The sequence below is a fragment of the Wolffia australiana genome, chromosome 17 (genome assembly GCF_029677425.1).
Source record: "Wolffia australiana isolate 7733 chromosome 17, ASM2967742v1".
Classification (NCBI taxonomy): domain Eukaryota; kingdom Viridiplantae; phylum Streptophyta; class Magnoliopsida; order Alismatales; family Araceae; genus Wolffia; species Wolffia australiana.
This window is the reverse complement of record NC_135851.1, coordinates 11,589,923-11,662,011: the sequence shown is the minus strand read 5'-3', so window position 1 is coordinate 11,662,011 and position 72,089 is coordinate 11,589,923. Positions and strand designations below refer to the sequence as shown.

Below are 72,089 nucleotides of genomic sequence, written 5' to 3'. Positions count from 1 at the left end.
GCCAAAATTTTCTCGTTCAAGAAGAATGTCCCCGTTGACAAAGCAAAATGAAGACTTACTGTCCAACTGGAAAATAAAAAAATGTCCAAGAAGTTTGCAACATTTGAATGTCTACAGCTTGGCCATTAAAAAATTCAAGAGCCAGTAAATGATATTTCATCCACAAAGATTCCTGGGGACTTTTGCAGCATTGAGGCAGCTTGGTCCAGGCCTGGGATTTTGAGCCCATGATTCCTCTACCCCAATTCTTTGTCAGCTTGTCGAACTTGTCGTTGAAGTTTGCCTGATACAGCATGATAGTTTATCCGTTCAAAACATAGCGAGAGATAGAGTGAAGGAGATCTAGAGAGAATGGAGGAATTAAGATTGTTTGAGACCGAAATAAAGAGAGAGAGAGAGAGGTAAAGATTAAGAGAAGGGAGGAGGAGATATTACGAGACAGAGAATAAAAGATACAGGAGATAAAATAGATATGGAGAGAGCGAAAGAGAGAAGAGGTCAAATAGATTTGGAGATTGAAAGGAGGGAGACAAATTAAGAGGAAGAACAAGGAAACTAAGTTTGAGAGAGAGGGGGAGAAACTAGATATAAATTAGGAGAGAGAGAAAAACGAGGGCAGCAAAATCAAGAGAGAATGGAAGATCGCATTTAGTCAAATTCCAAAAAAATTCATTCAAATTGAAAAATTGATTATTCATTCATAAATTTTTCTTCGATGGAAAGGCGAAAATGCTTGACATTAGAATCCATATAGAATATCAACAGCATGAATACCAGAATCAATAGGACACAAGAAGTAGACTCATAGAAAATGAAAAAATCCCCATGACAATTCAGACAAAAAATAATACCAGAAAAAATAATACGAGGAAAGAATAATATATATTCAAGTTAAGCACCATGACATTTCAGTCAAAATTTTTATTATGTGAGGAACGGGGAAAAAGAAAAGCTTCCAAAAAATCAATGTCTTTGTCAACAACCAAAATTTATCTACATCAGCGAAGGTCAATGATGTTGACATTGCCAATTATAATAAAAGCTTCTGAAAAATTATCAAGGGAAATTCAACTGAGAGAGGGGTAAAGAGATAGGTAGAGGAAGAGGAGAGAGGAAGCGAATATAGATAGATTGAGGATGAGGGAGAGAGATAGGAAAGATGGATAGATCGAGGAAGAGGGAGAGAGAAAGGGAAGATATACAAATAGGTAGATAGATAGATTTATGCATGGAGAGGGAGACGAAAAGAGAGTGATATAAATGTAGACTGAGAGAGAGAGAAACAGAGATAGAGTGATAGAAAGATATACTGAGAGAGTGAGAGAGTGAGAGAGAGAGTGAGGAAAGATGGATAGATAGAGGAATATAGATAGATAGATAGGTAGATAGATATAGGGAGAGAGAGATAGAGAGTGATAGAAAGATAGACTGAAATAGGGAGAGAAAGTGATAGAAAGATAGACTGAAAGAGGGAGAGAGAGTGATAGAAAGACTGAAAGAGGGAGAGAGAGTGATAGAAAGATAGACAGAAAGAGGGAGAGAGAATGATAGAAAGATAGACTGAAAGAGGGAGAGAGAGTGATAGAAAGATAGACTGAGAGAGGGAGAGAGAGAGAGAGTGATAGAAAGATAGACTGAAAGAGGGAGAGAGAGTGATAGAAAGATAGACTGAGAGAGGGAGAGAGAGAGAGTGATAGAAAGATAGACTGAGAGGGAGAGAGAGTGATCAAAAGATAAACTGCGAGAGAGAGTGAGCTTTACAGTTGGCGAGAGGACTGTAAAGTCTAGGGATACGAGAGCGGATAGGGCTGCGGGGTGGTCCCTGGAGGATCAAGCAAAAATTTTTATCCAGAAGGGAGACTCTCGTCGAATGGAGATAAAGCGGGAGACCCAACATCCGATCTGAATCACAGATCGACGACGCTGGTTAAAGATGAATGATCCAATGGAGGTCACACTCCACCACCATCTCTCAGTTGTGTGTTCTGCCTCTTAATAACCCAATGGAGGTCACCATGGGGCTCTTCTAGACCTTCAATGTGATCCACCCATAGCTCTTTTGACTCAACATATTTAAATTATTGTTCTGCATTCTCATATATTTGATCCCATCTAATTTCAACCAGGCTACCTGAATCAAATTGGGAAAGGTTCTTCGATTAAAAGATTGGGACACATCATTTAATTCTGCCAACACTTGGTGATCAAGGATAGGATTTTCATCCATCAAGTGCTCAATCTGACAGAACATTTCATTAAAATGATTGAATCCCCAGTATCTATAGTCAAAAAGAGCCGCCCAATTCTCCTCTTCCATATTTGTGGTGGTGAGATGCTCCAAGAAACTCTCAAAAACAACTCCCATGCTAGCTGATGCCTGATCGCATCTACCAATCCTTCTTCCATGGAACCTCTTCTCCCTCATTGGCATCCTCCGGGCCATGTGCCTCTAGGTAGAAGTCCATTCTCATTAGTCAAATATGATAATTTATCTCAGCGAGAATGGGAAGTGCAGATGGAATCTTGAGTTAGTCCACCTTGATCCTTTCTCTAGATGTAACATTCAACTCCTCATATTGATCCGGTAAGACTACATCTTTTCTCTCTTCATTCATCATAATCACTTTGATACTACTTGTGAGAAAAATGGTGAGACTGTTGACCACTACAGATCATTAATGGAAAGAACGGACAACAAAATATTTCCTCCCAAAGGAATCGTAAATAGTTTTTAAAAGTTTGGGTGAGAGATATTTGGGGATAAATAGTTGAATTGAAGATTTCCGTCCTGCTCTAAAACAGATAAAACAAGAAATGGCAACGTAGGAATTAGGAAATATATTCAACATGTAGCTCCAAAGAGAGATATATCATTAAGAATTTAGCTCCATAACTCTTTCCAGAGAGCTCTGTACGCCAAAGAAATATTGTCACAATGTATACTAGGCGTGCTGCCACCCAAAAATGCTGCCGCAGCAATCTTTTCGCTGTGTTCGTCAGTGCCAGTGACGAAGATAACAGTCTTCCCAATAACCTCTGAGTAACACATTCAAAGAAAAAGTGGTGATGCGCAAAGCATAAAGCGACATCAATACGACAAACTACAAGCATTCCTAGTTTGAATTCGTTCATCTCATTCGCGAGCAATGTTAAAAAATTTGAAATTAACAATTAAATTCTGATTCAGAAACCGAACCAGTGAATTTTGGTGCAATTAACTTCATACAAAATAATGATGTTCGTCAAAGGGTGTTTCTCATTGCCATTCATCAGAATTACATGAAATCGAGCAAAAGAAGTACAATCGCTTGAAGAATCATCTTGAAGAATAATCAACGATGGTCAGACCATCTTGAAGAATTGCTTCAGAACACAAAAATATAACTAACTGATTGACTACTTTGTGAGAGATCAGAAGAACAGATAACCGGGGGCAAATCATCTTGGATGGCTTCGGAACACTAAATAGACGTAATAACCGATGGACTACTTTGTGAGAGATCAGAAGAACAGTAAACTGGTGGGCAAATCATCTTCGACAACGGCTTTCGGAACCCTAAAATCATCGTGATTACAGATCTGTGAGCCGGAGATCATTAAAATTTTGACCGAGATGCAGGAATCATTCTTTGTCAGAAACAATTGACCAAGACCGCCAAACGATCACAAGAACTACGACTATGAAGATTCATGCAATGAGGATCCAGCTTGCCGCAAAATAACTAATCACCTCAAGAGTCAGCCACTAGCGCAAACAAGCAGAGGAGGATAATGTAGGAAAAAATGATAAACAAGAAGAGGGAAATAGCTACCTCCAAAATCCGATGCCACAACCTGAGACAAATCTGGCAAGAATCAGCACAAATAAAGCATAAGAAATTCGAGCTTGCTAAGAATCTTGCCAAGAATCAGTAGAAAACCCTTAAATTTGAGCTCCGACTTCTGACTTGGCGAATGGCGTGTGGCGACTTCTACTTGGGCTTGACCCAAGGGGACTTCGACCGTTTGATGCAAAGAAGTAGAATTATTTTACTATGTTTAGTATTACTAAACATAGTAAAATAAATAACATTATTTCCATCACTTGTGACGGTGACGTGACAGAACAAGGATCACGTGACATGTGACGGGAACGTGACAAAAATTAGAAAAATCCTCAAAAGCATGATGAGACAGTGACGTGACAAACATTTCATCACGTCATCGTTCGTCACTTGTCGTCATCCATCCCGTCACGTCCGAGGCGTCATGTCCCAGACGTGCCATTCCCTACCCTCTCTATCCACTTCTCCCTCTTTATCCTCATCTCTCCCACTTTCCCTCTCTCCCTCTCTCTGTATTTAGGAAACATTAATTAATCTTAATATAAGACCATACATTTACCAATATTATATGTCATGGAAATTCGACAAAACAATCCCAATGGGTCAATATTTCTTATTGTTAGCCGATGGAGAGTGAAATAAACCAAATAAGCTGAAAGAGACAACTGAAAAAAACAATTGCATTCGCTCGAGATAGCATCCACCATTTTCTAGCTTCCACATCCATGTCCTGCACGTGAAAATCATAGGCAGTGAAAAATACACTGTACGTTGCATTAGAACATTTTGTGTGTATTTGGATAATGTGATATAAAATGATGTGAATGGAGTAAAAAATATGACTCAATATTCATTCATGCATAGGATGAGATTAATCCCAATGTGTTTAGTGCCATAATCAAAAGGTGGATCCAAAATAGTGTGGATTTCAATCTGGATATCAAAGTACATACTAAAAAGTCCAGAGTGATCAATTACCAAATCATCTATAAATTGATGCAATCAGTAGATTTCGTCTACTTTTTTTAATAAAACGTGAAATTCATCTATGGATGAAGAGCAAGATGTTATTCCTTGCTACCTTGACTTTCAACATATCAAAACAATTTTAAAAATTGCATACCCAGGGATTAATCATCTACTATTAGGATGTAATAAAATTAACGTCAGAATCTGTTCGATGCTTGAAAAGAATGCATATCTATAAGATGTGAATTGCTTGAATATGATAATCGCATGGTTTGTCCATGTTTTGACTAAGTTTGCGCATATGAAATTAATTGTCTGGTCTTGATAATGTGAGACGCATCAATCGTCAAAGTAAACTGATATATTTTTAAATGAGCCTCCAAGGTACAACTTCATACCCTATGGTCCCTTCAATCCATTGTGAAATTATTTGGCTTTTCCCCGAAATATTCCACATTACTGACAAGTTATAGCCCAAAATTTCTTTGTGACCAAATTATGCATTCATGTGTTCAATGAATTTCAAGCACAATGAGTTTAAACTGATGCAGAAAGGTTTTTGAGTTTAAACTGGTAACTTAAGAAAGACTTGGGTGCATTAATGCTTTTTGGAACTGATGCAGAAACAAGGATATCATCCACATATACAAAGATGAGATTACTTCATTTATGAAAAAAGAGTGAATAATATGGTTTCACAATATGAAGAACAAAGAAATAATAAATCAAGAGAAACCAAAGAATATCATTGCAGGGAAGCAAGATGCAGTGGATACGGAGATTTGCAAAACTTTCATAAAAGCATGGTCTTAAATTTTAGGATTCTTGAATCCCCTAGTCTTGTGTAATTTTCACATAAACATATTCTTATAAATGACCATAAATTAAGGTGTTATTGATGTTAATTTAGATTGCAGTCAATCTCTTTAGATATGCAAGCACTAATACAATTTTGATTCTATTTACCTCAGTTGTGGGGGAGAATGTCCCAATGAAGTTAAATACATGCTGATGGGTGTAGTATTCTATGAGTAATTATGATTGATCGTATTAAATACTTTCATCCAAATTTTATGTTATCTATAGACAAATAATAAATGAATTTTGAGCATTAATAATGAAACCTGACAAATCTAAGCGTGCATAGTGTTTACACCTCAATAAATATATTTAACTCTTTCGATTATATTTGTTATTTTTTGCATAATAATCCACAGACTTTAATTTGACATATAAATTATGGTATTTTGAAGGTGGAATTCATTAATGAAGTTCTACATAATTCAGAATAATTTCTAAAATTTGAGAATTTTTAGAATTTTGAAATTTAAAAAAATTATGAACTATTTAAACTTATTTAATTAATTTCACCTGGAAGTAATTATAAAAAAAATTCCCTTAAAAACTATATATAATTATTTATGAAAATATATGCAGGAAATAGCATTAATTTCATGCATTCAAGGAAGGTTTAATATTTTCATGAATAATCAAATATAATGTGATTTACTTATATATTACATACTAATGCATGCTCATATGTACAATTTAACTTCAGAAAATAATCATAATAAAATTAGATACCCAGGAGAGCCAATAGTTTTCCACATAAATTCTAAGATATGCCCATCAATGCTCATAAAAATGATCTGTGAAAATTTTCAAACACCTCATGGTTTAGATATGATCTCCTCATGTAGGTGTTGAGTAATCTCTCAATGAGAACCCTAGGATGCATTACTCATTGATGATGTCACATTCCCTAAGAACACCCTTCTCTACCCAAATATAATATATAGTGAGTGAATACAGTACTTGCATAAAATTCTCCTGTCCTTAGGTGTTCACACGGTCAAAGCCAAAGCTAAGAACAATGCTCGAATTGAACACATGCCAGCCTCAATGCTTGGGCAGGAACATTGAGAAGCCTTTAATTAGGCAGCAGAATTCTCTTTGTGAGTGCATGAGAATACTTGGGGGTTAAAAGGAGGTTGGACTAGGTTTATAGTAGAGCACCGAGGTGTTTCATTAGTACACGAGTACAGATGCATTAGTGGTCGTGGCCATTACATAAAGCACAAGACCCATATAGGAATTTGGAGACAGGGCGCAGCCCATGAGTAGTGGCGCTTCTGCACCTTTGGACCCGCAAACATGCACGTAAGCATGCAGGCACTGTCACTCCAAGCGTGCCCCCCTGTAAGGCGTGCCACGTGCCCTTGGGCCAAAGCCCTTGGTGCACTTGCTGGTCAGTCATACCATAAGACCCGACGTCCACCCACAGTACCACCATGCTCAAAGCCCAACCTTCATGCTCCATGCACCTTCAGCACCCAAACTGACACCTCTTCAACTTTGTTCCTTGTTGGCATTGTTGTGCTCAATGCCCCAAGCCTTGGCACCTTCGCATCACAGGGACATTACATGGCCCACATCCATCTCGATTCTCCATGAACCATGGCCATATCTGTTGCGACGTCTGTGCTCCTTTGCCCTTGGCATGATATGATCGTGACTTAGTGCAAGTAGTATCTGCGGACCATGACACGTGTTGAAAGCCTGTGATGCATGCGTCAGCAGCCCATGCGCACAGCCTACTCCTGATCCACAGTGTGTGCATGCCGATGAGCATGAGCACCATGTGGTCATTGGCTTTAAAGATCAAGGACACATGTCACCACCCATGATACATGTTGTGGTAACACAACTGACTCAACTTCCTACCCTCTGTCTAACTATATGGGTTTCCCTGGGGGCAACTCTGCCCGTGCTAGGAAATGGCACGTCCGGGACGTGACGCCAATGACATGATGGGATGGATGATGACACATGACGAACGGTGACGTGACAAACTATTCGTCACGTAACCGTCTCATCACGCGTTCGAGGATTTTTAAAATTTTTGTCATGTTCCCGTCACGTGTCACGTGTTCCTTATTTCATCATGTCACCGTCACCGTGACGCCATCCCCGTCACCAGTGACGGAAATAATTATATGTATTTTTTATGATTAATAATACTAAACACAGTAAAAATATTCATAATCTCTACATCAAACGATCGACGTCCCCTTAGGTCAAGCCGAAGTAGGAGTTGCCAGTCGCCACTCGCCATTCTCCAAGTCAGAAGTTGGAGCTCAAATTGAAACGAAGAAATTGACAAGCTCGAATTGAGCAGGAGTGCTGAACCTCAAGCTGAGGGGGTTGCATAAGATTCAATTGCTGCCAAGAGAACATGCTTAGACAAGAGGAGGAAAGCTGGTTCGGTAGTTAGAAATTCCCAGCCAGAAATCTGACTAGAAATTTGAAGGTTTCAGTGAGAATAGGAGCTTCGTTTCTTCAAAATTTGTCATTTTCTTCAAAAATTTTATGTAGTATCCAGCGGGAAGAGCTTGCAACCTCCCAGAATGACTGATGGGAGAAAAAGGGGAATGTTCTTCCCCCTAGTTTTCTTGTTTCATTTATTCCTAATTTTCTCATTATCTTCGAGAAATTTCAATGTTCGAGAAATCATCTTCAGATTTTCAATAAAATATTTTGAAATGTTTTCTCTAGGGGAGGAGCTTGCGGCCTTCCAGAGTTGTGTGCTTCTCGGAAAATTTCAATCGTATCACGAAATTTTTCGAACATTATGGTTCTTTGTTCCAATTTTTTTGACCTTGAGGTGTTCCTTTGAATAGAAATTATGGATTTTGGGTATCCCCAGAATCTGTCACCAGAAATATTGAAACTGTACACCACTCAAAAAGGGATCAGGTCTCCAATTTCTTCAAAGGTACAATCTCTGTTCAAAATCGATACACTGTAGACTTTTTGAATTTTCATTCAATTAATCTCATTCATTCTTCCAATTATGCCTTTGATTGCATAGCCTGTGGAGAAACCGGTGCCAAATGCTACTCTTCAAATAACAGGAGCAGTTGGTTGGAGCCTGGAGGAGAGAGGACCTTGTTTACAAGAAAAATGAGGTGATTAAACAGTTTCAAAATCCTTTTATCATTATTTTTCTTGAGCAAACTTCAAAACAGACATTTTTTATAATCAGTTTCTAAATTTTGGCATTTTCTCTATCATTATATTAATTTATTATATCTTTTCTCTATCACTGGTGAGTCACTAAATCCTTCAATAAATTATTAAATTACCATATTAATATCACTTTTTGAATACTGCATCAAAAGGTTAATTATAACATTCATAATTTCACATTCTTTAAAAAAAATCCAATCTTTTCAAAATATTTTAGCCAAATATTTAAATTCCCAACCAAGAACTTAAATCTTAAATTACTTATATTCCCAATTTTACGTCAACAATTTTGTTATCATAACATATTAAACCATAAGACAGTAAATACTACATTTTTCCAACAGGATATTAATTTATTAAATTCTTATCCTCGGAATTTTCATTATTTAAATGTAACCAAAATTTTTAAATCTGTAAAAAAAGTATTCAATTCTACTGTACTTTGCGTCAATAAATCCTTAATTTCTCGGTCAATAAATTAATTAGTGCAACAAATTTCTTACATCCCTTGGCAAGTGGCAACAAATTAATTATTTAGCTGTATATAAAAAATATATAAATGTCTTCACTTTTCTGTCAAAAAATTAATTATTATTTTCTTCAATTTTTTAATCAAGAACTTAATTAATAAATTATCTACATTCCAAATTTTAGGTCAATAATTTGATTATCATACATCAAAAAATCATTCATTTTTTACACATATATCGGGAAAAAATTAATTATTAACATCTATTTAATAAAAAAATAAAATTGTATTAAAATTCTGTCAAGGTCGTCATCCGTGACGGACCTTTCGTCACGTCACGCGCCCGGACTATCCTGTTACCGTCACGTCACCGTCACGGACAACCCGTCACGCGTCACCGTCACGCCTCATCCTATTCGTCACTGTCACTGTCACACCATCTGTCACGTGTCCGTCACGATGACGTGTGACGTGACGGATGACGTTTGACGATACCTAGCCCGAGTAACCTGCGTGGTTTGCGTGAAGACCTCCATGCAACAATACATCATACTTTGGGGACTTGCATTAAGGTATATCCAAAATACTCCTCCACATCCATGTAATATGGAAGAAAATAGAAGTGTGAGAGTTGAGAGAATATCTAGGGATTTCAATGAGTAACTATAAATATATTTGCGATATTATATTTTAATCATTTTGTCACATTTTTATGGTATATTTTAGAATTGTTTTTTCATCTTTTTCTTTGATCACATTACTGGGGTATATATAGGGAATTAAAGTGAATGAAGAATGGGGCAATATATGCATTAAAATCCTTTCCTAGGAGTATGTGAATTCTGATATCTTCCACATTAATTGATATAATGAAAAGTTGGGGATCTACACCCATTCAAAGGCTAATGGCTTTTGAATATTTTAGTGTCTTAGTAGACATTGACAAAATCAATTGGTCAAGATGACAATGACTCGTTACTTTAAAGATTCCCTTAGGCCAGATATTTCCTAAGATACCATGTTCCCAATACTAGATGAATAAAAAATTAAAAATATGCTAGACTTGTCGTAGAGTTATGGCTCATACCATCCAAGGGAATAATTATGACCTATTAAGAGCAGTCAAAATGTATGTGGTTTTATCATCACATGATTTCATTATATAATTGGGTTGATAATATTTACATGAATAAAGTATTCTCATAAATTTGGCAAAACATTATGCATTAAATTTCTAGCGACCATATAGGCGCAAGAAACAAAATATACTATAAGATAAAATTATCCACCTAATCATTAATATTTTCATTCATCCAATTCCACTGTAACCTTTTCTGTTTTCTTGCATCAATAAATAAAAAAATTATAATAGTGTACATAAATAAATATATTGGTTAAAAGAATTAAATCGATGAAATATTTTTTGAATATAAAATTTGGTATAAGTAAAAAAATGCAAACAGAATCAAACTAATATAAATCAACAAATATTATGGGCAGCCGGCCACTCATCTATAAGTGTAGTCTTCAGCCAGATTTATCAAATGTGCTTAAAATAGTGTGAAAGATGATAAATATCCTTTGCAACAAATATGTTTGACAGTTGCTTTAGACACTGTCTTGATTTTACACAAATAATACATGGTGATATAGGACCAAACTATGATAAGTTCCTGTTATATATTTGAATCTGAGGCCCACATTTTGCCATAGATAGTTGAAATAACTTTAAAATTGGTTTATATGTTAATTAAAAAACTAAAAAATGAAATAAATACATTTTTAAATCTTCTCCATTTTCATGTATATCCAAGAAAATATGACACTATTCATCTATGTGAGTTTTTGGGGTGTGTAGGGCATGATCCTAGTTCAAGTAAAATAATTTTTGTAAAAATAAAACTCATATATATTTTGATTATTTTTTACCATCTGACTCAAATCATGAATCTTCCCCCTATATACCAACTCTTAATTCCCGAAACTAGTATATGCATGATCCTCAATGGATTCCTTCAATTATACTTATGTGCGTGGAATACAACAACCAAAGATGAATGCAATCAAAGAAAATCTATGAAAATAATTAAATATGATCATATGATGATTTGTTATTAGAAATATGCTTGAAGAATATCTTATAAATTTAAATTAATTATTCCATTATAATAATACTTAACATACTAATAGTATTTTTATTAAAAATATATAAATAGAAGGCATTAAAAATTTATGTAGGGACAAACCATACTTCCAAAGGATCCACATTTTCCATGGTGAAATTTTGAAGAGGTAATAAATTGCTGATGAGTATGGTTCATAATTATGAGAGGCAAGGTTTTTATTTTTAATTTGCTTCTGTGTATGAGTCTTCATATCTATGCTTAAGGCTCTTAAGCTATGTATCCCTTTAAGAGTTCACAACTATTTTTTACCTTATGGTTTTATTGTTGGGTCTTTCGTACACAGAAATATGATTATGATATTTCCATGAATTCATATTCATCAAACAATCTAGAATCTTTTTGATGTCTAATGTTTTATTTAAATTTCACTGCAGGAACAGATGAAGTCGATTCAATGGTTTATGGACCCTGATATTCCTCTCCATTCTAAATCAAAAACATCAGTGATAATTTGAGTATCAGTATGGATATGAATATATATTTCCTCATTTTCATGGTCTGGAACTTTCGTAGATTAATAAAAATAATGAAGCATAGTATGACAGAGAAGCCCAAAGTTATCTTTTTTCCCAAATACTTTGTGATCTGAGGAATGAACATTTAATTAATATGTTATTCTGAATCAGTTTCATCATCACACTCTGCATTAAAAAAAATTATTTTCTAAGTTCACATGTACTGATGGATAATACATAACAGTCACTTTGGAGGATACGTACAAAATATTATTTGAAATTTCTGATCCCAAGAGAAGAAAATTCAATACTGTATTTCAGATATGGTCAAATAGAACTAGTAATATATCTGAGTTTTCTTAGCTTGGACATAAGTTCAAAAAGACGTAACTTTTTTTCATAGTTATAAAATTTTAATATAATAATTTCCATAACAAATAGTAACAAGATTCTAATTTTGTAACAATTACAAAATTAATTATTGAACCATTCTAGGGAAACTGTGACTCCATCTAACAGATTTCTAGAAATAATTATCCTTGTATAACTTTATTGAGAGCTGAAAATAGCTTTTCAAGTTTCTCTTCCAAGGCTAAGAATTAGGACCTAAATGATGTTTTTTAGTTTAGGTGGCTAAGGAATAACCTAATATTGGAAGGTGAATTAGGTTATCTAGCTATATTTTTAAAAATATTTAATTAACCTAAGATTTTTCTATATAGGAAATGAGGTAGAGGAAATGGGAGACACAATTAGTTTTTTTAGATGGCTAAGGCTAATCCTTAATGTTGTTCGGGGTATCCGTCTCGAGGTGATGATATGCCATAACCGTATTTGTGTGAATGCCCCCAAGAAAATCACTTGGAAATAGATCTGAACAAGGGTACCAAAAAGGAAAAAGTCGACAAAACTCTATAGTCCTCAACCCCCAAAGTCTTCCACGGAACTACGTTACTTGACCTACTTCAACTGGCCCCCAAAACCTACTTTTTAGGCCCCCTAATCCTTTGCCTGACTGACCACAAAGATCTTGTAAGAACAATATATTTTTGAACAATATCTTCTCCTCAACAGCACTTAGTATAACAACTCCTTAAGTACTATTCAAGATAAGGCCTAATTTCATGTAATTTGACAACACTATTTTTAGATAAAAAATTTATTACTTCCAAGATAAAAAATTGCAAATGTAATTATGATTTCTCTGTAGAAATATCTCACTGTTTGTGGTCACTAAGTGTCATGGACTGAATAAAAGACTTATCATTCATGGATGATTATTAACCTATTCATGTTTATTATACTCTCAAAAACATATTTATAAAATGTATAAATTATATATCTTGAATAATCATTGAGATCTGGTTTCATTGACTAATGCTGGATTTAGTCTTTTGTGATTGAAGAATGTCTAAATTGAGGAAGGGGGGTCATTAGATAGGTTTCTAATTGAAGAGCATACCTAGAATTATTTATAAGACAATGCCTTTGTACATATATAAATCAGGATAGCTTAAGTCCATTTAGTCCATGCAATACTAAATAAAAAAATCATTTCAATTATTATCCTCGATCAAGGGGGTGACACATGTGAATAATCTTACTTAACTCATATCCTTTAAATAATGTATTCATATATGTGCACAAACACTGGATGGGTTAAAAGTGTCAACAAATGAAGTGGCCAATGTAGATGAGATCCTCTCCTAGGAGGTTCAGAATTGTCATTTTTTACCCTCTTTTAAATATATTGGGTGAATTCTCTTTATTGATCCTTGATTCTATGTTTTGAGATTGCATAGGCAACCTATGCCATATCATTGTTTCATTGGTCAAAGTAACAGATAATCATTCAATCTCAAGGCACATGTATCATGTCTTAATGTATTTTCAAATGTGATGTAGTTGGCATATCCTTATATGGTCCAATCGCAGGAACTGATTGTCCCATTTAGTGGCATCAACTGGTTCCATATCTTCTGTCTCTTTCACCATGTTCCTATTGACATATAAAGATATTTAACACCCCAGTATTTCACCATTTAAACTCTATATAAAAACTAGAACTAAATTTCCTTGGATTTAGTAAATTGAATACAAAGTTAGTAAACAATCATCACAACTTTAAAGGTGTATATATTATATTGTGTTGGGTTATAGAGCCATGATTGAGTTGAGAGTAATACATTTTTTAGCAGAAAACAACAAAAGAAATGGTCACATATATTTTTTTTGGATGACCTATGACTTAAGATCCATGATTTATCAGTTCCTAAAGTGAGACATGTTGACCTGCTCAAGTGTATAGGCCCTAAACATATCCACTCTATCCTTGCCACATCTAATGTATTCATCTCAATGATTCCCCTTATCAATTCACCGTCGTGTTATATCGTCTCAATCCGATCGGGAGTGGAGGGGAACCAAGGGAATAAAGGATAAGAAGGATGGGCACCTAAAATATTGTGGTATGGGTAAATTTCATTCAGGGACCTATCCTATTTATGCTAAATGGGATCTTTAATTATATCTTTTAATGTCCAAAAGACCATTTGTGTGTGACCCTCTAGGCCTAGTTTTAGTCTAGTCTGCAATTTTAATGGCCCAATAAACTTAGTTGTCCGACCTATTTAATTAACTACACCACATATAGATTAATTAAACACATATCTATTTAGAATAATTGATAGGTTCAGTTTTCAGCCAGTGGGATGATAATCTACGCATTGGATGCTAAAAGACACCTATTAAATGAATCTAACATGGAACCTTATTGTCATTCATTGCTGGATATATTGTCCCTCGTATGCTTGGCACTCCTCAGATGACTTAGTGTATGGTCAACTGATGGCGCATGCCATCTTGACCCGTCAAAGGCGTCATCCGAGCCGCCGCCATTGTCGTCGACTGCCAAGTGAATTATGCTCATTTTATCGTGTTTTGATTTCTCACCTTCTTTCTTAGGTGTGTTTTGTGTTTTTCGGATCATCGAGTCGCCTTGGTTGCATCACGACGCGTCCATAGTTTTGTCAGTGTGTCTTTGTCGTCATGTTCGGAGGGTGTCCTTAGTCATTTGGACTCCCCTCCCTTTTCCCCCTTTTTTATGTTTATCTTTCCCTTATTTTTGTAATGGGGGGGTCCATTATATAAGGGCCCCCTTAATGGACCAATTCCCCCCCCCCTATGGATCCTCCTAGGTCCCATTAACCTCCCCTTATAAAGGAAGAGGGTCACCCTAGGAGAAGGCTCAGTGATGGAGCGTGCCCAAACGACATCGACGGAACGTCATCGCAGCCATCCTCGCCATCAACAACATCACCTCCGGTCCATGTCCAGCTCGACCAGCACGCCAAAGCATTCGTGAAGACACCCAGGTTTAAATACCTCGAGTAATGCACGTCCGCGCACCTGCTCGTGTTTTAATTCTCCCCTTTTTGTCCGTCTGATTTCATGTTTCATGTTTGTCACGGCAAGTACATCATATCATTATGTTTTTCTGTGTTCGTATCCATTCGCACCATTTATTTTTGCATCAGTTCAATTTCTCTAGTTTATCTATGTTGTAAAAAAGGTGGGGGTCATCTAATGGGCCTCCCTAATGGACTTCTTGTAAGGGGCCCATCATGGCCCTATATAAGGCCATGATGAGCCCCACATTCTTTTTCAGATTTGGAAATTTTTTTTGTCAGTTACTGCCACCCAGATCTCACGTTAGAAGGAGGAAGAAGGAAGGAGAGGGAAGAAGAAGAAGGAAGGAGGGAAAGAGAAGGAGAACATCACTGCATCCACCGGTCCTCAATCAGGATATACGTAGATCTTCTCCCCAAAACATCCGGACAACTTGCCATGACTCTCGCGTGCACCTCCGCCTATCCGGTACGGTGCTCCATCGTTGATCGTCATCGAGCTTGTTGGTACCAGGTTGTGCGGTACCAGTCACTCAGACCACTGCGAGTGGCTTCTGACTATCTGGTCGCCGAAAGGACTCTATTGGCATTTCTCACGATCGCAGATTGACCGCGACGCCTGCCAGTTCACCACCAATGAGAAGACTCTCTTGTCTCTTCTCATGATCGCGGGCTGACCACGGCAGTTGCCGTAACAAATGTGGGACCCGCGTTTGTTGGACCGCAACTCGTCCCTTGAGCCTGCGCGATCGCATTCCACCTGTTGATTCCCACGTGGGTCAACTGGCCACCGCGGGCTGCACTTGCCTATCAGCAAGCCGGCATTGGCCCAACACTCTGCTGTTCAGCTACGATCTGCACAACCAGTTGAGCATTTGCACAATCCAGTTGCATAGTTTCCTCAATCACAGCCAAAGAGACTGCCCTGCCGATCCAACAGTCCACAACGTGTTTTGATATCTCCTTATCGAAACGCCTGAAGGGTGTGGTGAATTCTGCGCGTGTGAATGCATCTTGTGGTGAAGCCTACGCAATTGCACTCTCCACTATTGCACCAACACTACTGGTTAGTATGCCTTCTCTCAGTCAACCCCCGAGCGTCTATTCATGCTTAACCGTCATGCCACCTGGTGTCGCTCACGACGATTGTCTAACTCCACCCACGCCATCCAACATGACCGCGCCCGCCGAGCCCAATTGTAATGCTAGCGCCGATCCAACCCCTACTCTCCAATCCTATATCTCTCGGTCTCATCTTCTCCTCTGGCCTCCGACACCCGCTCCAGCGCCGTGCTGATACCAACTGTTGAGCCACTCCGTGCTACCTCTCACACGCCTCCACCGCTCTCTGTCCACACTGGTCCTTTGCCCCGACGAAGACATCGATGACCAATGCCGCCCCTGTTGAGGTACAACGCTCCCGTTTCTCGTTTGTTATATTACGTCTTCCAGCATATTTTTTACTACACTCCACCACTCTCGGGTTAGACTAGGTGAGAGACTTACTTCGAGAAAACTACGACTTGAGTGTTTCCCTAGGCACAGGTCGAGTCCGTCCGTTACGTGCGAGCCCCTACGGAATTATTCCATAGGGGCACTGTAGTCGTCACCGTCGCTCTCACGAGGGTCACAAGGTCACCGTCACCATTATCGGTCACCCACCCTAGAGCTCAGAACTTGGCAATTTTGCGCAAGTCAGACCTGCACATACACTCCACCTAGGTCATCTGCATTCACGTAGTTACATCTCCCTTAATGAATTACCTGTCGGACAAAGCCATTGACGACGTCTGACATCATCTTGGTATCAGAGCACTGTCTTGATACACGATCGAATGACGTCCTTGATAACGTCTGGCATCACTCAGACCAGGTAACAGTTGTGAGGTTTTTTTTAATCGTTGCTTGGTCTCACCCATCGATCATGAAGAAGGAGAAGAAGAGGCGAGGAATGGAAGAACAAGGAGAATAAGGACTGGGAGGATGAAGGGGTGCATGAATTCTTGGGGCAACAACACCCCTCACCAGGTGAATTGCGGCCTTGGTTTTTTTTCTTCCCACTCCCATTCTTGCCCCCTTTTTCTAGCGCTAGAACGATCAATCGGTGTACACCAGGACCTCTAGAAACAGTCCACGAGACTCCAGGACAGGAAAGAAGCCGGCCAACAAATCTCCCTGCGTGGCAGATCGAGATTGGGGGGAGGAAATTAGATCCTCTAATCTCTAATCTCTTGGACACTAAACCAGGCTCATGCATGTTTAAAGGCACGAACGGGTGATGCCAACCTCTGGCTTTGCCCGCCACCCTTATGAATCCTGCCTGCATTTTGTGGCCTGAATTATCGCACAAGGAGCATTCCCGCGGCACAAATTTGGAAGGACTGTTGATCTACGAAAGCCCTCCCAGACATCACGGCAATCACGCATCGGCGCCCAGACCTACGTCACGGATGACTGTCTGATTCCTATGTACGTGGGATCAATGAGTACCATACAGCCGTGGAGACTCACCTACGTAACCGATCCCCTTTGACGTTGTGGACAAACGTGTCACCGCATAAGTGTCCCACCACCGTCGCCCCCCCCCCCAAAAGCTTCGATGCACCAGCTGCTCGTGCTCTACTAGACAAACCACGCACGTCAACGGCCGTCGGTTCGCTGAGTGACTGGGTAGCCCTGCTGCCGTCGCCCTCCTCCGTGCATTGCTGGGTCAGCCATCGTCAACAACACTACCAAAGGTGTGCACGATCATAATGGCTCTGGTCTACTGCTAACACAATTGTACCATTGAGCCCAATCGTCGTCCATGTCCTCTCGCCTTTGCATGCTTCGCAGTTCAAATTCCTCACCTCCAAACACCACCAATACAGTCCTGCACCCCAGTCAGTCGACCCTTCTTTGACACCTCTCCACTGCACCCGCGCTGGTTATTGTAATTCACGAAGACTCTACACACGAGCCATGCGACGACGAGGTACGTCGTCCTTTGCCCTCTCGTTACATTATTCCTTGCAGTATATTTTTGTATTGACTCCATTGTGCTCATGCTAGATAGGCGACAGAACAAAATTGAGAGATTACTACTGTCATTGAGCATCTTTACCGGTACGGACGAGCCGTCTGTTACGTGCGGACTCTACAGATTGACTTCGTTCGGTGCCTTAATTGCCTTCTTCTCCTCCAACGAGGCTCAAGAGGCCACCGTCGTTGTCGCCCGGTGACCCCTTCAGAGCACGAAGTTTGGCATCTCCATCGGCCCTGGCCTGTAAGTACGACACGTAGGACTCATTCATTTCATCATAGCTACATTACCCTTTAGGTTTATTTTATCTGTCAGACGACAACGCCGTCGATGTCCGACATCACTATCTCGGTATCTGAGCATCAACTCGATACCGCACGGATGACGTCCTAGGTGACGTTCGGCATCAAATTGGTATCAGAGCATCATCTCGATACCCGCACGGATGACGACACTGATGTCGTCCTACATCATCAACTATAAAATCCTAATCATTCATGTGAGATGGTATCGATGCATTGGGAAACATTGGGCAATTCTTCCTTGACATTACACTACCTTGTCCAATGACTTGGTCACATCATCTTCCTTGAGCTTTTTCATCATATACCATGAGTGTACAATTTTCCACATTGACCACTCAATCATCTCAGTGAAATTCTTGATGCAACTAAACTGAGAAAGTTTGGGATTCAATGAATTGGAACAAGTTTATGCAATATATATTTCTGTATCTCATGTTTAAGGATCACTTACACAATGGTGGAGTGAATCAACCGAATGATAGTTTGGTATGATAACATTAATGGATTCATTGATGCCAATTCAGTGAGACCTTTTCTCTAACAAGCACCTAATATGTCCTTAATTTCTCAACTCTAATGACTATGTGATACACAATAATCATCATTGATTAAGACTAGGTAATATTATTCTATCCATATATTTAGATATTTTTCTCAAATATCATTTGAATAGGAATATTTATAATAAAATTTGAAAGACTAGTGATCTTTATATAATGATATTGTCATAATTTGATGAGTCACTACATTTATTTATGAAATTCATTAAAATTGTTAAAAGGAAATTGATGAATAAATTATATCAAGGAACATTGAATGAGATACGTAATCTGTGATTGTCATCCGAGCCACATATACTTTCATCATCTTTGATGCATAATCATGAATCGTGGAAAATATAATATTATAAAACATACTATGTATATAAGGATAAAATATATAACATAGTAAAAATCAAATGATGCATCATCTCATAACTAAATTCATGATTTTTAGTGGTGCTCTTTCATGGGTATGCATGATATTTCAAAGGAGGATACAAATATTAATATCTATTCAGACATCTAGTGATATTTATGTCATAGAATATTAATCAAAACTAGAGTAAAGTCTACTAGTTTTAATACTTTCTCTCTCTTAGTCTATCTCTATCTATCACTATCACTCTTCATCGTAACATAACATCGTTTAGTTTCATGCATCCATGTGTTGCCTACAGAATCAGAAAGATAATACATATTTTCAGCCTGTTTCCACTTGCCATGTATCCAGCTGCTAAAAAAAAGGCCCAAACATATGGTACCAAATATTTTGCCTTTAAGGGCACCAATTTTGGTGCCATAAAAGAACCATGTTAAATCCAACAGGAACATGCCACATTCCCTTTAGATTTTGTGATCTCAAAGTAACTTAAGTTGCATTTAATGCACAAAAGACCTAAAAATGTCCATTCCCTCGCCATCAGTTGCATTTAACACAGAAAAGTATTGGGATTTTTTTATTTTTCACTGTCATCACAGACTACAAATGCCTCCAATAGTAAAAGGTTTAATGAAATATTTTCATTCAAAGAGTCTTAGATGCTTAGAATGTATAGATTAGCCTTAATTATTCACTTTAACTTTACAAAGCATCAAGTCAAAATGATGTGTAAGCCAATGTTCGGTATAACTGATCATTGGTTGGTAAATGAAAAAATCAATAATCCAGGTAGTATAGTGCTATAAATCTGGTTTATTTCTGTAAAAAATTATAATGTATTTTCATTACTTTATAAGTATACTTTTCTTTTAAAAAAATAACTTCTCCATGAATCTATCATCATAAATTCTATAAAAATGTGGAAATAATTTTAAACATTGATGAATACATTTAATTATTAATTTGTTAATCAATCAGAATTCAGACAATTTTGTCAAAATAAAATTTAAATTTTAAAATAATTGCATATAATAAATACTATTTTAATCAATTTAAACCCCAATAACATTATAATATGGTCATTTTGATGCAGATATTACTTTATTATGCATCATTTTCCAATATAGGTTTCATGTTATCACCAAACTAAAATTAATTTGATAAAATTTTGATATCTGAGTCCCTTAGTACCAAAACACCTCCTTGTGTTAAAATACAAATAAAAATGTAGTAAATATTATGCTATATTGTTAAATTTATGCATAATATAAATATAAATTAGAAATATTGGGACTAAAAAGTCATTTGGTGGCATTTTATTTTAACGAGAAATGTATCTTTTATTATTCTTGAATCTGTGTCTGTAAAGGATTAGGGGCAAGATTTTAAAAAAACTCAAACTGAATAATAAACATGAAATTAAAGGGACATCACATTCACCATAGTTAACAGATGATAATTGTTTCATAACATTCACCGTCATGGGCATCCTGCTTTTCTATGTTCAACAGATCTGTATGTAATAATTGAAAGTCAGGAGATTATTCATAATGTAAATATTCCTGCTAAAAGTTTGATTTTAGTGCAAAATGATCAATACGTACAATCAGAACAAGTGATTGCTGAGATTCGTTCTGGAGCAGCCACTTTAAATTATAAAGAGAAGATTCGAAAACATATTTATTCAGAATCAGAAGGAGAAATGCACTGGAGTACCAATGTCTACCATGCACGTGAATATACTTATGGTAATGTGCATCTATTGCCAAAAACAAGTCATTTATAAATATTAGCGGTCATGACTGGATTGATTTTAAACACCTGCGAAAGACTAAATACAATAATCATATATTCATATATAAATAAATATTGACTTGACTTTGTAACCTTTAGCTATTCTTAGCTAAGGTTCCGAAGGAAGGGCGGCTGTAGCCAAGTGGATCAAGGCAGTGGATTGTGAATCCACCATGCGCGGGTTCAATTCCCGTCGTTCGCCCATTACATTATTTCACACTTTAAAAATTCTATTTTCAATATGCTTACGGCGATGAAAAATAAAACTATCACTATATCTTTAATTCTTTCAGAACCTACTTCCTCTTCCAAGCAAATTGAAAATACGCTTGCGGTCGTGGGTTTTATTCTACCAATTGATGCTTTTCTATGTTCAACAGATCTGTATGTAATTATTGAAAGTCAGGAGATTATTCATAATGTAAATATTCATAATGGGCATCCTGATTTTCAATGTTCAACAGATCTGTATGTAATTATTGAAAGTCAGGAGATTATTCATAACGTAAATATTCCTACTAAAAGTTTGATTTTAGTGCAAAATGATCAATACGTAGAATCAAAACAAGTGATTGCTGAGATTCGTTCCGGAGTAGCCACTTTAAATTTTAAAGAGAAGGTTCGGATACATATTTATGAATATGTTTTAAAACTAAATCCTCTAATAAGTGACATCACATGAAATTAAAGATAAACATGAAGTTAAAGGGACATCACATTCACCATAGTAAACAGACGATAAGGAACAAAAATAATTTCACCTAGAGCTTTCTTTCTCATTATTATCTCCCTCATTAACCTTTTTTAATGTATATTTGTACATTAATATCTTTTCATACAGATGTTAGATTTTGGCTTCCCTTAAATATTTTCTAATGAATCCATAGAGTATTTTTTCCTTTATATTATTGAACAAATTTCCAAATGATTGGTGTTATTCCCCATATTCTAATATATGGGATTCTGTGAAGTTTACAGGGAAAAATTTCATGGATAGAAAAATGATTCACACTTGACCAACAGGGTAATGGACCAAGTCATCGAGTTAAGCTCGTATAGAAAATTAGGTCATCTATAATTGGTCAAATATTTAAATAAAATATTCTTTGACCAATAAAATATAACTGTCAATGCACCATACCCTAATTGGATATTTATATCAGAAACTTCTGTTTTATTTCAGAGCTCAAATAAGGAAAATTGGATTTATTCGTATCTCACTATTATAATCTCATGTCATAATTATTCTTGAACTTATCATAATTATCTTTGATATTGTTAATGTAAAATTCATGAGCAACAACAATTTTGGACTTTACCTTATAAGGCATTTAACCTGAATGGAACAATTAAAATTATGAAAGTTTTGAATTCCATTAATATGAAGTTAAGCCCTAGTTATTCAGTATCCCCTTCTTTCCTGTATTTTAAAAATTCTGCTACAAAAGTGATAAATAAACATTACCCACTCAATAATTATAAATCCTATTTTCAATACTACTTTACCTAGAGGCCCGATCCTCTTTCTATGATTTTTCAAGTGAAGAAAATAGTATTCCCAAAAGAAATCGCAATCCATAGGAATCATAATAATATTTATTGGTGCAGGTTTTGATGGAGTTAAAAGGGAAACAATAATTTCGTCTCAATATTTCATTATATATGAACATCGTAATAGAATTTTCATGTATAACCATTATCATTACTTTTATATTTTATTAACCACACATATTTTCAACATTAATAAATATATAGAAAAACAAATTTTGAACCATCGAATCTGATTTTATAAAGTTATAAGTCAAACAAAATTACTCTAGAGACATCATAGAGCCAATATCATATTTCACACGATCATCTGCCGGAGATTTTATGGAGTTTTATTGAGAATCTATTCAAAAAATATGTTCCCTGTATTAAAAATCAATTAAATATTAATTTTTTTCATTTGATGAAAGCATTACGAACAAGAATCAATCAGTGTCTCCGGGGTTGAAGACATTGTAAAGGTGTTTTCAAAAAATAATGTGAAAGAGATGAGAGCCATATAGAATAACATGACAATTGAAAGGGAGGTATATTTTATGGTAGGTATATTTTAGATTCTAATAAATTATTTTAATTAAATCATTCCAGATAATCCAAATTATGAGATAAATATTAATTTTGAAGTTATTTTATAAATATATGACAGAGATATGCATTAAATATCATTTAGAATTTAGTTTGTGAAAATGTGCAATAAATGGATATTGTGATTGAACATTAATGATTTGAAGATTTGGTGTTAATATTTTTAATATAAAGCTGCAATCATTGTTCTGAAATAAAAAAATTAAAACTTCAGCTAGCCAATCAAAAGGAAGCATTTGGGGAAGAAGTGGATGAGGTGGCACTCATATTCTAGGCACAACTTTGGTGGCGGAGGAGGTAATAGCTAAATTAATTTATTTCCCTAATATCTAATTCAAAGCTTCAAATTGCAATTGATTTATCTCGGGAGACTCACATAAATTTTTGGTTAGGATTTTTACAGCTCTGGGCAGGATATCCCTAGGCCAGAATGAAGGAATAGCCTAGCCTATGTAAAAGCTTTATTCCACAGGTTGGAAGACGTTGAATAGTTTTATCTCTTAAAGTATAACTTATACTATTAATGCCCCCTCTAAGGCCTTAGCCACAAAATATAAGAGTTTTATTTCTATTAGATATCATTTTCTTGCATTTGAAAATATCTCTCTCTATATCTTATGGAAATATACTATATTTTACTCTCTCAACTCTAAATTTAATTACTCCCGAACAAGTCTATTCACTCACAAATTGGTTATCCTCTTCATGCTAATATTATCTATCTCTACTCCCATTCTTTTACAACTTTTGGGGTCATTTCCTAAAGAAATAATTAGAAGTTATGTTTTCACTATTTTAAAATTTTAATGAATGGTAATGATGTTTTTTATTCAATAAACTACCATAGGGTGAAGATGACTATGATATAATGGTGATAGTTAAAAGGAAATATAACTTGGGTAATGCCGAATTATCTCAGGGGAAAAATTCATAAAAAGAGAAGTAGATTAGCCAACATATTTCTTTTTTTAAGGTCAATATCTAGCCAAAAGATAAGAATTTATACAATTATTTATTTCATCAAATTTTAAAAACTTAAATTAATCAATCATAATATTTTAAAAAATACATTAAAAATAATTTATATGTCAATGAAGGGTTTCATTTCTATGCTTTGTTGACCATTTGATATGAAATATCCAACATGATTCGAGGATACCCATTTGGATGACATAGATAATGAACTCTAAGTGCATCATGAAATTATGCACATTTTAATACCAATTTTGAGCTCATTTATCTATATTACCCTCATTTAAATAGGAATTTTAATATCCTGCATTAGATGAAGCAATTGGTAAAAGTAACACCTTTTAATATAATGTGTAGCATAATTTACCGACTCGCTAATTCTTATTGAAAATATGCTTACAATATTTGATGATTTTTATCCTTCTCTCTTTAGTTCGTTACCTTATGATCAGTTGAATTTTTCTGTAATTAACTAGGTTAATTCCTAATACTATATGTAATAAACGTATACAATAATATTTATAATGAAGCCTCTATATAAAGATGTAAATGATGAGTAGAGGGGTTGTCCACAGGAAAGCAGAGTTCAAGGATTCAATACAAGATAATTAGAATGGAGCTTTAATAGATTTAATATTGATTAGATATGATATTCAAGGAATATCTGGCCTCTAGTATTAAATAGGGCCGATCTCTATTGCTTTCCCTTCTATGTAAAAGGGTAGATCTTTAGAGATCCCATGGGAAAATAATTGTAAAGAGGGAGGTTGGAGAGATGACAGAATATGAAAATAATATAATTCCATACTTCATTCCTCTTGATCCTCAAAAGAATATCCAGAATTAGAAGTCTAATGAGATAAGGAAGAATACTTAATATAGGGTGTTTCAACAATAATGGTTGGTGAAGAAAGTAGAGATTTAGAGGAAGGTAAGGGACATATAACCTATCCATTTTTAGTGTATTTTTATGTCTGATAATAGAATCTGATACTTATTTTACTTCCTTCTTCAATAAAGACAAGGGTTGGTACATTTTGCCCTAGCCAAAGAGATTTAGAAGAACACAAATCAAGATCAATGAAGAAAGAAAATAAATCTCAAATAAAATACCAGGATAAAAGTTGGTCCAAGGAAAGCTCCCTCTGAGTTCAGAATGTGTTCGAGCATCCAAGAGTGAATAAAGAGAGAGAAAATTATTGATTTATACCTAGGGTAAAAGGATGAGATAATTCCAATTTTACCCCTAATTATTCCTTAAGTTTCTTTAGTTTTGGGGCTTTTCTTGTCGATCCATCCATATGAATGTAAAGAGGATACAATGAAGAACTTTCCCTCAATTGACGGTTGGATCTTCAGATATTAATGTTTCAATCTGGAGCAATATAAGGCATTTGATCCTTTTGGCATTCTCTCTCTCCACAAAATTTCCAGAAAAACCCCTCTGCTTTTGTGACATTTTATTTGGACACCTTCCTAGAAATATTAGGATATATGCCCCTCCACTCCTATTTTACCAGTAAAATTGTGAAAAGCTCTCTATTCTTCCAAAACAAGTGAAAATACCAAAAAATTTAATAAAATAGGAGATTTGCGCCTGCAAAAACTCCCGTAACAGTTTTAGAGCCCTTTTCTTCATGTTCTCCACTAATTAATTTCTATAAAATTCCAGGAAAATTAATAAAAAATGAAAATTCAGGAGAATATACTAAAGACAAATTTGTTTCATTTTTAGTATGATAACATGCAATTAATTGTTTTAGTGCAAATAAAAATCCAATACCTATGAAATTAATACTGTAAATTGCATGGTATCACCTTATATTTTTCAGGGAAAGACATAAATAAATAAATATGCATATGGTTTGTGAGCAGAGGAAGGTGAGTGCAGTCGACCATGGGCAGTCCATAACAGCACTCAAGCTGGTCACATGTGGGCAAGTGCAGAGGCACTCAAGCCTGTCTACAGTCAATGAGTACTACTGTGCCTAAATGGCTGAAACATGGCCCACATGAAGACCCATATGAGACCCACACAGAGTCCCATGCACACGCATGCGAGGGAAGGTTTATTTATTTCATATAATGTTACATATTTTAGAATACTCCGATATGGGATTATATTCATCTTTTAAGTTTCAGCTCCGCACAGGCCGGGCTTAGAATTAAATCTAGAAAGCAAATATAACCGGGCTTCAAGCCGACCCAGCACGAAGCCAGTGTCATGTTGGGCTAGTATAAGTAGACGGACATGATCTCGATCGTCCAATCTCTTTACAAAAGATTGGACAATGAGAACTGTCTCTGAATATTTCATATTTTTTGTTCTTTTTTCCAGGTCTCTAATTGGCTACGACGACTGACAAGGACAGCGCGATCCTTCTAGAGGTGAATCGTGCATGTGAACGGTGACATGGCAAGCTGACGAGGATGCTGACATGGCAAAATTGGTGGATCATAATAACCAGGGACTATGGCTGCATTTTAATCAAGGGGACAAGTTATCATGTAGATCGGACAGCTAGGGGCAGATCCGTCCATCTGATCACTGATAACATGCATCTTTAGCGCCTTATATTATTATATTTATGCGTCTTTATGCATTAAATTACTCATATTTGCATGTTATCAAGCTTAAAATGATTAAATCTATTTTTAGAACAAATTTCTGAAATTTTTCTATATTTTAGGATTTTTCTAATAGTATATTCTAAAAGAATATAATTTTTGAGAAAGAATATGATTTTTATGGAATTTTTGGATATTAAATTTGGAAATATATGATTTTTCTGATTCAAAAAATATATTTATACGTATTTTTTGGGCTTTTATTTGATTTAATATGAAATTTTAAGTATTTTGGTTTTTTTTATGGCATAGTGTGACGTGGCGTGCGGATGCGCCGCCACATCAGCATTGAGAAAGAGATTTTTTCTTTGTTTTTTGTCCTTTTGACATGTACATGTGGCACGGAATATGAAAAGTCGCGGAATACGAAAAGCCACGGAATACGAAAAGCCATAGAATATGAAAAGCCACGGAATACGAAAGGCATGGAATATGAAAAGCCACGGAATACGAAAAGCCACAGAATACCAAGTGCTTTGACTTCTTAACAGGCACAAACTGATGACATTGATGAAGAGAGAGAAGAAATTAAAGGCTAGGATTGCTTCAACTTCCAACGGCCATAACTTTTCATCTTCCCCTCCTCTTTCTCTCCATACCCTCTAATCTATAAATAGAGGCCTGGATCATTGTAAAAACCATCTTGAACTTGCTTCCCACTTTTGTGGGCTGATTGAAAGAGAGTGAGTTTTGAGATCCATCAAGAGTGTTCTTGGTGTCTTGGGTGTGTGGAAGAGACAAAGAGAAGAGGGGAGCTTACCGGCACTCGCAAATCGCCGTGATCCTGGCGGAACGTAAGGATCTAAGGTAAGTGTCTTCGCCTTACGTTGTTTCTCTCCCAACATCATCGTTATCATAGTTATAGTTTTTTTTTTTATCAACGTTTCATTTATCACTTCACTCACTTACGTCCCCACTCTCTCATCTCTCCATCCTTGCCATCGTACCATTCCATATCCAACCACTATCCTCGTTCATACCATAGTTCATTATCGTGTCCGTCACAATCACTTACTCTTTTATTTAAGTTAAATTAACATATAAATTAAGTAATTCTTAATCGATATCACTCGCTCATATCCTTGAATTGTGTTTTTGTCGATTGCTCATTGATCATCACTAGTTTAAGAAAGTAATTCCTTAATCATCGTTCCCTGTGGAGACGATCCGTACTCATCACTAACTACGTATTTTCAAGTACGGTCAAATATATTTTATGGAATAATCTCAATCACCAACGACGAATTTTAACCCTAAAATTGAGATTATCAATCACATGCAAACTATAATGTTAAATTGATGAATATTACATCACAAACATGAGTTTTGCTAGCCATATTTGAATGTTATCATAATTAAATGGACATAAATGGCTTGCACTATAGCCTTCTCTCTCTCTTATCAACGGTAATGATTTTGTTGTTTTTCGCACACAACGACGTAGCAACCCGCGATCCGATGGAGGAAAAAACAAGGCGATGAATCAAAAAATGACATTTCTACTTGCGTGGAGGAGAGATAAAAAAGTTGCAATGGCTAGGATTAATCGTCAGTAAAATGGCAATATCTTGAGATCTAGCCATTCCGATGCGCCCAAATTTTGAGGGTAGGTTTGTCTTTTCACCCTCTACGATCTATACGGTTTGATCTTTTGAATAAAGGTCAAGAAGAAGGAGAAAACTACCTAGGAAGCTCTCCCCCAAGAATTTTGCCAGGGAAGGACACAAGTGTTACTTCTGAAGTCGACAGATCTTGGTTCAAGCTTCAAAGTTGTAAGTTTCTTCTTCCCTATTTGAACTTCTTCTTGAATGAATTCAAAACGCCAAGGTATGGGCAAAATATATGCCCTTGGAGTTGATTTGAATGGTGATTAGCATTACAACTTGAATCTGATTCAGGATCTGATCTTCAATTCTTAGTTGTACATTGATTCTCATCTCATATTGCATCTTAAATCCCTAGATTACGCGTAAAGTCTTCCCTCGTAGTTGGAAATCTACTTTTTTGGCACTCATACCAAAAGTGGCTCTTTCAACTACCTTCCGAGACTTTCGCCACATTAGTCTATGTAATGTATGCTACAAAGTTGCATCCAAAATCATTACTAACAGACTAGGGAACCTCCTTGAGCAACTCATCTCACATGAGCAATGTGGTTTTGTCAAGGGTCGACAGATCCATGACAACATCATGCTTGTGCAAGAGCTAGCCCAATCCTTGGACGCCCATATTCCGGGCTCTAATGTCATCATCAAACTGGATATGGAGAAGGCCTTTGATCGAGTCGAGTGGAATTTCCTCACCCTAGTGTTGCGCCGCTTTGGTTTCAACACTGAGTTCATCGATCTTGTCGATGCTTGCATAAGAGAGAATCACTTCTCTCTTTTGATGGATGGAAACTCCACCGGATTCTTCACGGCCACGAGAGGTCTTCGGCAAGGCGATCCTATCTCGCCTACCCTTTTCATATTGATGGAAGAGATCTTCAGTCGATCGCTCACCCGTGCGATCGATCGCGGCCTCATCCAACCGTACTTTACGAAAAGGGGATGCCCGATCCTCTCACATTCTCTATTTGCATACGATGTTATCCTCTTCCTCAATGGATCTAAAAAACCATTAAGGAACTTATGAGTGTCCTTACGGCATACGAGCAAGCTTCGGGCCAGCTCGTAAACGCCTCGAAGAGTAGCTTTATAGTTGGTCCCTCCACTACTATAAAGCGCACTCAGATCATTCAGCACTATGATAATCTCAATTTTAGGGTTAAAATTTGTCGTTGGTGATTGAGATTATTCAATAAAAATATATTTAACCGTACTTAAAAATACTTAGTTAGTGATGAGTACGGATCATCTCCACAGGGAACGATGATTAAGGATTTACTTTCTTATACTAGTGATGATGGACGAGAGGATCGACGAAAGCAAGATTTGAGGACGTGAGCTAGTGATATAGATAAAAGAAACGTAATTATAATCTAATTTAACTTAAAGTAAAGAGTAAGTGATTGTGATGGATATGAGGATGAACGATGGGATAGACAAGGATAGTGGTGGGATATGGAGTGATATGATGGCATGGATGGAGAGATGAGAGAGTGGGGACGTAAGTGAGTGAAGTGATAAATGAAACGTTGATAAAAAAAAAAAACTATAACTATGATAACGATGATGTTGGGAGAGAAACAACGTAAGGCGAAGACACTTACCTTAGATCCTTACGTTCCGCCAGGATCACGGCGATTTGCGAGTGCCGGTAAGCTCCCCCTCTTCTCTTTTGTCTCTTCCCACACACCCAAGACACCAAGAACACTCTTGATGGATCTCAAAACTCACTCTCTTTCAATCAGCCCACAAAAGTGGGAAGCAAGTTCAAGATGGTTTTTACAATGATCTAGGCCTCTATTTATAGATTAGAGGGTATGGAGAGAAAGAGGAGGGAAAGATGAAAAGTTATGGCCGTTGGAAGTTGAAGCAATCCTAGCCTTTAATTTCTTCTCTCTCCTCATCAATGTCATCAGTTTGTGCCTGTTAAGAAGTCAAAGCACTTGGTATTCTGTGGCTTTTCGTATTCCGTGGCTTTTCATATTCCATGCCTTTTTGTATTCCGTGTCTTTTCATATTCCATGGCTTTTCGTATTCTGTGGCTTTTCGTATTCTGCGACTTTTCATATTCCGTGCCACATGTACATGTCAAAAGGACAAAAAACAAAGAAAAAATCTCTTTCTCAACGCTGACGTGGCGGCGCATCCGCACACCACGTCACACTATGCCATAAAAAAACCAAAATACTTAAAATTTCATATTAAATCAAATAAAAGCCCAAAAAATACGTATAAATATATGTTTTGAATCAGCAAAATCATATCTTTCCAAATTTAATATCCAAAAATTCCATAAAAATCATATTCTTTCTCAAAAATTATATTCTTTTAGAATATACTATTAGAAAAATCCTAAAATATAGAAAAATTTCAGAAATTTGTTCTAAAAATAGATTTAATCATTTTAAGCTTGATAACATGCAAATATCAGTAATTTAATGCATAAAGACGCATAAATATAATAATATAAGGCATTAAAAATGCATGTTATCACACTACACTCGATACTCACGAGGATGTCTTCCTTTTGAATATCTTGGATGCCCTATCTTTTTGGGACCCAAAGGCATCATTATTTTGATACCTTGTTGGATAAACTCCGAAAGAAACTAGAGGGATGGAAACTCCGTTTCCTATCACCTGGTGGGCGTATCCAACTTATTCGACACATCCTCATGAGTATCCCATTGCACATGCTGGCGATTCATTCATTATCTTCTACGGTCCTCTGCTCAGTGGAACGGCTATGCGCACATTTTTTATGGTCAGGTCACCTCAAGGGAGAGTACCGCCACCATTGGGTTTCTTGGGAGAAAGCATGTCGGCCGACGAACGAGGGGGGTCTAGGGATCAGACGCCTCACGGACGTCCAGGACATGCTCCAAAAGAAGCTCGTATGGCGAGTGCGCACTACATACTCATTATTGGGTTGTTTCATTTACGCCAAGTATGGCGAGTGGGTCCATCATGAGGTTGACATTCGGTGTCCTTGGTGATGACAGCAGTGGCAGCGCCACTGGCTTCAGCTGGCCCAGATCACCCACTAGCACATTGGCCGAGGTGAGATTAGTGCCTGGTTTGATACTTGGCATGCTGACGAACCACTCGTGCGCCATCCACAGTTTGTCCCACATGAGGTGCGACTAACAGTGGCACAGCTGCTTAGGGGGAACACCCAACACCTACTACAGGAGCATGGCCTCCCTCTTGATATGTGACGTGAGGTCTAGAGAACCTCACTCGAGTCCACTCCCGACTTTGCCTTTTGGACGCTCACACCCAAAGGCACATACTCGTGCAAATCTTCATGGGAGCATTTTCGGGAGAAATCCCCTATCCAGCACTGGGGTCGCCGCATCTGGCATCCGGTAATCCTTCCTCGAGTCTCCTTTTTCCTCTGGAGACACTTGCATCGCGGCCTACCGACTGATGATCGCATGACTCGTAGAGGTTACTCTCTCAGTTCCCGTCGTCACTGTTGTCCCACAGCTCCACACAGTGAGACCATGGACCATCTCTTCTTCCAGAGTGAGACAGCACTCGTATGCTGGCGCGTCGTCACTGACTGTTGTCATCCACTGACCCCCTCTGAGTGTTTTGGCAAGTTTCTTACCTCGCCAACACGCTCTACACGGAGCCCCATCCTACACATCACCATAGCTTATCTACTATGGGAGATATGGAAATGGCAAAATTCCTCTCGTTTTGCAGGTACGCCTATGCGCGTCGTGGATATCATGCGTCGAGTTCAGCTGTGGCTAAGGCGCATTTCCCATCTACTTCCCCCTCGCGCCATCAGATCCACACTCGCTTGAGACCACCTCCGCTCCGTGGGCATTCTGGTGACACCCGCTTTGATCCGCATTCAGTATCGGGTTGTTTATTGGCTACCACTGCCAATAGGCATCATTAAATTGAATGTGGATGGTGCTGCAAAAGGGAACCTGGGGCCAGCGGGGGGAGGAGGTATCCTACGGGACCATACGGGGAGTATACTCTTTGCTTTTTCCTCTTACTACGGCATACAAACTAATACAATAGCTGAGGCTATGGTGATCCGTGACGGTCTACTCCTCTGTGAGGAACGGAACCTTCACAATATCATCGTAGAATCGGATTCACAGATTTTAGTTGATATGCTTCGTCTATATACATGCTCCTAGTGGCGACTATACCGAGTATGGCAAGATATCATGCGGTGCCGACCTCGCACACGATGCTTTCGTCATCAACTGCGGGAGGGCAACCAGACAGCAGATGCACTCACCAACCATGCGGTACATGTACGAACCCCCTCCTCCATCTTTCTCTCTTCGCAGGCGCTCCCTCTGACAGCTAGAGGCTGTTATCGCGTCGATCGCCTCGCCATGCCGACCCTCCGCACACGGCGCATCCTCGTAAGCCCGCGGGATTGGAGGATTGCGTGGAACGCTGGAGCGAGAGTGGCAGACATCGCCCGCCTCGACTAGAGACCTCACCACGCTTCATCGACCGCACTTGACGGAGGCAACTGAACTCCATCGTCATCGCGGGGCTGCTCTAGTGGGACGACGACGTGCACATCTCCCGAGCGCCTGCACGGTATCTTTTATGGATCTTTTCTTTTTCTTAACATGGGTGTGGACGAGTGGGATCCGAGTGTAATTGGGATATTTATACTCGCTCCACACCTATAAACATTGACAAACACTCCACTTTATAAATAAAATCCCCCTGAGTGGCGTCCAGGGCACGGATGGATCGGTCTACAGGCACAACCCCGGGGTTGGCCGTACCCGACACCGTGTTTTTTTCCAATAAAAAAAAAATCATCTTTAATTCATTTCCCCCCAATTGTTCTACTTTCTCTGTCTAGGTTAATTCATCTAATTTATCTCTCTAGATCTAGAAATTGATTGTTTGAAAGTTTAATTCAACATTAAAAATACCTAAATCCAAAATTTTATTTTAAAACTTGTTCATCTTCAAGCCCAATTTCAAAACCCCTTTCTTGCTTATAAATTCCCAATTTTAATACAAAAAAAAATTGTGTTGATAAATCAGATCGATTTAACTCTCGGTAATCTGAATTAACCTGTTATAAGAATCAAAATTATCCTATACATAGTGCCTTGACCGAAAATATTAAGATCACTATTAAGCTTATGCTTAATTTTGATTAATTACAAAATAAAATTAAACACAATAAAGCTCCATTAAATGCAAAAATTAATTCATTCTTGAGTTAATTCATTAGAATTAGGATAAAAATTCTTGCAAAGTACCTCCCTATGGTTAAACCCCTTTCTCATCCTAAACTTTCTATATTTTGAAAAAGGGAATTCTATAAATTTATTGTATAAGCTTAAATCAAAACGACACTTCTAAACTTGCATTTAACAACAACAAATTTAGGCTTATCACGTGGAGAAGGGGCGACTAGAGGCCATCCTACGGCTAGTAGAGAGCCCACTTGGCCAAAAAGCTGATCCCCGGCCAACAAAGGTCCTCCAAAATCCTTAAAAGGGGGCTCACAATCCCTAATTATGTATCTTCCAATGAAAACAATCAATGGTGGTCGGAGAACCATTTTGAGGTTTCTTGGTAGTCCAGGGGTGGTGATAGCTCCTTGAAGAATTGGAAGGCTCAAAGCGGTGTCATTGGAGCTCCAGCTTGCTCTGGATTCGCACAAGCACGGAGGAAGGCAGGCTGAGATGCATATCAATGATAAAGGGCTGCCATCGGCGCCCCCTATCTCCGCCCACCTGCATAAGGGAAATTCAGGTAAGCTGCTAATTTCTATATGGTAGATTTCCATCAGATTATCATACTTGGATGCATGTATTGAGCTAGAATCGCCATCGTAGTTTAGTACATCAACATCGTTGAGGTATTTTCAGAATATTTTATCCTGATTACACCTTGGATGCACTTATACGAGTTTACACCTTATTTTAAATTCCTATTAAATGTAAGTACCTATATATAAATCATATTTCTATTATCCTAAGATAACTATAAACATAAATAATCAAATACCTACTCACATTCACCTTTACATCTAATTAAATACACTAACTAATTCCTTCTTGTCCCCTATCTCTCTTGGTTTTAATCTTAATCTTAAACTCTTAGCATATATCGATATTTCTCTAGGTCACTAATCTACATCTAATTAAATAATATCTCCCTTTGTATCAAAATTCTACTCTCATTCTTCTTCTTCTTACCTCTTATTACAATGACCATCCCTATTAATTAACTCCTTACATCTTACTAAGAATAAAATTACTCTTCACTGTCTAATTAAATATGAAAATCCATTCTTATTATACTTATAGCCTATCTACGATGTAATTTACTATTAAATAAATAAATCAATTCCTATCTTCTACCAATAGTATTTTACTATTCAATATATCTTATTAATCTTCTCTACTTCTTTCATTACCTATAATAATATCATCCTCGACTATAACATCCAATATCCTACTTATTTATTATCTCTTGTATCTATAAAAAGATATAAATAATATCTTGTATTCTTTCTTTCTCTAGTTCTCTCTCACATCATTCATTATTCATTATTATTAAATATTATATTAATTCTCTCATCCATCATATGCGATCGCCCACCTGCTAAATACTTATCGTCTACTATATTCAATATCTTCATTAGTACCCCATAAACACTCAACAACTAAATGCATCTCTAAAGGCCAGTTCTTGTGGAGATGACCTCACTCCCATTATACATTGAAGTGATTTTCTATTTTTTATCAAATTTATTTGGTTTTAGGCAAACTAAGGTTAAAACGACCTCAAAAATTGATACGTAATTTTCCTTCATCGATACCCATTTGGATGACATAAAAATATATTATTCCAGCATATAAAATAATGATATTTAAAGCAACTTCTAATTTAAATTATGTACAATAATTTATAACTATAAGAATGCTGGGCAATTGAAAGGAAGCCTTATTGTTGTATGTAACATCTCACATATGGATCAAACTATACTTTTTCCATATTGATGACTAGAGAAAATGTGTTAAGAATTTATTAAAGTCTAATAATTCCTACTACACCTATATTTAAAATAAAATACTTATCGTATAACACTTCACTTGACATCATGTTTTTTTTTGGGTCTTATGGCTCTAGCTGGCTCTCCAAAGTCATATTTTATTTAGGGGAATTGGAAAATAAATCCATAATTAATGAATAATCTCGGTGATATAAATCACATAGTGTGGAATTAATTCCACCCATAGTATAACTCCTAGTATATTTTGGTCAAGCCTTTCATGTGCCCAGACCTTAGATGTATCCATGTGATTGATGTGATGATGGATCTCCAATTTATTCAATCCTCCTTGAAGATATAGTAGATCTTCTCACCATATAATTTCAATAAAAGGGTGAGGAATATTATAATTGGATAAGAAAAAGGGTGTTGCCCGATCTATAGTATGAGCACAGAAAAATGTGTGCCCTTTATCTATATTTAATTCATATTTTTTCACAAAAGGCCTTATAATTTTAGTATATCCATTGATGTCCTTAGAAATTGTGTATGACCTTCTAGGCCTAAGTATTGTTAAAAATTTAGAGACCATGTGAAATTTTATTAGGCCTCCTTATGAAATATTCTTATGAGCCCATAGATCACTTAATCTAGTAGGTTGAGTTTCCAGCCCATGAAGTACCAAACTGATGGAAATGTATGTGGTCGGCAAGCCAATCACACATTCTATATCTCGTTCCTTGTTCATTAATAGAACATACTCATTATAGTGCACTTGTGATGCTTATAATGAAGTCCATGAATACATGATCGGACTTAGTGAATTATAATGAGATCATAATACGGAGATCACTCATCTTTAAGCATGTGTTCTAATTCCTATTTGAAGGATACATGAGAAGGACATCGAAGTATCTAGATTGTATAGCGCTATCATATGATGAGTATGACTAGTCCCATAGCCATTAGTGTGGAGACACTAAGGATAGATAGTGGGTGCTATTTAGTGGATAGAGTTTAGTGAATTGACCCTCAAAAATACCTTAATGGCATTATACTGAATTGTCAGTTAGGTTGATTCACATCATGGTTGAGTAAGTGGTCCTGAGACCTAAGGCACCAAATATATTTTATGGACAGAAAATTATACTTTGGTTATGAGTTTCTAATCAAGGAAATAGTCTAGGTGCATCAAGAAGTTCGCAAAGATGATTGAGTTGTCAAGATGGGATCGTCCACCCATAGAATTAGAGGTGACAACTTAAGGAAGATGATGTGATGAAGTCCTTGGCCAAGGAAGTGAAGAATCAGAGAATAGTTCTCCGATGATTTCTGAATGCATTAGTACTATCTTGGATGACCGATTAGGTTTGTAAAGTTGACCATAATCTAAGTCCTCCTAGGAGCATTAAGTGGATGCGGGACTATACGTACACAGTAACTGATGATAAACAGGTTCCAAGAGTGAGTTGATATGCACTCCTTTTTATCTTCTACAGCACGAGGTATAACTTCACATCCCATGTGTTGGAGACTCAACCTATCAATTGGGTTAAATCAATTCAACATTAATTCATCTTTAATATGATATCTTTAATTAATTTATAAGTCTAATAAAGGTTATTGTATCGTTGGAGTCACTAATTAAGCTGATACATGCGCCTAGGGGGTCACACGCAAATGGTTTTTGGACGATGGAATATATACTTAAGTTTTTGGGGGTTTTAATGAAAAATATACACTTAGTATAAGGAAGGCCCAAAATAAAATTCACCTAGTCCAGGATTTTTCAGGGCCTTTCCCTTCTTCTCCCTTCTCCTCACACCTCCTCTCTACTCTCGATGTGATCGGGATGATGTAATGATGATGACGGCAACGAAGGGTGAACGGAGTTTGCAAGGGCGAAGGAGGAGATTCCATGTGCCAATAGAACATATTCATTATAGTTCATGTGTGATGTTTATAATTAAGTCCATGAATACATGATCGGACTTAGTCAATAATGATGATATCGTAATACAAAGATCACTACTCTTTAAGCATATGTTCTAAATAGTCCTATTTGAAGGATACTCAATAAGGACATCAAAGTATCCTTATAGAATAACACTATCTAGCCTCACTCATATGATGAGCATAGCAGTTCGCGTAGCCATTAGTGTGGAGACAATAAGGATAGATAGCAGGTGCTCTTTAGTGGAAAGAGTTCACTAAATTGATCTGTACGAATCCCTAAATGGTATTATACCTAACTATGAATCAGGTTTATTCACGTCACGAATGTGTAAGTGGTCCTTAGATCTGAGACACCAAAGATGTCTTATGGACGGACAGTTGTACTTTGATAATGATATATGAGTCTCTAATCATGGGATTCTAAATAGTCTTAGTTTGGGTGCATCAATAATTTTTTTCTCACATGTTTCTCACCTACTTGGCACTTTTTGGTTCCTCATTTACATTGCTCCCAATTGAAAGTAAAATATTGGCATCTCTCTCCCCTTTTTCAAGCACATAATATCAAATGTGTACCAATAAAAGAAGAAAATGGTGGATGGCTCAAGGGAAAGTATTTGGGTGAGTATAAAATAATGGGTAGATAAATAATACATAAATATCTGGCTCCCAAGAGTATACCAAAGAGCATGATACACTAAATGTTATTGGTTAAAATAATAATGTAAAATATTTCTCATAATGTTTTATGATATATACATTTGTCCACCCAAACAAGGGATGAACAATCAAAAACCACATCATATTCTATTTTTGTCTTCTATTTTATTTTTATTTTTTTTTATTTCCATCCTACTTTTTATGAAGGGGTCAGCAAAGCAAAAAAGCTTTTTTATAAAAATATGGAATTGGTCATAAAATATAATTCTCTTGATACAATTCATCTCATTATAGTGATAAAAAAGGTTAAACAGAATTAAAGGATGTTGACAAAAATGAATATACCAATCAAGAAATATTGAATTTGAGCTTCTTGTGTAATTTAGCTTACAAATGAAAAAGGTAAATTTAAATAAATCAAAATAAAAAAGCAAATTGACTACAAGGGAAGCCACTCTTGCAACAGCATCAATTTGACGAATCAAAATTTGGATTTGTGAAATCATCATAAATTAATTTATCTATGATCAAATAGTATTTAAAAATTCAACTCTCGCATAATGATGTATAGTAGGGAGCAAGGTCATTCCCACAACAACTGGTTTTCTAAAGATATAATTAACGAAAGAGTTAGAAATAAAAGAGAATAAATATTAAGATATTAATATTAAGATAATAATAGTTCAAATGGGCATCGTTATTATTATTTTGGAGACTAAATGTTGAAATATTTGAGACATGCGTATGGATGTGTATATAAAAGACATGGAGATTGTTGGCAAGAAAAAAGGGTATAACGAGAAAAAAAAGATTGAAAGAGAAAGAAATGAGGGAAAGCTGAATGTATAATTGTAGAAATGTTGAACAACATAAAATATATTATATAGAGTTTACAGACAAAATGTATTGTTGTATTTAATTTTCAATTGGAGATGGTGGAATGAAACGGTTCTTAGACCAAGAGTTTTCAGTAAATTTTTATGATTTATGTTGAGGTAATTTTTTTAATAAAATAATATAAAACTAAGGTGGACCCAAACTGATTGATGAAATGCCTAAAAGAGACCTTGCAATCTTTTTGTGAATTTTTGTTTTAGCTCAATTTGCTAAACCCTAAACCCTAAATTCTTATAAAATAAATTTATATGATTTATTTAAATGTTGATTCACCAGACTTTGCCGCTATGTTAGAAGGTCATTGTCAGTTTCATACCTCTAGCGGCATTCTGTCTTCCTTGAGGTAAGTCAACAAATCTACTTTCTTCAAAAACAACCTATGTCATATTGCGCCCAAGTCAAATGACCTGTCACCCTGTCAACTGGAAATATTGATGAAGAAAGTAAAGGGTGAGGTGGATTTTGCCCCAGGTTATGCTTCAATTGATAAGTCTCAATGAATTAATCCCTCATTGGGACATTCCAGAAAATGAAGTCATATATAAATCCCCTATCAAGATAATTTTGAATTCAAAAGGACGTACCTTTCCTGCATGTGGGTCCCTTGGCACTGTTTTTACATCTCTCTGCTGTGGCAAAAGGTATTGTAAACCTTGGCTGCACACCATAATGCCTACAACCCTGCTCATGCGCAGGTTGTGCCTTTACTCTAGCAGCTATGGTGTGTTATTGCTTCAGCAGCTGTTGTTGCTTTAAAACCTTGTTGATTATTCTCTTCTCTTTTAATCCCTGAAAACTAATGTACCTCAAAAACAATCAAATCAATTAAAAAAACAAGTCCACACTTAATAATGTAATTATAATATTGATTTTGTACTAATTTCTTTTCTTCATGCACAAATTGTTTAAAATTCAAGAAAAATAGGAAATTTTATATAATATGTGAACTACAATATGAAATGAGATTATAAATTAAACCCAAAGACATATGTATCATAATTCGCTCTTTTAGATATTTATGCATAAACTTAAAATTATAATGTTTCATGCATGGAATTTGATATGTGTTAGTTGGTCTTAGTTAAAATACAACCGTTTATCCTCCCAATGTCCTTGGTGTATCAGGTCTAAGGACCATTAATACAACCATGACATGAAACAACCCAATTTATAATTAGGTATAGTACCATTCAACGATCTCTTCCCCCAAATATTTCCTAATATTTGTCGTTAATGTCTCCACATTAAAGAATCTTGGATCATCCATACTCATCATTTGAGTGGGCCTAAATAGTGTTTTTCAAGCCATATGGTTTGATATAATTCTTGAGTATCTTTTGAAAATGAAATTTCCCTAACTCATAGAATGTATTCAAGGATTTATATACACATTACATGGGCATTTTACAAATATTTTATTATTAAACATATTATGAGATATGAAGTGTGTGATTGACTTGTTGGCCACACATATATTCATTAGTGAGGCGCTACTATGAGCCAGAAATGAAGCTTGACTCTAGAAGATTTGGGATGGACCACTTCTCTCATACTCTGTTCTTTGCTCTCATATCCTATCAATAATAACTAAAAAACTCATGATTCGGCAGCTTTCATCATCATAATTGACTAAGTCATCATCATCATCATAAGACCTTTGGGCTGACAAACTTTCTCCTCTTGTTACATAGACATTGGATATAATTATTTAAAGAACTTTATCTATCAATTACAAGGCCTCATAATCATACAAAACCATGAAATATCATGTGTGTATCTATGAATAACTTCCAGATCTTCATAGAAAATCAACATAAATTCTAGATTTGGACCTTCATGATGTTGATGCCATCTATTATAGTCATTGTTTCTCTCCCAAGTCATGGAATGTCTGTTAGGCTCTTGAGCAAAATTCATTTTTACCTTTGTACATTTTCCCACTTATTACTTCCCCTTTAATGCAAGTTCCATTTCATCCCATGAATTAAATTGACACACCAAGTACCACAAATAGCCAAATTATTTTTTAGGGCTTAGGATAAAAAGGAATACCTTCATTTAAAATAATCACATTGGTAAGTTTCTGAAATCCAAGTTTTACACATTAGGAGATATTTATTAGATTATTATATGTTTCATTAGAATATGATCCATAAAAATGGTAGATGTCTAAACATGTGTGTTTCTATACTAAAATTTTATATTTTAGAGGTCTCACTAACCCAAGTGATCGCTTTAAAATTTTAATGTGTAAAATGGTCCTGAAATCGCACTCAAACATACTTTGGGAAATTCTAGGATATGGTTTGACAAATACTAAAATCTTCAGAAAACTGGAGGTTTCAAAATGTTATCAGTACTTAGTCTCCTAAATTTAATATCTAAAAACGCTTGAGGTCAACATAAATTTCACTAATACTTTAAAATTTATCTAAATGATGACTTATGTGATGGACCACTTCAGTGAAAATAGTCTAAAAGTATGAACTATAGTGAGTTGGAGATCAAGTGTGAACCATCATGAACCTCTAGTTATATCAATCAATCTGCTTTGCAATGCTAAAGCCCTAAAAACTATGATTTAATTATAAAATAAAATAAAAAATAATTCATGACAAAACAAAAAATATAACATTTCAAAAATAATAAAAAGGTCCTGATACTATATAGGTAACTATATAATTATTAACATATATTTTATATAATTATTTTTCAGTTTAATCATAGTCCTCTACATTTTTTTCTTATACTCAAACTCATACATAGATTTTTATGCCGACGATAAGATTCCAATTATTAGGTTAATAGCATGAACTTTACAGGGTTTTCTACATTAAAATAATTGTAGACGTGTGTTGTCAAGTCTAAAATACTTCAATATATTTTTGGTAATATTGTGATTTTTTTGGATTTGTTGGTATTTTTAAGGGTTTTTTGACATCATATTCTAGAAGAATTTCTTGGTAATATTGTGATATGAATCATATTTCATTTAGTATGATTTATTTGCAATTTCTGGCCTAAAATTATTTCCCTCCCACATGTCACAATTATTGATAGTAACAGTTTTTGGCAATGATTAGTGCACCTAATCATTGGAAAAAAGATACTATTATGGCATTGCAAATCGTGATGCACCAATAGAATTACCACCACAATTTTATTTTTTAAATCACAGGGATGATGTGGACCAATAGGAAAAACATGATTTAAATTGTAATAAATGTTGATGTAGGGACCGAGAAAATTATTACCTTGAAGTTGACACTTCATGAGTGTTTGCCACAATGTCATTGGTGGAAATAAGAAAATATATTGATATGGCACCGCAATTCACATCGCCACATCATTGCAGAATAATTGTGTTCCTTTTATGGCAAGAATGACACATGTCAGTGTGTCATCAAACAAAAGCATGTTGATGTGGTGTGAAAAGATGCAACCCCACATCAAACACTAATTATTAAGCTAACATACCTTTTCCTTTTTACATGCAGGACACATGTCACTGTCAAACATACTGATCACAGAAAACAAGGAGAAAGTGCCAATAATTAAAGAGGGGTTTTAATGGGATTCAAAAACCATTAAGCGAAAAGGATAAATCGAAGAAGGTGCTGATGAAAAGAGATAAGATTTAGCCAAATAGACAGCTAGAATGTCCCCAACTTTAGATCTTGTTCTCTAACAAATCGAAAGGCTGGTTGAGTTGAAAATATAAGGGTAGCTTCATCTGATCTATTGAGATGTTGATCTTTGTAAAAATATCATTAAAGTTGCTTCATGCATTTGTGGGTGTTTTAAAAGAGAGTGAGTTTATATGATCCATCAAGCTCATTCTTGTTGTCATAAGTGTTTGCAGATAAACAGCACAGAAGAGGGGGAACTCACCTGCACTCTCTATGATGTATGGTAAGTACACTCACCATACGTTGTTTCTTAACATCATCATCTTTAGCTTACATTCATTATATCATCACATGTTACCATCACATTTGTGGGCCTTTAATCTCGTTCTTGATGTCCTACGTATTTGTAGAGAGGCAACACAAAAGATGGGGATCTTACCTGCACTCATAAATTGTTAGCTTACATTCATCTCATCATTCAATCTTACCATCACTTCATGTCTTTACACTTTTTTATCATGTCTTATGCCTTTCACATAATGTCTTTGTCATATTACCATCATACCACATGCAAATTATTCTACAATCACATTTTCGCCTATCTAATTATATTATGATATTGTTATTGTCAATCCCTTCTCTGCTTCACCTCATTCTTATAATCTTGTTCATATCACAATCTCCGATCTCCAATAATTTATGTTAATCATCTTAATCCCCTTGTCTTGCATTTTTCTTGTCTTTATATCTTGTACTTTATATGTATCTCTCCTCATCTCATTAATCACTATTTAAAGAATATGAAATTCTTAATTAGTGCTCCCTGTGCAGATGATCCTATTCATCACCAGCTACATTTATTTATATGTCGGTTTATATTTTTATTGATTAAACCTTAATTTTGACGAATTAAATACCTAGTTTTGAGTTAATTGTCTTTTCGGATGGAAGTATGTTCTTTTTTATTATTTTATAAATATATATATAATATTGGGAACAGTTATTTCATTTTATGGTAAAAGAAAAATGTACTTTCACGCTTGCATCAACAGAAAATGCAAGAACAGTTTCCCATTTCTTGTTTAAAAATTTTGCTGGGTGAAATTTCTCTGCAAGCTCATGAACTTCTTGTTTAAAGTTGACAGTTATATCAATCGACAAATTTCCCATCTCTTATTTTCTTTTTCATGATCCTGCATTCCAAATGGTACAGAAATTCATTATGATAAATCAAAACCATACTGCTCTGTCCTAATTTTAGTAGCTGTACACTTAGGAGTTTCTTTTCATAATTACAGTGTCTTCCAGAGATGACATAAAATACTTCGTGACATTTGGACAATAATAATAGACCGTAAAACTAGAAGGTTAGCTATTTATAAGAAGGCGAATTAAAATCCTTCGAAACACCAGATCGACCTATGCTAAAAATTTGAGCAGAGAGTAGTTAAAAGTTGGAGCTCCCCCGCTTAATTAGAGGTAACGTCATTAATTAGTGGTAACACCGTGGTTATAGATATTAGATAGTATGTACAAGTGGAAACAAATGGACGGTTAAAGAATCATTGCTGCCATCCGCTGGCTTTCTCATCTTATGTGCGTTCTTCCGAGCGACCAACCTGTCATGTCTCGCACCGGAGTCTGAAAAAAAAAAGATTAAATCGTTTGAATAAACGTTTCTACGAGAAAATATCGAGCCAATATCAAAGAGCTATGCATGTGAGAATCAATAGGATAAACGTATTTAGGAGACAATATCGAGCCAATATCAAAGAGCTACGCATGTGAAAATCGTTCGAAAACGTATTTAGGAGACAATGACGACCCAATATCAAAGAGTTATGCATGTGAAAATCGTTGGAATAAAAAGAAGAAAAAAAACGATAGAACAAATGAATTTACGAGACAATATCGACACCATATCAAAGAGCTATGCATTTGGAGATCGTTTGAAAAGACGTTTTTTTCGAGACAATAACGACCCACTCACCCCCCCTTTTATCGATGGAAAAACATTCCAAAACCTGAGCGTTTCGTCCCCTGCTCCGGTCACAATTGTCTGCATGAAGAACGATGTCAACTAATATATCGCACTCGTTGTCCAATAGAAAAAGAGTGTTGGATAGAGATTGAGATATTAAGATGAAAAGGCGCGGTAGAGTACGCAGTGTGTATTGCATGGAGTATGGAGAACAAGATGGAGAAAGAGAGAGCTAGAGAGAGAGCTAGAAACAGAGAAAGATCTAGAAAAAAAAGAGAAAGAGCTGGAGAGAGAGAGAGAATGAAAGAAAGAAAGAAAGAGGGCTAGAGAGAGAGCTAGAAACAGAGAAAGATCTAGAAAAAAAACAGAAAGAGCTGGAGAGAGAGAGAGAATGAAAGAAAGAAAGAAAGAGGGCTAGAGAGAGAGCTAGAAACAGAGAAAGATCTAGAAAAAAAAGAGAAAGAACTAGAGAGAGAGATAAAGAAAGAAAGAAAGAAAGAGGGCTAGAGAGAGAGAAACAGAAAGAGAGAATGAGAAAAAGCGAGAAACCTAAGAAAAAAGAGAGAGAGGGAGAGAGAGGAAGAGAGAGAGGGAGAGAGAGGGAGAGAGAGGAAGAGAGAGAGGGAGAGAGAGGAAGAGAAAGAAAGAGAGAGAGGGAGAGAGAGGAAGAGAAAGAAAGAGAGAGAGAGAGAGAGAGAGAGAGAATGAGAGAAAAAGAAACTGAGTAAGAGAGAGATAATAGAGAGAGAGAGAGAATGAAAGAAAAAGAGAGTAGAGATAGAATGATAGAAAAAGAGAGAGTAGAGAGAAAATGAAAGAACAAGAGAGAGTAGAGATAGAATGATAGAAAACGAGAGAGTAGAGAGAGAGAATGAAAGAAAAAGAGAGATTAGAGATAGAATGATAGAAAAAGAGAGTATAGAGAGAGAATGATAGAAAAAGAGAGTAGAGAGAGAGAATGAAAGAAAAAGAGAGAGAGAGAATGAGAGAAAAAGAGAGAGTAGAGCAGAGAATGATACAAAAAGAGAGAGTTGAGACAGAGAATGATCGAAAAAGAGAGAGTAGAGAGACAGAATCAGAGAAAAAGAGAGAGAGAGTAGGGACAGAGAATGATACAAAAAGAGAGTAGAGACAGAGAATGATACAAAAAGAGAGCGAGTAGAGACACAGAATAATAAAAAAAGAGAGAGTAGAGAGACAAAATCAGAGAAAAAGAGAGAGAGGGATTGAGAGAAAAAGAGAGTAGAGAGACAGAATCAGAGAAAAAGAGAAAATAAGAGAGTAAGAAAGCGAGTAGAGAGAGAGTAGAGAAACAGAATCAGAGGAAGAGAGAAAGAGAGAGTAAGAGAGAGTAAGAGAGTAAGGAAGAGGGTGGAGAGAGAGTAGAGAGATAGAATCAGAGAGAGAGAGAGAGAGAGAGAGATTAAGAGATAGTAGAGAGAGAATGAGAGAAAAAGAGAAAGAGGGTAAGAGAGAGTAGAGAGAATAAGAGAAAAAGAGAAAGAGGGTAAGAGAGAGTAGAGAGAATAAGAGAAAAGAGAGAGTAAGAGAGAGTAGAGAGAATGAGAGAAAGAGAGTAAGAGAGAGTAGAGAGAATGAGAGAAAGAGAGAGAGTAGAGAGAGAATGAGAGAAAAAGAGAAAGTAAGAGAGAGTAGAGAGAGAATGAGAGAAAGAGAGAGAGTAGAGAGAGAACGAGAGAAAAAGAGAAAGTAAGAGAGAGTAGAGAGAGAATGAGAGAAAGAGAGAGAGAGAGAGAGAGAGAGAGAATGAGAGAAAGAGAGAGAGAGAGAGAGAGAGTAAGAGAGTAGAGAGAGAATGAGAGAAAAATAAAGAGTAAGAGAAAGAGTAGAGAGAGTGGAGAGAATTAGAGAAAAAGAGAGAGTAAGAGAGAGTAGAGTGAATTAGAAAAAAAAGAGAGTAAGAGAGAGTAAAGAGAGTAGAGAGAATTAGAGAAAAAGAGAGAGTAAGAGAAAGATTAGAGGGAGTAGAGAGAATTAGGGAAAAAGAGAGAGTAGAGTGAATTTGAGAAAAAGAGAGAGTAAGAGAGAGAAAAGAGAGTAGAGAGAATTACAGAAAAAGAGAGAGAGAAAGTAAAAGAGAGTAGAGATAATTAGAGAAAAAGAGAGAATAAGAGATTGTAGAGAGAATTGGAGAAAATGAGAGAGAAGAAGAGAGAGAGTAGAGAGAATGAGAGACAGTAAGAGAGAATAGAGAGAGACAATTAGAGAGAAAGAGCGAGAGAGAGAGAGTAAGAGAGACAGTAAGAGAGTATACAGAGAGAGAGAGAATTAGAGAAAAAGAGAGAGAATAAGAGAGAGAATGAGAGACTGAGAGAGAAACAGTAAGAGAGAGAGAAAGAGAAAGACAAAGAGAGAGTGTGTGAGAGAGAGAGAAAGTAAGAGAGGCAGTAAGAGACGAGAGAGAGAGAATTAGAGAAAAAGAGAGAGAATGAGAGACCGAGAAAGAGAGAAACAGTAAGAGAGAGAGAAAGAGAGAGTAAGAGAGAGAAGAAAGAAAAGAAGAGAGAGAGAAAGAGAGAAGAAATAAAGGAAATGAGAGAGAGAGAGAGAGTAGAGAATCAGAATCAAAGAAAGAGAGTAAGAGAGAGAGAAAAAGAGAGTGAGAAAGAGAGTAGAGAGAGAGTAGAGAGACAGAATCAGAGAAAAAGAGAAGAGAATACCAGAGGGAGAGAAGAAAGAGAAGAAGAAGGAGAAGAGAGAGAGAGTAAGAGAGAGAGAATAAGTTAAAAAAGAGAGAGTAAGAGAGAGAATAAGTTAAAAAAGAGAGATTAAGAGAGAGAGAGCGAGAGAATGAGTTAGAAAGAGAGAGAACAAAAAGAGAGAGAGTAAGAAAGAGAGACAGAATAAGTTTAAAAAAGAGAGAGTAAGAAAGAGAGAGAGAGAGAGAATGAGTTAAAAAAGAGAGAGTAAGAGAGAGAGAGAATGAGTTAAAGAGAGAGCGAGAGAATAAGTTAAGGAGACAGAGAGTGAAAGAGAGAGAGAGAGAGAATGAGTTAGAGAGGGAGAGAGAGTGAGAGAGAGAATGAGTTAAAGAGAGGGAGTGAGAATAAGAGAGAGAGAGAGAGAGAGAATGAGTTAAAGAGAGGGAGTGAGTTTAAGAGAGAGAGAGAGAGAATGAGTTAAAGAGAGAGAGAGAGAGTGAGATAAAGAGAGAGAGAGAGAGAGAGAGAGAGAGAGAGAGAGAGAGAGAGAGAGAGAGAGAGAGAGAGAGAGAGAGAGAGAGAGAGAGAGAGAGAGAGAGAATGAGTTAAAGAGAGAGAGAGAGAGAGAGAGAGAGAGAGAATGAGTTAAAGAAAGAGAGTGAGAGTAGAAGAGAGAGAGAGAGAGAGAATGAGTTAAAGAGAGATTGAGAGTAAGAGAGAGAGAGAATGAGTTAAAGAAAGAGAGTGAGAGTAAGAGAGAGAGAGAGAGAGAGAGAGAATAAGTTAAAGAGAGGGAGTGAGTGTGAGAGAGAGAGAGAGAGAGAGAGAGAATGAGTTAAAGCGAGAGAGTGAGAGTAGGAGAGAGAGAGAATGAGTTAAAGAGAGAGAGTGAGAGTAAGAGAGAGAGAGAGAGAATGAGTTAAAGAGAGAGAGTGAGAGTGAGAGAGAGAGAGAGAATGAGTTAAAGAGAGAGAGTGAGAGAGAGAATGAGTAAAGAGAGAATGAGTTAAAGAGAGGGAGTGAGAGTAAGAGAGAGAGAGAGAGAGAGAGAGAATGAGTTAAAGAGAGAGAGTGAGAGTGAGAGAGAGAGAGAGAATGAGTTAAAGAGAGAGAGTGAGAGAGAGAATGAGTAAAGAGAGAGTGAGAGTAAGAGAGAGAGAATGAGTTAAAGAGAGGGAGTGAAAGTAAGAGAGAGAGAGAATGAGTTAAAGAGAGAGAATGACTTAAAGAGAGAGAGAGAGAGAGAGAGAGAATGAGTTAAAGAGAGAGAGTGAGAGAGAGAATGAGTAAAGAGAGAGTGAGAGTAAGAGAGAGAGAATGAGTTAAAGAGAGGGAGTGAAAGTAAGAGAGAGAGAGAGAGAGAGAGTGAGTTAAAGAGAGAGTGAAAGTAAGAGAGAGAGAGAGAGACAGAGAATGACTTAAAGAGAGAGAGAGAGGGAATAAGTTAAAGAGAGAGAGAGTGTGTGTGACAGATAGATAGAATGAGTTAAAGAGAGAGAGTGAGACTAAGAGAGAGAGAGAGAGAAAGAATGACTTAAAGAGAGAGAGAGAGGGGAATGAGTTAAAGAGAGAGAGAGAGGGGAATGAGTTAAAGAGAGAGAGAGAGAGAGAGAGAATGAGTTAAAGAGAGAGAGTGAGAGTAAAAGAGAGAGAGAGAAAATGAGTTAAAGAGAGAGAGAGAGAGTAAGAGAGAGTTAGAGAGAGAGAGAGAGAGAGAGAATGAGTTAGAGAGAGAGAGGATGAGTTAAAGAGAGAGAATGAGTGAGAGAGAGAATGAATGAGTTAAAGAGAGAGAATGAGAGTAAGAGAGAGAGAGAGAATGAGTTAAAGAGAGAGAGAGAGAATGAGTTAAAGAGAGAAAGAGTGAGAGAGAGAATGATTTAAAGAGAGAGAGAGAGAGAGAGTGAGAGTAAGAGCGAGAGAGAGAGAGAGAAGGAGTTGAAGAGAGAGAATGAGTTAAAGAGATAAAGAGAGAGAGAGAATGAGTTAAAGAGAGAGAGAGAGTGAGAGAGATAATGAGTTAAAGAGAGAGAAAGTGAGAGAGAGAGAGAATGAGTTAAAGAGAGAGAGTGAGAGAGAGAGAGAATGAGTTAAAGAGAGAGAGTGAGAGTAAGAGAGAGAGAGAGAGAGAATGAGCTGGAGAGAGAGAGAGAGAATGGGTTAAAGAGAGACAGCGAGAGAGAGAGAACGAGTTAAAGAGAGACAGTGAGAGTAAAAGAGAGAGAGAGAGAGAGAGAATGAGTGAAAGAGAGATAGTGAGGAAGAGAGAATAAGTTAAAGGGAGAGAGAGAGAGAGAGAAGAAAGAGAAGAGAGAGAGAGAGAGTATGAGAGACTAAGACAGAGGGAGGATGAGAGAAAGAGAGAGAGAGAGACAGAGAGAGAGAGTAAGAGAGACTGAGAGAGGGCGAATGAGAGACTAAGAGAGGGAGAATGAGATAAAGATAGAGAGAGCGTAAGAGAGACTGAGAGAGAGGGAGAATGAGAGAAAGAGAGAGAGAGAGAGAGAGAGAGAGTAAGAGAGACTAAGAGAGAGGGAGAATGAGAGAAAGATAGAGAGAGCGTAAGAGAGACAAAGAGAGAGGGAGAATGAGAGAGAGAGTGTGTGTGTAAGAGAGACAAAGAGAGAGGGAGAATGAGAGAAAGAGAGAGAGAGAGAGAGAGAGAGAGAGTAAGAGAGACTAAGAGAGAGGGAGAATGAGAGAAAGATAGAGACAGCGTAAGAGAGACTAAGAGAGAGGGAGAATGAGAGAGAGAGTGTGTGTAAGAGAGACAAAGAGAGAGGGAGAATGAGAGAAAGAGAGAGAGAGAGAGTAAGAGAGACTAAGAGAGAGGGAGAATGAGAGAAAGATAGAGACAGCGTAAGAGAGACAAAGAGAGAGGGAGAATGAGAGAGAGAGTGTGTGTAAGAGAGACAAAGAGAGAGGGAGAATGAGAGAAAGAGAGAGAGAGAGAGTAAGAGAGACTAAGAGAGAGGGAGAATGAGAGAGAGAGAGAGAGTAAGAGAGACTAAGAGAGAGGGAGAATGAGAGAGAGAGAGAGTAAGAGAGACTAAGAGAGAGGGAGAATGAGAGAGAGAGAGAGTAAGAGAGAGAGAGAGAGAAGAAGAAGAAGAAGAAGAAGAAGAAGAAGAAGAAAGAGAAGAGGAGAGAGAGAGAGAGATCTAGAATGAGAGAGAAAGAGAGCAAGAAAGAGACATGAAAACCGAGAAAGAAAGGTAGAAAGCGAGAATAAGAGAGAGAATAAGAGAGAGAGAGAGAGAGAGAGAGAGAGATTACTTGTCCATCGGGGGAGACTGCTAGATAGAGAACGCGAAGAGTGTGCCCAGTGAGAGTCGCCACCTGCAACAAACAAGAGGAGCACCGGCTAAGGACACGCGGCGTTCATCCATCCGTTAACAACAGGCGCAGCCGGACGGAACACCCTCAATTTCTGGCCCCCCGTACCTTGGCGAGCGAAGGGTACTTCCACACCATGATCTGGTTCTGAGAGTACCCGTGTGTGCTGACAAGCTCGTTCACGTTCTTACCCCACGCCAGATTGCACACCTGCTCTCATAACGATGGTTATGATGATGAAGAAGACGATTATGATAAAGTCAAGACGACGATACGATGAAAATGATGTAGTTATGATGATCATACGACAACTATGTGAATAATGATTCTGATAGAGCGAGGATGATAATGATTTTGATAGTGTGAGGATGATGATGATGATTATAGTGAGGATGATGCTGATGATAATGAGATGATTATAATGAGGACGATGGTGATAATAATGATGATGATGATGATGATGATTAATGAGGAAGATGGAGATGATAATAATGATGATTATAATGAGGAAGATGGAGATGATAATAATGATGATTATAATGAGGAAGATGGAGATGATAATAATGATGAGGATGATCATGATGATTATAATGAGGAGGATGGAGATGATACTAATGATGATGATTATAATGTGGAAGATGGAGATGATAATAATGATGAGGATGAGGATGATGATTATAATGAGGAAGATGGAGATGATATTAATGATGATGATCATTAGAATGAGAATGATGGTGATGATAATAATGAGGATGATGGTGATAATTAGAATGAGAATGATGGTGATGATTATTATGAGGATGATGGTGATGATTAGAATGAGGATGATGGTGATGATTAGGATGAGAATGATGGTGATGATTATTATGAGGATGATGGTGATGATTAGAATGAGGATGATGGTGATGATTAGAATGAGGATGATGGTGATGATTAAAATGATGACGGCGATATGATGATATCATGGCGATGTAGTGATCGTGATGATGTGTCGAAGATGAAGTAATGAGGATGATGATGATGATGATGGGTACGAGGAAAAAACCTGGCTGCCGGTGTCGACGGAGTTGAGCTGGGTACCGTTCTTGGTGTTCCAGAAGCGGATGCAGCGGTCAGCCGTTCCACCGCCGGAGGCCAGCAATCCGTGCCGGTGCGGCGACCAGGCTATGGCCTTCACCGCCGCCGTGTGCTCAGAAAGCCTGTGCACCGGTTGCTGCTGCGAGTGCTGGCTCCATATCAACAGCTGTTTCACGCACCACCACGACTTGATGAATCACCCTTAAAGACCTGTTCATTCCTCTCACACATCTCTAGATACATACGTGGATAGACTGCTAGATAGATCAAAAGATGGATAGACTGTAGACATAGTCGTTATGTTCTGTTCGTTTAAAACAAACAAAAAATTTGCATAAAAGAACTGCACAGGGGTCTGTTCGTTGTTCTGTCCTTTTTTGTGCAAAAATTAGAACAGATGTTCGAACAATTCGCACAATCTGAACAAAATTCTCACAATTCGCACAGAATTCACACATGTTGTAAAATTCGCTCGAATTCGCACAAAACTCGCACTATTCGAACAAAATTCGCACAAAATTCGCACAGTCCGAACTGCACACTGGTCTGTGCGATGTTCTGTGCAAATTCGTTTTTATTGTGTTCGGATAACCAAACAGAACGAATAATTCGCACAAATTCGCACAAAGAGAACAGGACAACCATGTCTAATAGACAGCTACATACAAGGATAAATACATATATAAATAACCGGCATGTAGCTAAATTGGGAATTGAGTTTGCATAGATTGGGAATTGAGTTTGCATAGATTACCTGGTTATCATTCCCTCCGGAAGCGAGCTCTCTATCGTCATGAGACCACTTCAACCCGCAAACCTGAGCGATCGTAGATGGAAATCCGTTGTTATCAATCGAGCTAACCAGAAAAAATGTTAGATAGTACAAAATAAATAAAGATCGAGCTCCCCATAAATCCAATAAGATCGCATAAAATAAATAAAAGAAGTAATAATCGAGCTACCCAGAACCAAATAAGATACCATAAAATATATAAAATAAATTTTGACTTAACCATAAATAAAAACAACGTGAAGCAAAAATAAATAAACAACCCAGAAGAAGATCTGACCTCTGAACGATGGCCGACGAACTTACTGACGTAGTCGCTCGAGACTCGAAGATCATGTTGCAGGATGTTCTTATCTCTACTCCCGGAAGACAAAACGCAAGAGCTCCAGGCCAGCACTCCGGCCCTCGTCTGATGCCCTCTCATGCTTCTTATTCTCTTGCCCCGCGCCCCATCCCATATCTAACTCAAACCATAGTCCGCACCAAATAAATTCACCAAAGTTGTCCAATTATCAAACCCATCCAAGTTTAAAGCTCACCTGAACCTCACCGAGGCTGGTTCCGATGGCAAGGTAAGATCCTTCTCGTGTCCACTGCACGCCGCAGACGCTGTCTCGGGGGCCCAAGTTGCAGAGCTTCGTCACCTGATTTCATAATAAAGAACATGAAAGTTTAGAATTTTATCTGCGTAGAATAATCCAAGAAATCATGAAAGTTGAGTACTTTGTACCTTGCTGGTGGATGCAGACCACAGATAAACGCAGGAGCTAAGTCCCACGGCCAGCGTGTTCTGCGACGACCAGTCCACGAGATTAAGGTAGAAGTCGTCCTGCAGAGAGGGCGCATCCAGGACCTGCCAATTCCCTCGTCTCTCAAATTTTAATTTCCTTGGAGAACAATTGTATGTATTATTCTAGATTGTAAGCTCTCATAAAAAAATCCCAGTTAAACGATTCAGTTAAATTAAAAGGATGTTTTAGACATTCCAATTGATATGCTAAGTAAACAAGATTAAGTTTCTTCTTGTTGTGGTTCCTATAAATATGAACTGAACTTCTCTAAGAGCCCAAGTTTCAAACTGTTGACCGAAAAAACTGCCCCACAATCAATTGTACCAAAGCAATTTTGATAATCGCATCATTCTGAAGAATGCAGAGCAATAAGATCCTCTAGTTCAGTTTATAATCACCGTGATTCAGAATTGTAAGTTTCGTGTTCTTCACCGAGATGAAGATCATCAACGTACCTTGTGAGGGGTCTTGGGGATCTTCCTGGGAGCCTTGGGAGGGGTGGAGACCTCGCCAAGAGCGCAGCCTTCGCTCGCCGAGGCCGCTCCCGAGAACAGCGAGCTCGGCGTAGAGTGATCCGTCTTGAATCGGAAGAGATTCTTGTTAGGGCTGATCGGATTCGGCTGTCCGGAGGGGGAATTGGGCGTCGCGTCCTGCCCTAGAAGCTCCGCCATGAGCAGCCTGGAGTAGACCTCGTTGCCTCCTTCCTTGGCGGGCGACGCCATCTCCCCGAGTGCGAAGTTCTGAAGCCGAGAAGATGAACGGCAGGGAATGAATCGATCGCTGTAGGTCGTTTTCGACGGCGAGGATGTCTTCACCGGCGAGAGCGCTGCCGCCGGCGTGTCGAGGCGGAGCGAAGTTTCCATCCCCGCCGGCAAGTTTAAGCGCGTCTTCCTCGATTCCATCTTCCCTTGAAGCTATGGCGACTTCTTCTGAGAATCGCCAAGGTTGAGGAGCGATGAAGGTTGAGGAAGAAGAAGAAGAAGAAGAAGCTGCGCCGGCAACGGTCACTGCCCCAGGCCGGAGCTTGCAGGGTGAGGAAAGACGTGTATAGCCGTTGGAACATGTTTGAATGGTGAGCAGTGGATTTGTGGTTTAGTCCTCTAAAATTAGTGGTTCTGACATCTGGGTCCTTTAACTTTTATTATTGCCGCAAGAGTCTCAACTGTTATCTTTAGTGGGTGAGGTAGAGAGAAGGATTCGTCTTTTGAAGCTTTGTATTCTCAAAAAAAGAGAGTGAGGATACTACTTGGAGGGAGAGAGATGGATAGAGGGGAGAGTGATGGAATATATAAATATTTTTTATTCAAAATGATATAAAATGATTCCCCATCTCTGTGGAATTTGTGTGTTTATTAATAAATTGGGTATTACGGGAAAATGATAATATATGATTTACGCTTCCTAACATAATAAATTTAATGTGAAAGTCGTGGAAAAATCATAGTGTCACCATGTTATGTTTTAATTATGGAGAACGTAAAGTTCACCTTGCCCAAACAAATTTAAAGCATATATATATATACACACACACATGAGACTGATTCTCAAAATTTTCCTTCCAAAACTGGGGTCCAGTTTATTGCCATTGTTCTAAACTTATTGGATTTTTCCAAATGTTTCCAGTTTTTTGGATTTTTAGGACTTTTTGTGAGGTGAGACAATGGAGTAAATGGCCATCGCTAAAATATATTTTTAAGGTTTTGATAAATATGTAATAGTTTATTGTGTGATGAATGATTAGATGCATATTCCTTAATATGCATTGAATCAATTGAATAATTTACAACATCCAAGCAGTGTCTCCATTCATGTATTGGTAAATGGCATAGATTTAGTCAAGACCTAGTTTAAGGCAAGTCAACATATGGAAAAAAATGGGAAAATATCAATTTTTAAAAAATTGAAAATTTAGCCTTTACTACATATCATAATGAACTCAAGTGAATAACTTCAATCATAGATAAATTAGAGCTTGACTTAGATATAGAGACTAGCATAGGTCATACAACTTTTATGTTGCTATCAACAACTAAATTCATGGAATTCTCACTTCAAAATTTTATTGAATAAATTTTATTAAACTAAGGTTTTTGTGTCTTGTGAGTTAAGCATTATGTTTCACTTGGTGTTTCAATAAATTCAAAATTATTCAACAACCACATAATATCTTTTTTCAATTTTGGAGGAAAACATTTCGTCCAATATCCATGAAGTTTGGTGGGTATTTTCAAATTAGTTTTCTTGATTTAGGAAGTTTAAGATCATAATTGATAGGAATTTTTCTATTTTATAGGGTGCATTTTTTGGGTTCGGTGCCTTGGTTCGTCCGAGGAAAACCCATTTCCATGGATGCGAAAGAGTGTCGATTGATTTACAATCGATCTTTAAAATAAAATATTGAATATACCTTGTGGGGAACTCGTTCCACCCTTGACTTTGTTGTTCCCAGATCGTTCTGAAGTCGTTCACGCGTCCGGTCTCTAAAAGTATCCACACGACCACTAGGCGCTTGGATCTCCACATCTTCTTCTTAGACTCTTCTTAAAAATCTAGAAGGTCTCCTCACCATGAAGACACTCTCCCTTGGATGAGTGGAGAAGATAATGGAGAAAGGGAGGGCCTCTCAAATCAGCCTTGCATGAGTGCTTAAAAATGAGACCCCTTTACCTCTTTATATTTCACTTAAGGTTTTTCTCAAAAACCCTACAAAGTAAAATATATCAACCAATGCCCTTATGACCTTGTGCGTGTGACCCTCTAGGGCCATGTATCATTCTAGTTAATGAATTTAGTGGCCCGATAAAATTTATTGACCAACCTTATTAATTAACTATATCAACATATAGATTAATAAATAAGGATCGATTTAACCAAATCGATAGGTTAATTTTCGAGCCCGTGGGATGCCAAGCTATACCTCGTGCTCTAGAAGATACCGAGTAGTCTTGAACTCTCTCATGGAACCTTTACCGTCACCACTAACCGTATATGTATAATCCATCATCCGCTTGAGACTCTCGAACGACTTAGGGAATGGATTATCGTCAAACCCTAATCCGTCATTCGATTAGTACTGATGTGTAACGGGGATCATTGGACTACTCGTTCTCCAAAATCCTCACTACCATGACCAGAGATTTTTGTGCATCGCCTTCCTTGAGTCAATCTCCTCTTAAACCGCGAGCGGATGATCCCCTCTTGACCACTCAATCATCTCTGTAAGCTTCTTACTACATCCGATCTATAACTTATTTGAATCCCATGATTAGAGGCTCATAAATCATAGTCAAAACGTAGCCGTCCACTCACGAGATGTCATTGGTGGCTCAGGTCAGTGGATCACTTATACAACCGTGACTTGAATCAACCTGATTGGCATTTAGGTACAATACTATTCAGGGATGTGTATGGATCAATTCAGTGAACTCTTTCTCCAAAGAGCACCCACTCTTTGTCCTTAGTGTCGCCACACTAATAGCCACATGATCAGCTATACTTATCGTATAAGTAGGATCAACTAGTGCTATTCTATCAGGATAATTTGATGTCTGTATCGACTATCTATCGAATAAGAATATTTTAGAATACATTTTTAAATACTAGATATCACTGCATTATGATCTCATCATATTCACTAAGTCATTGCACGTATTCATGGACTTAATTATAAACACCACACAAAATAATAATGAACGTAAATATTTTAGTCAATGAACTTAAATAAACATGGTAGTGTGATTGGCTTGACGGCCACATAATATCCATCAGCATCAACGTGTTAATGCTTGGAAAAAATAAAAACAAATGCATGGAAAATATTGTGAAATCCCTTGGGATATGTTACAGACCACCAAATCAAAAGGGTTGGATAGTGAATGTGTTTTCATATCATTTATCATCATTTTATATATACACGGGATTAAAATAGTGCTTGTGACCATTTCTTTCATAATATTCACATTATCCATGCATATAAATTTTATTGTATATTTTTATATTATTACATTATAGTTAAACATGTACTATGCTTGAAGTGTAGCCCAAAGTTATTGTGGATTTTTCATTAGATATTGTGATGTGCTTGAAAATTTTAGAATTAGTTAAAACGATTTCATTAATAAGCTATTTATTTAAACCAGAAAGTAAAATTAAAAATAGTTTTAAAATTAATTTAGGATTTATGGGATTACCAAATTGATATTGCAGGATGCATTTTTGGCTTGGCAATGTGTGGATTGATACACTGAGTTAGCTGGTTGCGAGAGTAGACCCACAAACTAATGGATCGGGTAGCAGATCAGGTTGACATGGCAAAGGATGTGGACTCAACCCGTGCTGATTCAACCTAAAATATAAGAAAGATGTGGATGCTTGACCAGCATTTTTTCGCCACATCAGTATTGGATGCTCAAGAACATTTTCAATCACTGTTGTGTTATCTTCATCAGCAAGCCAGCCAAAGATCTGTCTTTTATTTTCTCTCCCTTAATGCTCCTATTTTCCTTGTGATAAGACTCCGAGATAATGCAGCCTCGAAGAGCATACGACATGCCAAAATTTGTGCTTGGATCTTTTGTTGGGATTTTGTAGCCTCAATCAACTCGATCTGAAATTAGTTTTGAAGCAGAAAACTAAATCAAAGGAGAAACATCAAATCAAGTTACCTTTTGAGGGATTGAATCTATGATTTCTTCATTCCTTCGATGAGTCTCTTTGAGATGTCAAGATATGTCCTATAGACTTATCCACACAAACTTTTGACCATTGTATATCCTTGTTTTTTACACAAACTGTGGTGTCAAAATGTTGATTTCCTCACCATCTAGTCTCAGGGGAATCAAGACATGGGAAGAGGAAGAGATTAGAGGGGAGGGCACTAAAGAATGTCTCACATGGGTATCAAAGGTGAGCCATATCCCCCATATTTTACTCTACAATATAATTACATAAAAATTCCCATGATTTTTAATAAAAGCCGCCACAAATATTATGTTCAGCACTTTAATAAAGTTGTATGATAAAAAAATGGGTCTTCTTCATTGATTACGACCCAATCAAGGATGATATAATGACTAACTCATTATTCCAATATCATCCTTATCACTCTGCAATGATCATCTTGAATTTAGTAATAGTTATCCCCTTTCATTTTTTTCTCCCCTTGACAATGTATTATTTACATGTATCCCCTCTCTGTTCACTGATCACTGTTCAAACAATATTAAATCCTTGATTAGTGTTCCCCATGGAGACTACTCATACTCATCACTAACTAGATTTACTTGGGTGAGCACATTGTTATATATTTTAATTAAACTCAAAAGTACCATAAACAAATAAAATCTTAATTTTGAGTTTATGAATGCCCTCACAGAAAGCTTTTTTTCAGAAGATATCATTGCTCTCGCAGAAAGTGTTCGCATAAGCTTCAGGCGACTTAAAGTAAAGTAGTTACATACTATATTAAAAATATGTGATAAAAAGTACAAACTATCTTATTGAATATCATGTTTATTATCAGAAAAAATGGATATCCAACACGGATATCCAGTATAGTCATCTATCCCAAAGATGAAGATGGATGTCAATATCGAGATGGATGACAATATCAGGTATTTAATAAAATAAATATCCAAATTGCCCTTTCTAATATCCAAATCTTTATCGTCATCTGATATCAGGTATGGGATGGCCAAACACTAGCCTCAGCTAGAAGGGCTACTGAGGAGCAACATATCAAAGTTCTTCACTATGAATTTGTACAAAAAAATATATCTATTTTTTGTATTTCTATGTCATTCCCAAAGTTATTTTACCTTGTAATTAATGGTGCGGATCCCACATTATTAGTGGCAGATCTGTTACCACATAATGTATAAACACTAGAAATTTTTTCCCCTAAAAATGGGTTTCTCTTCTATCAATCTTGCCTCCCCGTTGCTATTTGTGCTTTGCCTCTGGTTTTTCCCAACTGGGGAGCGTGATGTGGGTGCTCCTGGCATGTTCATGTCAATACCTCTCTCTTGCATTCTCCGGTAGAGCTAATAAAAACTCAAAAATTCTAAAAAAATGGAATACCTCATAAAACTCATATATAATGTCCACAATTTTAGATAGTAGTGTTCTTACTTTAGAACCAAAACTCTCTACAAACGATGATAAGTTATCATGTTAGCAGTAATTTATAGAGATAGTCGGGAAATGAAATAGTGTGAGGTGGCAAGTAAGAACATCTATCATTTTTCAGGCTACGTACATTTAAAAAAAGGGTGATTCGTTGGTCTGTCCAATGGCTAGTGTCGAATTATTTTAACTATAAAGTGAAGTTATCCAACAGAACTAACTTCAATAAATCCAAAAGATATATATCTATCGGACGTGGTCATTACTGGGAATGAAAAAAATAATAATCAGAAAAAATGATCTAGATATCCAGGGTACTAGAAATCAACAGATCTTTGATTCAAACATAAAACTAACTCTAAAGAAAACACCTTCAACTCCAAGGAAATGGCAATAACGTTCATAAAGTTGCTTCGGTATTTCTTTCATTAAGGTTGAACGTCATTTTTAAGGAAGCATTTTTGAAATTTTGTGTCACTGTTCAATGGCTCAAAAGTTATAAACGAACTATGTCATTAAGAGTATAGCCACGACATCAATATTTGGACATTTACAATTCAAAACTGTTTGGATTCCAAACCGAGGAAATATCACAGTCGATCGAATACTTAAAGTAAGGTTCCGATTTTCGTATTTCTTTCAGTAAGCTCCAACGTCATTTTTATGGAAGAATATTAAAAAAAAATTGCGTCACCGTTCAATGGCTCAAAAGTTATATACGAACAACAATGTAATTGAGATTAGCCATGACATCAATAATTGGACATTCACAATTCAAAGTTCATGTCTTCACATCGAGTCATGAAACCTGAAAATTGCAATGGCTCTCAACAGCAGCGTATCAACCATCCACTCTTCAATGACTGATTGAGGAATTTGATTTCGGAACATTTAACCGAATCTCTACTTCTTAAGTTAATGGAAATCCAAAATTTTCCTCACCCTTTGATGGCGTAAACGCAGCTAGCGAGCAATATATCTTGCAATATGATCACTGCAGTCCCGAAGCTTTAAAAAGAGATTCGAAGGTAATTACAAAACGAGGGCAAGGAATTTGTTTAATCCCGCAATGAAACCAGGCATTCTCTCCAGTCAAATTTCAATGAAATAAAACCATAAAATCGAAGGAAAGGATCGGAATGTGCAAATGAGATTCTTACTCATGGTCAGTCATCAGCTTCATCTTCGTCCTCAACCTTTTGGCCGAAGCCTCTGGGGCCAGCCCGTGCCCTAGTCTTAACCTTCTTCCCGCTCTTTTTCTTCTTCTGAGCGCTCTCGTCCTTTTCAAACTTTTCCCTCTCTCTTTTCTGCAGGAAATCGGCCACAGCAATGTACACGACCTGCCCAAACAAGGAAGAACACAATCAACCCACACAATCAAACACAAATACCACAAATTTAACATAAAACGGTAAGATTACAGGCGGACATACCCCGGCAGTGAGGATCGAGAGCCCGACGAAGGCGACAGTGAGAAGAACAGCGACCACAGTCGCAGCAGGATCGCCGTTCACCGCCGCTTCAGAAAGAGCCGCGGATCCTTCCGCGACTGCTTCCACCGCCGCGACATCGCCTGAAGCGGCAGCGACGAGAGAACGACGGCGTTTCGACGGCGATATGGCGATTGCGGCCATTTCAGGCCTCGCGAAGCTCTTCAGAGAGAAGGATCGCGGCGTGGAAAGCTCAGCGGAGCTCCCAACGAGAGGACGCCGCGGAGGACGAAGCGCGACGACAGTAGACGCCGTCGCCGCCATAGCCATTTCCTCCGAGCTCTCCCCTCAGGAGAAGCATCGCGAAGAGGATAGCAGACGGAACAAGATCCCGCATCCTCAGCCGTCCGATCGGTGGACTCGGGAGCATCGGTTTAGTAATGAGCTGATGACGTGGCGCCACCGGATCTTATCCATAGATAATAGGGCTCGTAAAACCCGTGGGCACCATCCGAGGCCCACCGAATAGACGGCCGAGATTACATCCCGCGGAGAATTAAAACATTCGGATGAAAAGCGTAAACTTAACGCCGTCCACGTGGAAGGCGGAGGGAGCGCCACGACACTCTGATTTTATCCTTTGAAATATCTAGCAACGCGTCTAAAACCGCCCCCTTCTCTCACGCGAGCGCTCGTCCCTCCCGATCGGACGGCGGCGACGACCGGTTCTCGGATCGCCATCGGCTCTTCTTCTCCGCCATGGATCTTCTTCTCCGGCGCTTCGATCTAGATTTGCAGTCGATTTCTCTGGGGGGGTAGCAATCCGCGATTTCGATTTCGATTTCGATTTCTCCGGCGGTCGTTTTGGGGGAGGGAAGGGTTATGGCGGAAGAGGAATACTCCGACGGAGACATGGCGGAGGTGAAGGAATGGCTGGCCGGCCTCCCCTCCGACGACGAGCTCACTCCCCTATCGCAGTCTCTCATCCCGCCGCGGCTAGCCGCGGCCTTCAGCATCAAGCCGGAGCCGCCGCGGACGACGTCGGACGTCCTCCGCGCGTCCCAGGACTACCTGGCGTCCCTCCGGCGCCAGATCTCGTCATCGTCATCGTCGTCGGCTCTGAAGGGCGACGAGCCGAGGGGGGAGGACGAGCCCGACTCGGCGTTCAACGAGGAGAGCGGGGGGCGGTCGCAGAAGCGGCCGAGGCTGGTGTGGACGCCGCAGCTGCACAAGCGATTCGTGGACGTGGTGGGGCATCTGGGAATCAAGAACGCGGTGCCGAAGACGATCATGCAGCTGATGAACGTGGAAGGGCTGACCAGGGAGAACGTCGCCAGCCATCTGCAGAAGTACAGGCTCTACTTGAAGAGGATGCAGGGGATGCCCGTCGACGGTGCGGGCTCGCCGGCGCCGTCGAGCCGGCCGGAGCTGCCGGGCCCGCCGCCCGTGCCGTTCGCGGTGCCGCCCGGCCTGATCCCCGTGCCGGTTATCGGGATGGCGCACCGGCCCGGCCACGGAGCTCCCATCGCCATGGTGCCCCTCAACGGGCAAATTCGAGGGGGAGCCTTCAGCGGCTACGAGACCCATCATCCCTATCCACTGCTCGGCGGCCGGTCAATGGACTCCTGGCCCAGAGGTAAAACCTTAAAGTAGGGTTTGACGGTCCCGGTCTGGTCCAGTTTTCTGGCAATGACCTAAACCTTAACTGAAGTTCGGTCCGGTTCCGGTCCGATCTTGTTCGGTCCCCGTCCGGTCTGGTACGAGAGGAGCACGTGGGTGGCGAAGGCATTGTGCACGTGGAGCAGCAGTGATGAGCGCTTGGGGTGGGTGATGGGAAGGGCGACAGGGAGGGGGATGGGTAGTGCGTGGGATAGGGGCCAGTCCGGTCTGGTTTTTTGGCATGGACTTAAAGCTTACCTAAAGTTCGGTCCAATTCTGGTCTGGTCTTGCTCGGTCCCAGTTTGGTCTGGTCTGATCGGTCTCCGATCCAAAATGTCAAAGCGTACCTTAGAGTATAGTGCATGGACGTGGACGGGACGGTTATTTGGTCTGTGGACAAAGCAATCGTCCTGTTTGGGAGTTTGAACAATTGATGGGACCAAGGATGGGACTATTCTTTCTTCCATGGACGAAATAACTATCCCATTCGGGGCCTTGAACGGCGGATGGGACAGTTTCTGCGTCCCGAGGGAGTATAGTAGGTGCTTGACAGGTACAGCTAGCTGACGCACGTCAAATTCTGTGTGGATGGGATGTAGGACGGGATGAATGAATGAATGTCTTGGATGGGACAGTTTTCGGATGGGGCTGGACCTGAATGAAAAAAAATGGGACAGGACTGAATCTTGGAGGAGAGGATTTGGATGAACCTCTAAAAAGTGTGATGTAGGACGGGACGATATTCATCTCCTCCCATCCATTGTCCCAGTACTGGATGATCCTGCACTAAATCTTAGAATCACACGCATGTGTCAAATGCTGCTGGCAATTCTTGGCAAGGTGAGGATTCTGCTGATGATTTCTTTTTTTTTTCAGGGCCTAGGTGAGGATTCTTGGCAAATCCAGAGATGGGCTTGATTGCCAGACATCTCCCCAAGAACAGAGCGCCCGATTGAAGAAGCGGAAGCAGAAGTTATCTCTGATAATGATCACCGTGTTGTGATGGTGGGCATCTCCTTCAAGGAATTTGGCGGATGATACCTCCTCATCCTTGCAGCAACGAAGATGGGTTGTTCCAGCCTTCGGCATTGGTATCTTTGAGCTGAATTAAGACCTCAGGTCCTTGGATCTCATTGTCTGGGCACCGCATCAGCAGTCTAGCTGAGCTGGCTCTGACACTTGTTGAATCCATCAATCCCATATGCACGTTGGATCCATAAAGTTTGGTGTGTGGGGAGTGGCTCTTTGGCATCCTTACAATGGAGATATAATGGCCCACTTGTCAATCATACATTTCATATCTTAATTGGTGATCAAGTTGATTCATATCATGGCTGTTTAAGTGGCCCCTTGGCCTGAGACAGCAATGTCACATTGTGGTTGAATGGTTGTATTCTAACTATGAAAAAACACAGGTAATTCAATTGTCAAGATGGGATTATGTGTCGTTGGTATAAGATTTAGTATAAGAGGAGACAACTCAAGGAAGCATTGGGTTTTATGGCTTTGATTGACTGCTTAAAAAGTAGTACAATGAAATTAAAAAATTAAAAATCATAAATAATATAATGAACTTATAAGATCACATCGCTAGGTGTGGAACTAATTCCCACTTTCCTTTTGCTCCTTTAAATAATTTTTTTCAAGTAGTTCACGTGAGAGAATCAATATTAGAATGGATCTCTTCAACTTCTTTGATACTCCTTGAAGGTCTTATAGATATTCTTACCATCAAGTCAATGGGGGTGCTTAGATCTTGTTTGCTAAGTGATAAGTCGAAATCTAGGGATTTTATGTCATTGTTTTAATTCATACTTAACCAAAAATATTTATGAAAATTTCCACTTAAATACTCTATAATTAATATAGGGTAAATAAGAGGTTGATTGATGCAACACGTATGGCCGGGATCGACGGCGCGCACTGCAACACAGGGTGGAAAGCAAACGATGCGTATAAGTCGACGATGAATGCAGTGATGCAACGTGTGTAGAAAATAACGAGAAGCACAACAGCAACTGAATTAGGACGGGCGCCCTAGAAGAGTTCCCATACGTGCTACGTACGATCCGACTCCCAATGACCCGATAGATCAATCGAAGGACGCCGACGATGCAGGTATCCTCGATCCAACTGACTATCCCCGGTGATGATGGCGAACAGGATAACAAGGGGAAATCTCTACCCAAACCCCAAGGAGCAAGGGAAGCGTGAGGGGACGAGCCTTGGCGATGAAGCACGCGAAAAGGTATTGCAAGAAATAATAATACTCAATAGGGGTTGTAGCGTTGTGACCTGCGGACAGAAGTTCGGTAGTTGCGGTGGATCGAAGCCGAGTTCTGACTGGCGAGGCGGCCGGCGCGACGAGACAGAGGACGGGCTGGAACGGTCGGCCGGGCGGTGTTCAGGCGACGAGGGAACAGGGGCGCCGTGGACGTCTGGGTCGGCACGGGAAGACCCGATGGAGAACGCCCTGGGCAAGGCTGGACCTTCCGGGGAAGCACCAGGGGCGGTTGACGGACGTGCCGGGAGGGCGCGGTCCATGGCGGGGCGCGGCCACAAAGGGTATCGAGGGCTTGGGTAGCGCCGGAGCGAGGGGGGGTTGGACGACACCCAGATTGAGGGGGGGGCGCTACTATACTTCTGGATCATCCTGGATGAGGACGATGGACGAGACGAGACGAAATTCGTCCCGGTTGACGTCCATCATTTCCCCCGGGACGAAGGACGGGACGGTATCTCGTCCAGGACCGTCCCGTCCTACCTCTCTTGGACGAAGTTTCGGACCGTCCCAACTCTCCTGGACGAATTTTCGTCCCGTCCGGACAAAATTAGAGAGAATTTCACGCCGCCAGCCCTAGTATTGTCCTTCGAAAGAAATTCGGCGGGAGCACGAGTCGTACCCAGTACCTTGTAGAGCCATCGGGTTGCCTTCTGAAACCCACCCTTGTCTTCCTCCATCTCTCGACTCACCCCTTGTCTTATTCTTAGAATCTTCTTTCTTTCGGAAGTCGGCGTCATCGTCTTCAACCTCGAATGAGCTCGTGACAGAGAAGCGAGGGCGCGCGGCCCGCAAGGTACCTATCTATCTATCTACCTATCTATCGATTTTTCTATCGATCTTTCTGTCGATCTTTCTATCGATCTTTCTATCTATCTATGTATCTATCTGTCGATCTAGCTATCTATCGATATTTCTATGTAGCTATCTATCTACCTATCTATCTATCTACCTATCTATCGATCTTTTTATCTATCTTTCTATCGATCTTTCTATCTATCTTTCTATCTATCTTTCTAACGAGCTATCTATCTATCTACCTATCTATCGATCTTTCCATCTATCTTTCTATCTATCTTTCTATCTGTCGATCTAGCTATCTATTGATCTTTCTATGTAGCTATCTATCTACCAATCTATCTATCTATCTATCGATCTTTCTATCTATCTTTCTAACGATCTTTCTATCTATCTTTCTAACGATCTTTCTATCTATCTTTCTATCTATCTTTCTAACGATCTTTCTATCTATCTTTCTATCTATCTATGTATCTATCTGTCGATCTAGCTATCTATTGATCTTTCTATGTAGCTATCTATCTACCTATCTATCGATCTTTCTATCTATCTTTCTATCTAGCTATCTATCTATCTATGTATCTATCTGTCGATCTAGCTATCTAACGATCTTTCTATCTACCTATCTATCTACCTATCTATCAATCTTTCTATCGATCTTTCTATCTAGCTATCTATCTATCTAACAGTCGATCTAGCTATCTATCGATCATTCTATGTAGCTATCTATCTACCTATCTATCTACCTACCTATCTATCTATCTACCTATCTATCGATCTACCTACCTATCTATCGATCTTTCTATCTATCTATCTAGCTATCTATCTATCTATCTAACAGTCGATCTAGCTATCTATCGACTGTTAGATAGATATCAAAATGGGATAATCTAGTCGATCTCTCTCTCTTCCTCACTCTCTATTTCTTTATATTTCTGATTTTCTTTCTGGCAGCGTCCCACCCTGAAATATTTACCATCAGTTTGATGTTTTCTCTCTCTCTCTTTCTCTCAATCTATAAATCCATCTAATCCATTCATCCATCTCTATCTCTTCCTATATATACATATATATATATATATATGTATATATATATATTTCTCTAGATTACCAAGGTTATCCTTGGTAAGTTATGGGCTAATTTTAATCCGTGTTACTTAGGGTTCTTGCTTATGGTGATATCTAACTTGCGAAATATCTTCTAAATATGTGTCATCACTCTCACTCACTCTCTCTTTTTGTGTTTGTACAAATTTATCTTTATCTAACGAGATTAAAATAAATATTTTAGGAAAATAGTTATCCATGACTAATTTAGTTTCAATGTCTATTGGCTAAAAATTGACTAATTGAATTGGAATATCAACAAATTAAGTGGAGACAACCGATTTCTATCCACCTCCCGTTCTCTGCATCTTTTCTCTGTTTCCCTCGCTAACCAGCACCATATTTCTGTTTGGAACACGGCGTTGTTTTGAAATATCAGTTTTTCTGGAACTCTAAAAATATAATTATCTCTGAATTTTTTCTTATTAAAAATTATTGTCGCGGTTCAATAAAATTTTGGCTTATGCAGGTTGGCGCAGGCGCAGGGCTTGGCTGTGTCGTCTCCTTTCTTCTAAGAAGCTCTGCTTGAATATTAAGTGTCTAGTACTTTTTCTCATTTTTACTTGTGTGCCCATTGCTTCCTCTCTCCTTTTCATACGCATGTGTATGGATAAATTTGTGTTAATATAGGAGAGATATATATATATATATATAGTTTTGTTATCTATGATCTGCACATTTTTGATTTCATGAATCTCATAAATTATATAACCTTATGAAGAGTTCTGTAGTTTCGTGACACTCAAAAGTTGGATTATGAAATACACAATTGTATGTGACAAAGATTTCATTTATTCAATTGTATAACTTGTAACAAACATCTCTCCTTCTCTGTAGCTATTCTAGTTATCGATCTAGCTATCGATCTTTCTATGTATCGATCTAGCTATCGATCTCTCCTTATGAATGTTGATTGTTGTACACATCTATTACAGTCTCCATTTGTTTAATCATACTTCAGTGTGTCTTTAGTACCGTGTTCAATTTTCTATGTTTGTGGTTAATATGAACGAATATGTATTGTGATTAATTCTGCTATAGATATGGAATCCACATCCGCTACCACGCCCAAGTCAACAGCTAGGGCTATGCCGTCAGAGTCTGTGGAGTGCTACGCTGTAGAGATCGATGACAATGTGTCATCTCGAAGTGTTAGACGCAAGCGGTCTAAAGTTATAGATCGATTTGTTGAACTCGGCCCGGACGAGTACCAGTGTACGCTTTGTCAAGCGCAGAACCCCGCTCATAAGGTCATCATCAGGCGGAATAAGGATAGGAGCACGAATGTGTTCTGGAGACATATAGAGAAAGCGCATCGTAAATATCACGATGAACTGAAGGGCGTCCACATGAATCAGAGGAAGCTAATCCAATATGACTTTCTGTCACCCAAGCTTTACTTACGCGGCATCACCAAGGAGCGTACGAAGGAAGAGTTCGTCAGATTCATTTGTGACGACGATCTTCCATGGCGACTTGTGAAGAAGAAGTCGTTGTGAAGATTATGGTTCTACGGGACGCAGTTGGTTGGCGACGTCCCTGGCCCTGATGCGGTGAAAGCTACGGCTTCTACCATGTATACAAAAGTCCGAGGGAAACTAGTAGAGATGATTACTGAAATTCATAACGTCTCTCTTTCAGTGGACGCGTGGACGTCAAGAAATAACCTCTCCCTTCTAGGTGTAACCGCCCATTGGATCGATGGCGATTGGAAGCTATGTGATCTACTACTTGCTATCCGGCGGATCAAGGGATCCCATTGCGGCACCAACTTGGTGAGGCTCGTCGTGGAGGTTGCATATGAGTATGGAATAGAGTCGAAGCTTTGTGCCATCATGACGGACAATGACGAGTCACTATTCATGTGTGCAAAACTACATGTAATAAGGGGTTATGAAGACATTTTAAATGAAATGAACATGCATTTTAGGTTAAAATCCCACTTTTATGCAAAGATTCATTCATTGTGTAGAACTTCACATTTTTATGCTTTTTGCATTTGTAAACATATTAAGACATTTGATGGTTAAATAAAGAATAAAAATTATAAAATAAAGTGGGCCGCAACCAAGCCAAGGCGCAGCCTTGGCGAAGCGCACCGCACACGCTGCCCGCAGCCGCGACAAAGGCCGCAGCCGCAGGCGATATGGGCAGCGCAGGCCCAGCAGACGGCCGCGCCTCAGAGCAAGAGAAGAGATTTTTCAGCGCCCTTCAGTAAGTGTGGATTTAATTTCAGTTATAAAAGAACGAAAACAAAATATATACCAAACCCTGTTTTTAAAACCGTCAATATGGGATTACGAAATCTCATATCTCAAACGCACTCGGGCCGGGCCGATAATGAAAATGAATGATCGCGGCCCATCGGGCCGAGATCTTAAATAAAATCCAAAACAAAACCCGTCCGGGCTTCGAGCCATCCTGGCCCGAAGCCCGCGTCAGTTCGGGCTTTTATCAATAAATGGGTTGTAATCTTGACCGTCGATCTTCCTTTGGAAGATCGACGGTCAAGATTGTCTTTTAATTTCTTTTCTTTTATTTTCAGGTCGACAGCTCATCCAAACGTGCTGCCGTGGACGAATCAGAAAATGCCGTGTAGCAGCGAACACTGACGTGGAAAGTCTGACGGAGCAAGGGTCCACTGAAAATAAAGGTGTCCACGGCTACGATTTAATCGTAGCCGTTGGACCCCCTGGAAGGGAAATCGGACAGTCAGAATGACCGCCGATCGTCCTCTTCATCCCATCATCGCCTCCGTTGCCGGCGAAGTCAATCCGGCGACGAGAAGGCGGATTTCCGCTGATTCGCCGCTAGAAATTTCGCCGGAATAATCCCATACCGGTCAAGAAGGTCATCCGACCATTCCTGAACTATAAAAGGATCATGAATCACTAAAAACATTATCTTTTCGCCACCAAACTGAACGCCCATTTTGAAATCAAAATTAACGACAAAGGGAAGATCCTCCGCCTTTTTCTCAACTCTCTGGAATCTCTCGGTCAACGGCAGTGACAGTGCCGCGACCTGAAGGGAGATCAGGAAGAGATAAGAGAGGAAGGAGGAGCAGAGAGCTTTCCTGAAGGACGACGCATCCAAGAAGGATCAGGAGCCTTCGGCAACCCCGAATTGGCGCAGAAATCGGGTAAGTGCTTTGGTTTATTATTATTATTATTATTCCATAATTCGTACAGTTTCAAGAAAGAACAATTAATCTCATCAAACGTTTTCCTCGAAATCGATTTCGACTAAAAACATAAAAAAAATCTTCCGAAAACTCTCTCACACATTTCTTCAAATACCTTACATGCAATCTTTAAAATGATATTTTTAAAACCCATTTGAATACTTTTCCACCAATTAAAAAATCTCCAAAAATATGTAATAAAATTTGGAAAGATATGCTTCGTATTACAAATCCATCTTGAAGTGAAATGCAGTGAAATTCAATCTCGTTCCTTATAAAACAAATCATAAAAATCTGGAATCCTCTTTTAGACATTTCATCGAACACTTAAATTGCAGAATTTGCCCCAGCATTTTCACTTATAATTAGACCTCTAAAAATTATACGAAAATTTGCTAAAATCACTAATCTGCTTCCTATACCTTTCTATAAAGTCCGAGGTCGAAATAAAATCAGTAAGGATATTTTCCTTTATAAATCACCATTAAATCCTTCCTTACTTTCACTTAGAGATTAAAACAAACACCTAGTTGTGTTTGTTAGCCATCCTACTCATTAGTTAAGTCTAACTCTAAGAGCCAATCCCTGTGGAGATGACCTTACTCACCTCTATACATATCTGAGTAAGTTTACTATTACAAATTTTTATTTGATTGAAGCGAAAATAACAACGACAATTTACACCACATTTTCGCCTCCATTAGACAACACGTTTAACAACAGAACCATGATGGCGTCAATTGTAGATCAGCTGAAGACTGTACATCCACAATTCACTATGGATAGGCATGTACCGTGCATTTCACATGTTCTCAACCTTGTAGTCCAGTCCGGACTGAGGATCATACGTAACCCTGAAGCACCAGAAATTAGCACAGTACAAGTTCGAGATCTTCAGCCATATGCTGCGTTCGTCACGGATGAACATATCGACTTGCAAGGCGACGAATGCTGTTCAACAACTTATGCACCCCTAGGAGTAGCCGTTTCTCACGCGTCAGAGCCATCGTCAACGCTATTCAAGGGTCTACGCAACGGATGGAGAAATATGTTGATATGTGCAAGATGTCTGAGCTTCCGAACTCGAACAAGATAAAAGTGGAGTGCCCGACGCACTGGAACTCCACATTCAAGATGTTAGAGTGTGCTCTTGCGAAGATGGAGGTACTCGACCATATGGCTGTGAGGTTTCTTTCCACATCGTGTAAGGACTACACGCTATGTCAAGAGGACTGGGATTTAATTGAGGAATATCTCAGTAACTTGGGGTCACTGTGTGAAGGTTCTGACTACATCTGTTTCGCAAAGAGATTGCCGATCACTGACGTGACGTCGTTGATCTCGGACCTGAAGTCCCAACTTGAGCAGGCTATGTATAGTGCCTGGGCTACCTTGGAGGACGAGTGGAGGGAAGCGTTGCGCTCGGCGTGTAGTGCCATGTATAACAAGTTGATGCAATACGCAAAGGTCATTTGGGGCAATCACACAGTGGCGACGGCGGGAACCTTGGATCCATTCTCCAAGATAGATGTCGTGCATCCGTCATATCGCGAAGCCGTACTTTCCTACCTCGGCGGTCTTCTCGACAGCGCGTGTACAATGAGTGCAACTGGGTGTGATTCAGAACAGGACGAGTCAGCTGGAAGACGCCGTCCAGATCACTTTGTGTCCAACAAGCGACAATATAACCGTCCGTGCAAGTCTCGGCACCCACGCGCAACGCCTCGGCAGGAGCTAGACAAGTATCTGAATATCCCGTGCAGTGAGGAGGAAGACAGTCCACTAAGCTGGTGGAAGGATGTTGAACTCGGTACTTCCCGAACTTGACGAAAATTGCATCCCAACTTCTGGCCGTAAGCCCCACAAGTGCACCAGTGGAGCGGCTATTTTCAATTGGTCGAGGCATCACCACGTACCGTAGAGGTCGCCTAAATGCAGAGAGCATAGGGACGCTGATGATGCTCCGTGCATGGTTTCGTCGCGCAGAGCAATGCTCG

The 72,089-nt window shown here is 38.4% G+C and overlaps 3 protein-coding genes across 4 annotated transcripts; 1 reads left to right on the top strand and 2 right to left on the bottom strand.

Annotated features, from left to right (window-relative positions):
- Window positions 1–44,345: 44,345 nt before the first annotated feature.
- FZR3 (FIZZY-related 3) lies at window positions 44,346–54,550 on the bottom strand. The gene is made up of 10 exons (XM_078589330.1): window positions 53,966–54,550; window positions 53,450–53,572; window positions 53,259–53,363; window positions 53,000–53,179; window positions 52,684–52,746; window positions 51,898–52,095; window positions 50,961–51,062; window positions 50,793–50,855; window positions 44,863–44,931; window positions 44,346–44,513 (listed from the first exon to the last, which is right to left on the bottom strand). The coding sequence occupies exons 1-10, from the start codon at window positions 54,410–54,412 to the stop codon at window positions 44,460–44,462; spliced, it is 1,404 nt and encodes a 467-aa protein (XP_078445456.1). The 5' UTR covers window positions 54,413–54,550; the 3' UTR covers window positions 44,346–44,459.
- Window positions 54,551–60,307: 5,757 nt separating this feature from the next.
- LOC144714567 (uncharacterized) lies at window positions 60,308–61,468 on the bottom strand. Of its 2 annotated transcripts, XM_078589333.1 has the most exons (3): window positions 61,067–61,468; window positions 60,794–60,973; window positions 60,308–60,641 (listed from the first exon to the last, which is right to left on the bottom strand). In XM_078589333.1, exons 1-2 carry the CDS (start codon window positions 61,391–61,393, stop codon window positions 60,800–60,802), a joined length of 501 nt encoding a protein of 166 aa, XP_078445459.1. In that variant the 5' UTR covers window positions 61,394–61,468; the 3' UTR covers window positions 60,308–60,641; window positions 60,794–60,799. The 2 variants fall into 2 exon arrangements, with proteins under 2 accessions (XP_078445459.1, XP_078445458.1); XM_078589332.1 differs by lacking the exon at window positions 60,308–60,641 and having other exon boundaries at window positions 60,663–60,973; window positions 61,067–61,467.
- A 260-nt stretch (window positions 61,469–61,728) lies between these two features.
- LOC144714566 (transcription factor PCL1-like) lies at window positions 61,729–64,048 on the top strand. The gene is made up of 2 exons (XM_078589331.1): window positions 61,729–62,699; window positions 63,599–64,048. The coding sequence occupies exons 1-2, from the start codon at window positions 61,946–61,948 to the stop codon at window positions 63,607–63,609; spliced, it is 765 nt and encodes a 254-aa protein (XP_078445457.1). The 5' UTR covers window positions 61,729–61,945; the 3' UTR covers window positions 63,610–64,048.
- Window positions 64,049–72,089: the final 8,041 nt, after the last annotated feature.

Coding starts and splice junctions, on each gene's coding strand:
- FZR3 (XM_078589330.1), bottom strand. CDS start 54,412: ATGGAATCGAGGAAGACGCGCTTAAACTTGCCGGCGGGGATGGAAACT. Junction 53,180..53,258: donor CCAGCCTCGGTGAGGTTCAG/GTGAGCTTTAAA, acceptor GGTTTGAGTTAG/ATATGGGATGGGGCGCGGGG. Junction 52,747..52,999: donor TCGTCGGCCATCGTTCAGAG/GTCAGATCTTCT, acceptor ACGATCGCTCAG/GTTTGCGGGTTGAAGTGGTC.
- LOC144714567 (XM_078589333.1), bottom strand. CDS start 61,393: ATGGCTATGGCGGCGACGGCGTCTACTGTCGTCGCGCTTCGTCCTCCG. Junction 60,974..61,066: donor TCTCGATCCTCACTGCCGGG/GTATGTCCGCCT, acceptor TTGTTTGGGCAG/GTCGTGTACATTGCTGTGGC.
- LOC144714566 (XM_078589331.1), top strand. CDS start 61,946: ATGGCGGAAGAGGAATACTCCGACGGAGACATGGCGGAGGTGAAGGAA.